The sequence below is a fragment of the Sminthopsis crassicaudata genome, chromosome 3 (assembly GCF_048593235.1).
Source record: "Sminthopsis crassicaudata isolate SCR6 chromosome 3, ASM4859323v1, whole genome shotgun sequence".
NCBI classification, from domain to species: Eukaryota; Metazoa; Chordata; class Mammalia; order Dasyuromorphia; family Dasyuridae; genus Sminthopsis; species Sminthopsis crassicaudata.
The window spans coordinates 298,614,820-298,686,908 of NC_133619.1; positions in this window are offsets into that span (position 1 = coordinate 298,614,820).

The window sequence follows — 72,089 nt, forward strand, 5'->3', positions numbered from 1 at the left end:
AAATTTGATAACTTAAGTGAAATGGATGACTTTCTCCAAAAATATAGGCTCCCTAGATTAACAGAGGAGGAGATAAATTGCTTAAATAGTCCCATTTCAGAAAAAGAAATAGAACAAGCTATTAATCAACTCCCCAGGAAAAAATCCCCAGGGCCAGATGGATTCACATGTGAATTCTACCAAACATTTAAAGAACAATTAGCCCCAATGTTATATAAATTATTTGAAAAAATAGGGGATGAAGGAGTCCTACCAAACTCCTTTTATGACACAGACATGGTACTGATACCTAAACCTGGTAGATCGAAAACTGAGAAAGAAAATTATAGACCAATCTCCTTAATGAATATTGATGCTAAAATCTTAAATAAGATATTAGCAAAAAGACTTCAGAAAATCATCTCCAAGATAATACACTATGATCAAGTAGGATTTATTCCAGGAATGCAGGGCTGGTTTAATATTAGGAAAACTATTAATATAATTGACCATATTAATAATCAAATTAATAAGAACCATATGATCATCTCAATAGATGCAGAAAAAGCATTTGACAAAATCCAACATCCATTCCTACTAAAAACTCTTGAGAGTATAGGAATAAATGGATTATTCCTTAGAATAATCAGGAGTATATATTTAAGACCGTCAGTAAGCATAATATGCAATAGAAATAAACTGCAACCTTTCCCAGTAAGATCAGGAGTGAAACAAGGTTGCCCACTATCACCATTACTATTCAATATAGTACTAGAAACGCTAGCCTCGGCAATAAGAGCCGAGAAAGAGATTCAAGGAATTAGAGTAGGAAATGAGGAAATCAAACTATCACTTTTTGCAGATGACATGATGGTATACTTAGAGAACCCCAAAGACTCTGCTAAAAAGCTACTAGAAATAATTCAAAATTTCAGCAAAGTGGCAGGATACAAAATAAATCCACATAAATCCTCGGCATTTTTATATATCACTAACAAAATGCAACAGCAAGAGATACAAAGAGAAATTCCATTCCAAACAAATGTTGAGAGTATAAAATATTTGGGAATCCATCTACCAAAGAAAAGTCAGGAATTATATGAGAAAAATTACAAAACACTTGCCACAAAAATAAAGTCAGATTTAAATAATTGGAAAGACATTCAGTGCTCTTGGATAGGCCGAGCGAATATAATAAAGATGACAATACTCCCCAAACTAATCTATTTATTTAGTGCTATACCAATCAGACTCCCAAGAAACTATTTTAATGACCTAGAAAAAATAACAACAAAATTCATATGGAAGAATAAAAGGTCAAGAATTGCAAGGGAACTAATGAAAAAAAACTCAGAGGAAGGTGGTCTAAGTGTACCTGATCTAAAGCTATATTATATAGCAGCAGTCACCAAAACCATTTGGTATTGGCTACGAAATAGACCGGTAGATCAGTGGAACAGATTAGATACAAAGGACAAAAAAGGATACATCTATAGCAATCTAATCTTTGACAAACCCAAAGATTCCAACATTAGGGATAAAAATTCATTATTCGGAAAAAACTGTTGGGAAAACTGGAAATTAATATGGCAGAAATTAGATATGGATCCACACTTAACACCATATACCAAGATAAGATCAAAATGGGTCCATGATTTAGGCATAAAGAGGGAGATAATAAATAGATTAGAGGAACAGAGGATAATCTACCTCTCGGACTTGTGGAGGAGGAAGGAATTTATGACCAGAGGAGAACTAGAGATCATTATTGATCACAAAATAGAAGATTTTGATTACATCAAACTAAAAAGTTTCTGTACAAATAATACTAATGCAAACAAGATTAGAAGGGAAGTAACAAATTGGGAAAATATTTTTAAAAACAAAGGTTCTGACAAAGGTCTCATTTCCAAAATATATAGAGAACTGACCCAAATTTATAAGAAACCGAACCATTCTCCAATTGATAAATGGTCAAAGGATATGAACAGACAATTCTCAGAGGAAGAAATTGAAACTATATCCACTCACATGAAAGAGTGTTCCAAATCACTACTGATCAGAGAAATGCAAATTAAGACCACTCTGAGATACCACTACACACCTGTCAGATTGGCTAAGATGACAGGAACAAATAATGACAAATGTTGGAGGGGATGTGGGAAAACTGGGACACTAATACATTGCTGGTGGAGTTGTGAAAGAATCCAGCCATTCTGGAGAGCAATCTGGAATTATGCCCAAAAAGTTATCAAACTGTGCATACCCTTTGACCCAGCAGCGCTACTACTGGGATTATATCCCAAAGAAATACTAAAGAGCGGAAAGAGACATATATGTGCCAAAATGTTTGTGGCAGCTCTTTTTGTTGTAGCTAGAAACTGGAGGATGAATGGATGTCCATCAGTTGGAGAATGGTTGGGTAAATTGTGGTATATGAAGGTTATGGAATATTATTGCTCGGTAAGAGATGACCAGCAGGAGGAATATAGAGAGGCCTGGAGAGACTTAAATCAACTGATGCTGAGTGAAATGAGCAGAACCGGAAGATCACTGTACACTTCAACAACAATACTGTATGAGGATGTATTCTGATGGAAGTGGAAATCTTCAACATAAAGAAGATCCAACTCACTTCCAGTTGATCAATGATGGACAGAGGTAGCTGCACCCAGAGAAGAAACACTGGGAGGGGAATGAAAATTGTTAGCACTAATATCTGTCTGCCCAGGTTGCATGTACCTTCGGATTCTAATGTTTATTGTGCAACAAGAAAGTGATATTCGCACACATGTATTGTACCTAGACTATATTGTAACACATGTAAAATGTATGGTATTGCCTGTCGTCGGGGGGAGGGGAATAAGGGAGGGGGGGTAATTTGGAAAAATGAATACAAGGGATAATATTATAAAATATATATATATATAATAAAAAAAATTAAAAAAAAAAAAAATATATTAACAGCATTACAGAATGCCACAGTATCCATGAATGGCCACTAATAGACAACCACTAAAGCCAATCATCTCGTGTGCATTTATATTTTCACTTATATTTTTATGATTTGAATACATATTATATGGTCCCTTAATAGACCAAAGACTCCCTAAAGGCATGAATTTATGCCTTATATTGTACCTTATAGGTGCAAACCCAACATCTGGCATAGTGTCTTGCATATAATATATGTTTAATAAATATTTGTGGAATCCATGAATCTTATAAATCAAGAATAAGTGTGTATAGCTAACTAACTAAACTACTGCCACCAGAAAAACAATTCAGAGTGGACATACCATCTCTATCCACCCCTATTCAGTGACAAACTTCTTGGCAACCTTTATTGCTCTACAATATTTCCTCTTCTTCATCATCCATTATCTTCAGCATCTTTGAGTCTGGCAGGTATCCCTTCTCTCCACTAAACAACTTTCTCAAAGGTCCTCAATGACCTATTAATTACATAATCAAATAATTCTTTTCCCCTTGGATTCCTCATTGGTGCAGCTGATGGCACCCTCCTCAATAATTTTTTCTTCTTCCATTTCTGAGACACTGTGCTCTCCTGATACTTCTCCCCATACATTTCTCAAACTGTCCTCTTCTGTCTTTTTCTTAGACTCCTTTTCTTCTACCCTTTTCCCTTTTCTCCACACTGTCTCCTTTGGCAAGGTTTTTCACACATTACAAGTTCATTGTGAGTTAACACTGCAAATTAGGAAGGTTCTCCTCCTCCTGGCTCCATGACTTTGCATGTTATTCCCCGTCTCTGAAATGTACTCCCTCTTCACCTCCTCTTTTTCTTTATTGATACAACCTAAGCATCACCTCCTACAGGAAACCTTTCCTGATACTCCCAACTGCTAGTATTCTCTCCCCCATGGTATTTATTTATATATTTATATTTATTTTGTTTATGTGTACATATATATTCATATGTACATATATGTATATACATAGAACATAATGATAAAAAATGCTTGGTTGATCCAGAAATATTAGACTACACTGAAATGCATTCTGTTTAAGAAACAATTCTTTTTTCTATGGCTTGATCAAACCACATTTATAATATAGTATTCAATTCTGGGTGTCATAGTTTAGGAAGAATATTGACTAATTAAAACACAAGCCAAGGATGGCCAAGAGGATGCTGAAGAAACTAAAAACCATTGTTATAAGAATAGACTAAAAGAACTGATAACATTAATCCTGAAGAAGAGTTTTGGATGAGAATGACAACCATTTTCAATAATTTAAAGACAATACTTCATGTGAATTTAGTAATTTAAATTTATAGGCATATCCAAGTTAACATGTCCAAGGTGGAATTCATTATTTCCCCCCCAAAAAAAACCACTCCTACTTCTAACTTCTTTATTTCTAAGCTAGATACCATCAAATTTTTAATCACCACAATCTCAGAGGCATTCTCAACTCTCAGTCTTCCTCATCCTCTAAATTCAATCAGTTCCCAAGATTTATTGATTATCTACTACATCTCTCACATCTATCCCATTCTATTCACATAGCCACAATCTTCATTTGAGTCATTATTATCTCTAAATTGGACTACTGCAAAAGTACCCTAATTAGTGTGACTTCTTCTAGTTCCCTTTCTTTCCAATGGATTGGTGTTTTGTTTTGTTTTGTTATGCCTGAAATACTATTAAGTTTTCATCTGTCTTTTGACTACTTAAACTACATTCAAGGCACAAGTTGAGTACTATGTAATGCTTTGCTTGACCCCATTCCTAATTATTTTGCATTTATTTAATACATATTTTGAATTTGCTTCTCCGTGAAATTTGCTTCCCTTTTTGTTTTCTCCTCTCCAGTAAAATGTCAGTAGTAACTCAAAAGGAGGGACTGGACTGATTTTTTTTCTTTGGGTTCCTAACACCGAGGACAAAATCTGGCACCTAGCAGATGCTTAATAAAAATTTAATGAATCTAACTGAATCTAGAACAACTAGGTACTCTCTTACTATACCTTTACTTAACTTGTAATTCATTCTCTATTTATCATTTTGGTTCTTTTCACTTCCATAGTTCTAAAGAGCCAATATAAGTAAGTATGCAGTGAAAGACCAAATAAAAGACATATTCTGAGATTGAATATTACAGGCATTATTATGCTTTAGCAACAGTTAACATTAAACAAAATGTGATGATTGATTGATCATCAACATTATCATCAACACTCCATCCTCTTTATAATCCTTCCCTAGAATTCTGTAACTTCAGTAGACAGAAATAAGAAGATTAAAGTAGAAAAGAGTCACAGAAACAAAATGAGGAGAAGCAGAAAATAAAATTTATAAACTCACAAGGTGACAGAGCCAGAATGAGTTCTGATGAAACTGGAAATAGATTTTTGTTTTGCAATGCATTTTTAAAATACCACATATCATTACTATCATATATGGAGAACCCTTCTTCCTAAAGAATTGTGTCTAGATTTTCTTTTTTATTATTAAAGCTTTTACTTAAAAATATGTGCATGTATAATTTTTCAACATTGACTTTTGCAAAACCTTCTGTTTCAAATTTTCCCCTTCTTCTCCCCACCCCCTCCTCTAGATGGCAGGTAGTCCAATATCATGTCTAGATTTCAAAGCAAAGTTAATAAGAATAAAAATAGCCAGTATTTATGTACTGCTTTAAGATTTGCAATGCACTCTATGAATATTGTCTTATTTTGTCTTCATAACAATCCTGAGAGGTCACTGGTATTTTTATTCCTATTTTATAGATTAAGGAATTAAGACAGACAGAAGTTATGTAACTTGACTAGGTCAGTAAGTGTTTGTGACTAGGTATGAACTCAGGGCTTCCTGATTTCAGGTTTGGTGCTTTTCCCACTGAGCCATCTAGCTTCCACTTAAAAGCCACAAGTGTCATAACATCGTAAAGGAAGACAGACAGTTCCCATGGTATTTAAAAAAAAAAAAAAAAGAAAGAAAGAAGGGAAAGTTGGCTACCTCCACTAGTATGCACACCTGCAATAGATAATTAATGAGTGCTGTATTGTATTATTATTATTATTATTATTATTATTATTATTATTATTATTATAGCACTTTAAAGTAACAGATTTTTGTTCTGCTGAAATAAAGACTCCATTCCAATGGGGTATTATAGTTGGGGCCTCTGTAACGATGTCTATGTCTCAGTCTGACAAAATGCCTTCATTTTTATTAGTATTCTCTATTTATACTAGATTGAGTACATGGTGAGAGGCTAACAGTGGATAAAAAGCCAGTTTCCAAGTCAGGAAAACCTGAGTTCAACTTCTGCCTCAGTAACATGCCAGCTGAGTGACACTGTAAGTTATTAACCTTTCAATGCTGTAGGGTACCTTTTAAGACTAAGGTGGCAAAGAGTGGCTGATCTGGTTCCCTTTGCTAATGTAATTACCTACACAGAAATGGTAGAACTGCTTCCCTATCATAGAAATCATGAGTCTGTACCAAAAGAAGAAAAAAAAAATGCCATGCTATATTACTAGAGGGCAATAGCAATGAAGAAACAGGTCTGTTCTAGAATGCAGCCCCAACTTAAAATTGATTGTTTAAAAGAATGATATTCTTATGAAATGAGATGGAAGGAATTTTTTGAATCAATGAGTAAACTTTTTTTCTCTTCTTCCACTGAGTAATTTACATGATATTGAACCTATTATATCTGCCAAATGGCAATCTCATACATAGTATTAATGCTTTTGTGAGTTAATTGGGCTTTATTTGTGATTCTTAAAAGATAACATCTTGACATTCATACTCCATGGCTCCCTCATCAGATAACGCTGACCTCCACAAGCATATTCCAATAAACCCCGAGCTCTAGCACCTCTTGCCAAATTGGAAGTGCTCCTGTACTTTTATGGATTGTCCTCCATTGACTAGCTGAGCTAAGCCTGAAGAGGCTCATTACAGAAGATGAGCCACAAAATGATATTTTTATATATTTTTGTCATAGCAACTCATGAACCTATCACAGGAAGACAGAGAGGGATTCCAATCTTATGAGGTCTTCCAGCATATCTAAGAGGTAACAAATAAGAATGCTCACTTTACATACAAAACATTGGCAAACTGAGGAATCATCTTAGGAAGGTGTTATAAAATTTTGATATGCACAAATTAAGCACCAATTAGGTTATATATTGGGAATCAGATTTGTTATCAACAGACAACTTAATGGGGTATATTTCCTTTCCTTTTACATAATGAACCTAGGAATCAGGCCCTCACAGCATTACCTGTAGTCTCCTTATCACGCTCCTTCTACTCAGGTATCCTTCCCCTTCTTCTTTTTCCCTTTCCCACTTTCCATCATTTTTATGTATTGTTTTTCTCTCACTGAAGTTTCATCTCCTTGAGGGCTGGAATTCCAGGTACATGACCCTGGAGTTCACTTCTCTACCTCTTCTTCCCAAATTCTTCCCTATATAGAAATAGAGACAAAAGTTTGTATTCCATGATCTGTCATGACTGCAATAAGATAGGATATGGGTAAGGGCACAGTGTATGAATAACATATTCCATGGCCAACTTATGGCACAGTGGATAGAGCTGGGCCTGTAGTCAGGAAAACCTGAATTCAAATATGGCTTTATATGCTTATAAGCTGTTGACCTTGGGAAAATAATTTTCCCCTATTACCACAGTTTCCTTATCTGTAAAATGAGCTCGAGAAGGAAATGGCAAATCAGTCCAATATCTTTGCAAATAAGGTCATGAAGATTCAAACACACCTGAAAATGATAACAATAAATAATAAATAAAAATTCCCTAGCTAGAATCTTCAGCTCACCCTCTCTACCCTACCTTGACACTGGCCTTTAACTTAGAACTCTGATCTAAATTAGATGAATTGCAGAGAAGCAGTGTGGAGCATTGAAAAGAAAGGTCATGAGTCACAGAATAGATAGATGTTCAACATAAAAAAAAAAAAAAAAAAAAAAAAAAAAAAAACCAACCCTGGAGATTTTCTATCTACTTAAGATTAGAAACCATGAGTTTAAATCCTAGTGAAGGTTTATTTTCCTCATCTCTGAAATATGGATAATAATATTTGTACTACCTTACCTTAAGGATATTTTCCTACCTCTCTTAAGTCTGTTAAAAAATCAAAAGAAAAAACTTATGAAAAAAATTACTTGGAAATTTCAAAGTGCTTCATCAGTGTTAGCTGCTACTATTTATAAGATTGCAGGATTTAGGCCATATGTTGTTCTGCCCAGTAAAATAGAGGCTTCTCAAGGGTGGTGACTATTTCAATTTTGTCACGTATCCTGAGCATTTTCTACAGTGTCTAGGGACTTTTAAAAATTCATACATGTGGTTTTATTAGGTTAGAAATAATAGCAACTATGCAAATTGGTCATTATTTTGTAACTTATAGCCTTATAGTTATCTGGAGCACTCATATGCACATGATATCATATCTAATGTGTGTCAGGGATGGAACTTAAATTAGGTTTTTCTTATCTCCAAGGCTAGCCCTCAAGCCATAATAGAACACTGCCTTTCTCCTAGCACACAGTAGGCTTTTAATAAATGTTCTCTTAAGGGACAGCTAGGTGGTGAAGTAGAGCACCAGCCCTGAAGTCAGGAGGACCTGAGTTCAAATATGACCTCAGACACTTAAACTTCCTAGATGTGTGACTCCGGGCAAGTCACTTGACTTCAATTGCTTCAGCAAAAAATAAAATAAAATAAATGTTCAATTAATTGAATTGACCTATAGTCCTCATCATCATTTTTGAAAGAGAAAACAAAAAGCATTTCAGTGCTTCTCATTCCAAAGGACTTATCCTCTAATATTTGTAATAATGATGACTTTGTATCATGATTCAACAGACTTCAATTTCACTCAATACCCTAATTGAGAAGGAAAGTCAGAATTTTGCTGTTTGCATATTTCTATTGCATGAGGTTCAAGATACCTCCAATGTTATTGTAAAACCCAACAATCAGTCTCTTTCCAATTGCCACCATCCTAGCCAACCCAAAGCCAAGCCTTACTGAGGAGATTCTGGCATGTGAAATGCAGAAATAAAACAGGCAACAGGCAGTATAATGTATCCAACCTAAACATTCAATGATGAACACATCAAGCTCGAAGTTTCTGAGGGAGATTCATGATAATTCCCCTCCTATTTCAATTTAAGTAGTCTCTCATGAAGCATGGTTTCTAATTAGGAGCTGAGTACTCGAGCTGTGCAATACATTGTGTTTAATTAAACCTTCCTAACATAAAACTTTGCACAAGCTCTAAGAGCTGGCACTCAGCAAATAAAATGAAAGAGCTCAACAGAAACCTCCAAAATCTTTGGATAGGATGCCCAAAGATTATTTAAGGTTCAAAATAGTCATAGATCCCCCTCGTTGGACTAGATCACTTTTTTTAGCCTGAGAGTTCTCAAACGAGCCCTTAGGGTGATAGGCAAAATCTAAGAGAAGAATCTTGGGCTGGATCTGAATTGCTGAGTCCTCAGAGACTCACCCTTTCAATAAACTGACCACTTGCTGCAAGACAGTAATCAAATTAAACCAAAACACATAAGAAGCCTAGGAAAGAGATGTATATAAATGAAATAATTAATTTCCTCTGACACAACTACTTTCCTATAAACCAAGACATCATTGAAGGATATAGAAAAGGCTCTTAGAAGGTTATAATCCAAAGATGCCCTCAAGAATGCAGCTACCCAGTTCTGCTTGCTCAAATCAGCTCTCCTGTGATCTGATAAAGTGATTCTACCCAAAGGCTGAAGCAGTTTTACACCAGCCGCAGTACTCATCCTCCATTTTTCTGTTAATCTGTCCCCAGTTCATTCCCTTTCCTTCTCCCAAATAGTTGGCAAATTTGCAGGCTAGATCCACTGTCATGTTGCTTCTTTCCCTTTCCCCCAGAATTTGAGGGCAAAGTCAGAAAATGCCCAACTATGCCCAAGTAATGCTAGCAAAAATCCATGTAAAATTGGATTCTGAAGAAGTTAGGAATGTTCTCAAGTGATTTGCAAATGCACTGCTAATAAGATTAGAGTGTCTTTTCAAACCCATCTAAGAAACAAGGTGTCTCATCAAAATCTCATCCGGAAGACATCAATCTAAAATGTAATTAATATAAATTGGAGCATTCTTAATGGAGTATTGATAAAATAACAATCTTCTGAGGGGCTGCTGAAAATATTGGGGACAGGATATCGTATATTTAGAGTTGCTAAAGATCATAGAAATAGTTAAGTAGCAGAGCTCAAATTCAAATCCAAGTTTATTGCTCCATACATAAATACTCTCTTCCACTAAAAATCCATAGCAAAAAGTATTTCAAAGTTATGTTATAACTCTTTGGGGAGAAGGGAAAGAAGGGAAGGACTCTGATCCTCATTTAGCAGCTCCAATTATTTGGATGTAAATTTCCCTATGGGAGGGAAATTCATCAAAATATCTACCTCCCTTTATTCAATTAAATATTTAGAAAGCAACTTTTTAGTTTAATTGGTCTTTTGAATGGGCCTATCATCCCAAAAAAGTGACCTGAGCACTCTGACTTCTCACACATATTATTATCATTATTACTACTAATTGAGTAGGATGTTTAAAAGTTTCAGACATAATTTCTGAGTAATTAGCCATTTTATTAATAATACTCCATTATTAAGTTATTCACTTCAGTGGGCTCATGGTTTATATGCCCTTGGAAGAGGGATGTTTCTTCTGAGGGTGTAAATCAACTCTGATTGGTTCACAGTTAATGAGCTGTGGCCTTTACAAAGAGAAGTGAGCTCACTCCAATAGGAGGTTGAGAGTGACATCTTGTCCCACTTAGACAGAGACTATCAAAAAAAACATACTTCCAAATCTTGCTTCAGCCTTACTAACTACATGATACTGCCAAAACTTAATCTTTCTGATCTCAGTTTCTTCAACTAGATAAATGAAATTTATAATATTGCCAACTTGATAAAATTGTGTGAGGATTAAATAAAAACTAGAACGCATTTTGCTATAGTAGCATGAGTACTCAATTTTAAGTAACAAGACCAAGATTAAAAGCTTTATTCTGCTTTTTACTTCTTATGGAAACTTGGTTAAAACACTTCATTTCCAGGGGCCTCAGTTTCCTCATCTGTAAAATTAAGAATTGAACTTGGTAAAGTCTAAGATCTCTTCCAATTCTAAATCTATAATCCTGTTTTCCATTACGAAAATGTCTACAGCTATCATCATCATCATCATCATCATCATCATCATCATCATTATGCTGCTAATGCAAAATAATATATTGGCATTCATACATCAGTCTATTATACGTTTCGTTGATGTGAATCAGTTCCCAGTATCTTGTGTCCCCTGAGTGAGCTGAGGCATCTAGCTCTTTAGTCTGATAATCTGAAAAGCATATTTTGGAAAAATGAGGACCCCCACCAAGGTGAAGACAGCCCCTGAGCCTCAGCGTAAAGCATCCTTCCAGCTCCTCTCTAACCATCTTAACAACAACAAACACATTGGAGATTTAAAATATCATCAAGTTGATTTAAGAAAAGAAAACATGCCGATCTGTCAGGTATTCATGATTAAAAATATTCACAACAGCCAAATCCATTAGCATGAGGTCTGCACATGTTTAACATTTCAGGTTCTAACAATTATACTCCAAATAAAATAATTTGAGAAGAAATGCATAAATTTGGATTGAAGGTTAATGGAAGTACTGCTTATGCTATAGTCTCTTTGAAAGGAATAATTATTGTAGACACACCCTAAACTATTATTTTATTGTGTCATCTGCTCAAAATCCTTCAATAGTTCTCCATTTCCATAAGATCTAAACTCCTCTTTCTGCCTGGATTCTAAGGCTCTCTGGATCCTTCTACTTGGTCTTCTATTATTCCCTCTGGAAACCCTTTTCTGCTTCACTGTTGGTCTCATTAACCCTGACTCTACCTTCACTTATGCTTTTTCCATTTTTTCCCTTTCTGGCTACATGACTAGATTATTTCCCTAAAATCTGTGACAAGGCAAGGCAATGGGAATTTTACCTCAAGCAATTCTGAATATGAAGAATGCCAAATTACTCCCCAGAAGTATGTCAGAGTTAGCTATGTCAGTGTGGAGATTAATGGCAGGAGAGGTGGAACTCCCAATAATCCTGGTATTTATCAGAAAACATGTTTTACCTGCTATTATTGCCCTTAGGGCAGCTAAGGGGCACAATAGGTAGAATTCTAACCCCAGAATCAGGAAGAAATGAGTTCAAATCTAACCTCAGACACTTATCAGCTATGATGATCCTATTTGTCTCAGTTTCCTCATTGGTAACATAAGCTGGAGAAGGAAATGGGGAACCACTCCAGTATCTCTGCCAAGAAAACCCCAAATGTGATAAAATAACAGAATCAACTGAAATGACGGAACAACAACATTGCCCCTTTGGAGTCTGGGGATGTTAGAGTCAAATAGCTCTTATTAACCATCTTGAGCAAAAAGTCCCTTATGTTTGGTGTCTTGCTCACAGCAGAGAGTAGCCTGCCTTACATGACTGATAATTTGCCTTCTGTGTTGGAACTGGAGACTGCCCCTCTGATCTGTTCTATTACTGAGCTAGGACTGAGGATCTCAGTTGCTGATCTGTTGTGAGTAAGAGCTTCTCACAGGCGTTCTCCAACAGCTTGAATACCTCTTTCACCCCACTGAGACTGACCTTTCTTAAAGTCCTTCTAATCTATCTTGAGCTAGAGAATGAATTCATTTTGTAACACTGTTCAGAGACTTGGTTTTATATGTTTTTCAAGGAAAAATGGAATCACTAGAGCAGCTTCCTGTCTTCCCTCTCTATCATCTTGGCTCTGCCCCAAATCTCAATCATCTTAAAAAAAAAAAAAACCTTTAATTTAATCCCACAAATCTCTGAAGCTCTTTCCTATCTCTCTTCTTTGCCTAATCAAACACCCAGGGAAAATTGTCTCTATTTGTTGCTTTCACTCATTTCTCAGGCCTTTGTACTCTGCCTTCTGATCCCACCACTGAACTGAAATTCCAAGTTTTTCAATGAACAATTTGTTGCTATAAAAGGTCTGATTTTTTTCCAACCAAAATAAAAATCTATAATAATCATGCTCCGTGGCTAATAGGTAAGTATAATAAAGATAGGAATCTGAGCTAATTAGTTAGAGGACAATTACCGTAGCTTATTTTTGTAAGCTAAAGCAGAAAAAAATTAGAAATATCTGAACCTAAGTGAGAGAGCATTTATATCCATAGGGACATAGAGATTGAAAAGAAAATTGGAGTGGAGCCTTGACATTATTGAGAGATGTGGTTTTAGTAATTAATAAGGAAATATAAAAAATATCCCTTAGTGACCTCATTACATGGAATGAGAATGAGCCGGTAAGAGATAGAAAGAGAAAATCTACAGGGATGGGGAGGAAGTATCTACACTAATCCTTGTTACATTAGACTATAAGATTCTTTGGGGAAAGTATATGTTCTACCCCTAGTTATCATCTTATGTTCTCTACTACATTACACAATGCCCTGAGAATAAAGGTATTTAATAAATATTTGTACTTGAAAGTTTGTTTCAGGTCTCTAGGCTTGAAAGACCCTAAAGTTTGATGCACAAGTTTTTAAATTGACAACGAAATGATTGAATTGTTCCAAGCTACCTGTAATAAGCAAAGGGTAGAAAAGGCAAGATCCTAAATTCCAAAAAGAAGTTGCAAGATTGAAGTACAATTGGAGACACAGACTCAAAATCCAGAGGTACCCTTCCTTACTGGGGCACTTTGGTTTTGCTAGCTATGTGTGATGGGTATTACTAAAGTTTATCAAGATTCCTTCTTGAACATTTTCCATTTTAACTTGGTAATCTCAGCTCCCATAGATTCACGCACAATCTCTGTACAGATAAATCCTAAATCTACTCATCCAGTCTTCTTGCTTCTCCTGAGCTCCAGCCTTGCATCTACAACTGCTTGCTAACTATTTCAAACCAAATGTTCCATAGGAATCTCAAACTCAACATTTTCAAAAGATAACTCCTCATATTGTTCCTAAAACCCAACTCTCTTTCTAATTTCAAACATTTATGATGAAGAGCACTGTTGTCCAGCTCAAATAGAAATGGATCATTTCAGGATTCATATTAATATAGAAAAACATTAACATTCTCTATGTTACATAATATTTTAATTTATTTATTTGGTTAGACTTTTTCCCAGTTACACTCTATTCTTGTTTAGGCAAGCATTTGAGAATCTTCAGGGTTTGACACCTCTGAACAAAAATGTATCATCTTTCTAGCTTCAGTTATGAAGTATTTCACCATTACAGTCCTCCTTCTTTCTATATTTAATTAAAGGCCAAGTATTGTCACTTTGACTCCCATGCTCTTTAAAGTTTTACTTTTCTCTCCACTTTCACAGCCTGCTTCGGCTCCTAATCACCCCTAATCTGGACATTGGTCTCCTTGTATCCAATATCTGTCCTCTCTAAGATGTCCTCCACACAGTCCCCAAGTTGATTTTTTCTAAAACACAGATCTGGCCATTTAATTTTCTTAGTTCAAAAAGCTTCATTAGTTCTTTATTGCCTCTAAACTAAATTTCAAATTCCTACTTGGCATTTAAAGCCCTTCACAATCTGGTTCCAAACTGTCATTCCACGATCATAACACATTCTTCTTCATGAACTCTATTTTCTAGCCAACCTGACTTACCTGCTGCTATTGGCACACTACATTCCAATTCTTACCTTAGTGTCTTTATTTAGGCTTTTCCCTGTGACTGGACTCACTCTTCACCTCTTCCACTTAAAACCCCATGATTCAGTTTATGAGGAATTTCATACGAGAAACCTTTTCTGATTCTTCTATTGTGAATGCTCTCTCCTTTCTGAAATAAGCATTTACATACTTAATTTTTCATATTAACCATTCTCACACACATACAAACACACATTTCAGAAAAAAAGTAATTTCCCTGAGAATAGGGACTGCTTTTCCTTTTGATTGTCCATCCCTGTCTCAGTACCTTACATAGGGTGTCCTTGTTTGTCCATCATTGTCTGATGGACAGGGAGGTGATACCATGACATGTAAGTGGATTGGATGTAAGTGAGGGAGAGCTGGAGAAAGTCATCTGCCTCACTTTCTCCTCCAGAACCATCTGGGTCCAGTGGGCACATTTAGATCAGAATGATTGGAGATAGCCCCAAATGCAGTGGCAGGTTTTGGTCTTTTTAAACCAAAGACTTTAACAGATATCAGTTTGACTCGCACATGGTAGATGCTCAACAAATGCTTAATTAATAGGTGGTTATTGGATCATTTTGGATTCAAATCTATGTGATAATCTGCAGAGATGAGCACCATCATTCCTTCCCTGACAATGGTGTTTTGTGTCATCTGTTTTTCTTGCTCACCATCCCACTTGTTCCTTGGCATTTAATGACATCTTTTCTGACACTTGTCCCAGGTTCAGAATTCTTTATTAGGATTCTCCCCCTCCCCACTACCTATTCTCTACTGCCTATTAAATTTGTACCTGTTGTTCAAGTACAAGTTCAGATCATACTTCTTCCTGAAGCCTTCCCCAACCACCCCAGTCCTCCATGAGTTCTATCTTATCATATTTCCTATTGCACTTTCATCTGGAGCTATTTTGACAATTTTATACCATTTTCTTTATGACTATATTGTTGAATGGACATTAGAATTGTCTTCCCAATCGAACCTTGTTTCTAGTGCAAGGACTTTGTGCAATATTTCTGAATCTCCTGCCTTCACCAACTTTTACTTCAAACTAATCACAATAGAAGGTGCTCAATTAAACAAGCACTGATCAGGTTCCCCTAAATACTAATTTTCTGAGCTTCCTAAGAAGTATGGGGCCCAATCATTGCTATTTGTGTTTTTCTCTTCTGTAAGTTCACTCCAAAGCAGCTCAGCCATGAGTGAACAGCAGCTGCCACTAAGCCAGCAATTTCAAACTGCAAATTGGGCTGTGATTCTCTCCTCAGTGATTATGTCGATGATCTTGGATGTCATTCTCAACAAAACTGAAACCATGCAGGGGCCAATTGTAATTTCTGCCGTTTATTAAACTTCAAGTCAGCAGGAAACAGCCGCCTCAGCTGCGGGCTATTCCCAAATTGATCCTTCTAAGGCTATCAGGGCTACTTTCATCTACAAAGCAGAACCCACCCGCAGCCCCCAATTCTATCCCTTCCTTTTCCCCATATAAACTGATAAAAGAAGGTAGGAGTTGTTGGTCTTAACAGAATGGCTTAGACTACACATGAAGCATCCATCTGTCCCGTGGGTCAGAGCATAAGCTCACATTATACACACTTGCAGCAGGTGTACTAGCTTTTTGCTTGGTTCACACATTCCACTGGCATCCTTAACCTTACTTCCATGTGCATGCAGAGAGACTTCATTAGGGCACTTGGCTTGTAGCCTAAGATTAGGCTGTAATGGCCTAATTTGAAAGAGCCTGTCCAAAGTTTTCTCTCTTTTACTTGTCATTCTGACCATCACTAGCCCCTTGAGTCTTTCAAATGTCACACAATCAATTAATCAATAAACATATATTAAGCATCTCCTAAGTGGAAATAGAAGCAATAAACATTTCTATAGTGTCTAGGCATTATGCTCAGTGCTTTTTACAAATATAATCTTATTTTATCCTCATCATAACCTCGAGGAGTAGATATTATTATAATTTCCATTTTATAGTTGAGAAAACTGAGGCATTGAGACATTAAGTGACTTGCCCAAGATCACACAACTAGTAAATATCTGAGGCTGGATTTGAACTCAGGTTTACCTGACTCTAGGGCAAGAATTAAACTGTTTGCCAGTGAGCACTAGGAATAAACAAAAATAAAACAGCCCCTGTCTTCAAGGACCTTATATTCTTTTTTAAAATTTTATTTTAATGGTTTTATTTACCAGATATATGCATGGGTAATTTTACAACATTGACAATTGCCAAACCTTTTGTTCTCATTTTTCCCTTTCTCCCCCCCCCCAGGGAGACCAGGTTAACCAATACATGTTAAATATGTTAAAGTATAAGTTAAATACAATATATGCATACATGTCCAAACAGTTGTTTTGCTGTACAAAAAGAATAGGACTTTGAAATAGTGTACAATTAGCCTTTTTGAAGGAAAATAAAAATGCAAGTGGACAAAATTATAGGGATTGGGAATTCTATGTAGTGGTTCATAGTCATCTCCCAGAGTTCTCTCACTGGGTGTAGCTGGTTCAGTTCATTACTGCTCTATTGGAACTGATTTGGTTCATCTCATTGTTGAAAATGGCCATGTCCATCAGAAAAGATCATCATATAGTATTGTTGTTGAAGTATACAACGATCTCCTGGAAGGATCTAATGAGGAAGAAAATATATCAGTAAAACCTCAAAGCTGTCCAGGGACAGACAGATATAGTGGGAAGAGTATAGGACTAGGACTCTAGAGTTTTGGATTTGAGTCTTGGCTTCTCATTGTTTGCAATATGATCTTGGGAAAGATACTTCAGTCAGTTAAGAAGCATAGACTGTCTCCTATGTGGAAGATACTATGCTAGATGCTGAGGAGACATAGTTAAAACTTCAATGCTATTTGGGATTATAATAATAAAAAAAGAACTTTGCTTTTTGAGGTCTCAGCTTCTTTGTCTGTAAAATGAAGAAATGAGGAAAATTAAATAAATCAGAGGTCAACTTTTTTTGAATACCAGATTCCTGAGGCACTTTGATAAAATTTATGGGTCCCTTCTTAGATTAATGTCTTTAAAAATCTAAATAATTAATGATGCTTTAAATAATTAATTTTAATATTTTAAATAATTTTAAGTAATAACAGAAACTTCTAAAATTTTAGGTAACTATAATTACTATATAAATGTATTAGTATTATAAATGTATAGCAACTATAAAGATGCATTTTTCCCTACTCAAATTTAGAGTCCCTAAAATCTATTAATTGACAGTTTGGAGGTTAGGGACCCCAGGTTAAAAACCATTGACCTACAGGGTCCTTAAGGTCCCTTCCAATTCTGATATTGTGATCTTAGTGACCAATAATATTTCAGTAAAGATGAGTGTAAAAAAGAGAAAAAAACAATCCTAAGTATGGGGCCTAGGGTGGGAGGTGGGAAATGAGCAAAGATGTCAAGAAGGAAAGGGTATGTTGTGGTGGTGATGCTGAGCAAGTTTTATCTACTATGCAGTTTTACTTCAAGGTGCTCTGGATGCCAAAAAACTCTTTCAGATCAGAATGCACAAAAGAGAAAAGTTCTCCTTCCCATATTTCTGCTTCACTTTCCTAAATCTATTTTTATTTGCAAACCTTAATAGAATGCATAAAACATAAATGCAATGTCAGTCACTGAAAAGAAACCAATTCTAACAATTTTCAAATCTCCTGAAAATAAAATAGAAAAGATCTTTCAGTCTGGATTTTCTCCTTAGCAATGGAAATCATGCCCCAGTTTATAATCAAACATAAACAAACTGAAGTGTAGGGAAACAGTGAGGGTTTATAGGAGTTAGGTCCGAAAAGTTAAAGCAAGAACTGAGCTAGAGCTTTAAAAAAAACTTTTTTCTCTATCAAGTACAAAAAAAGACTAAAATAAAATGTGGTCCCCCTTTTAAAAAATTGAGTGTTAAAAACTGAAGAACCAGGAAAGAGAAATATATTTAATGGAAGATTTGCTGGGGATGTTTTTTTAAAGTATATTTTTAAAAGCTGATTATTTCTTCATGACTTACTATTTCCAAAAGAATCATCACAATGCAACTGATCTTTATTATTTATTACTATTATTATTATTATTATTATTATTATTATTATTATTATTATAGCCTTTTATTTACAAGATATATGCACGGGTAATTTTTCAGCATTGATATTTGCAAAACTTTTTGTTCCAATTTTTCCCTTCCTTCCCCCCACTCTCTCCCCTAGATGGCAGGTTGACCAATACATGTTAAATATGTTCAAGTATAAGTTAAATACAATATATGAATACATATCCAAACAGTTATTTTGCTGTACAAAAAGAATCAGACATTGAAAAAGTGTACAATTAGCCTGTGAAGGAAATCAAAAATCCAGGCCAACAAAAATAGAGGGATTGGGAATTCTATGTAGTGGTTCACATTCATTTACTTGAGTTATTTTGCTGGGTGTAGCTGGTTCAGTTCATTACTGCTCTATTGGAACTGATTTGGTTCAGCTCATTGTTGAAGAGAGCTACCTCATCAGAATTGCAACTGATCTTCTGGTGATAAACTTATCTGAACTCATCTGAGTCCTGAGAGAACAGGGAAGATCCATCAATACTTGAGTACTTGAAGCCTTTCCAGCCTGGTAAAGCCTGAAAAAGTTTGTGATCTATTACTGAGAAAAGATTTCAAAAACCTATACTATAATGAGGCATTGGTATAAGACATTGATGGAAGGATATAAAAATGTTTTTTTAAAAATAAATAAAATCTCCTGTTTAAAAAAATACATTATTATAACATTATTATAACATCAACAATCTACCATCACATTGATCTAAATTTTTATGTCATTTATTTTTGCTAGAATAGCTTATTTTTATTTTATCTCAATTTATTCACCTGATTGGTTCCCATTTGCTCTTTGCTTCATCACAGATTCTTAAACTGCTCAGGTGTTAGATATTATCTACTCTATGCACAGCAGAATAATAAAAAAAATCTAAGAACCAGAAAGGGGAAGTAGTCTTAGACATTGAATTTTGTGTTTTTAAAATATTTCTATCTTGTTCTTCTGTTTGGAATTTAATTTAGTTTAATGTACCTTGCTTCTGACTCATTACCTAAAACAACTTTTTTTTTGAAGACGTGTAGTATTTATTGTACAGGCTTTCTTAAAATGGAAATTTATTACTTTATATTTTGAATATTCACTTACATTCTATTGTGCACATGGCAATTTTTTCTTTTTTTATTAAAGCTTTTTCTTTTCAAAACACATGCATGGATAATTTTTCAACATTTACCCTTGCATAGCCTTGTGTTCCAAATTTTCTCCTCCTTTCCCCACTCTTTCCCCTAAATGGCAAGCAATGCAATATATATGTTATACATGTTAAAAATATGTTACATCCAATATATATAAACAAATTTATACAATTATCTTCCTGCACAAGAAAAATCAGATAAAAAAAAAAGAAAATGAGACAATATACAAGCAAACAACAACAAAAAGAGTGAAAATGCTATGTTGTGGTCCACACTCAGTTCTCACAGACTTCTTTCTGGATGTAGATGGCTCTCTTCATCACTGAACAATTGGAACTAGTTTAAATCATCTCATTATTGAAGAGAGCCATGTCCATCAGAATTGATTTTTGTAGTCTTATTCTTGCCCTGTACAATGATCTCCTGGTTCTGCTCACTTCACTCAGCATCAGTTCATGTAAGTCTCTCCAAACCTCTCTGAAATCATGTTATTGGTCATTTCTTACAGAATAATAATATTCCATAACATTCATATGCCACAATTTATTCAGCTATTCTCCAATTGATAGGCATCCACTCATTTACTAGTTTCTAGCCACTACAAAAAGGGCTGCCACAAACATTTTGGCACACACGGGTCCCTTTCCCTTCTTTAATATCTCTTTGAAATAGAGGCCCAATAGAAACACTGCAGGATCAAAGGGTTTGCACAGTTTGATAACTTTTGATCATAGTTCCAAATTGCTCTCCAGAATGGATAGATCCATTCACAACTCCACCAACAATGTATCAGTGTCCCAGTTTTCCCACATCCCTTCCAATGTTCATCATTTTCTTTTCCTGTCATCTTAGCCAATGTGATAGGTGTATAGTGGTATCTCCAAGTTGTCTTAATTTGCATTTCTTTGATCAATAGTGATTTGGAATACCTTTTCATATGACTAGAAATGGTTTAATTTCTTCATCTGAGAATTATCTATTCATATCCTTTGACCATTTGTCAGTTAGTGAATGCCTTGTAGTCTTATAAATTTGAGTCAATTCTCTATATATTTTAGAAATGAGGCTTTTATCAGACCCCTTAAATATAAAAATGTTTTCACAGTTTATTGCTTCCCTTCTAATATTATCTACATTAGTTTCTAAAACAACTTTTTTATTGAAACTTCTTTTCTTATAAGCTACTGCTCATTTATCTACAAACTACTTTGCAAACCTTAAAGTGTTATATAAAAATTAGGTAAGATTAAATCAACATCAAATTTTCTAGCTATACTATTTATTTTCTGTGTCATCAGAAATAAAATAGAGACAAATGATTTTTTATAAAATTATCTCTGAGAAAGATCACAGCCAAAGTTATCTTTAATTATACCTAAACTTCTAACTTCTCAATTCTAGAAACACATTCCTAATTCAGCTTTCTCAAGATAGCAAATCTTTTCTCAAGAATTTTCTTCCTGTATATTCACAAGGTAAGGAAACTACTTTTCAATATAAGTTGATTTCTTATATTCTTAGAAAGTTGTCCAAAGCAATATCTATCTAAAACCAAGAGAAAACTTTGTATGTAATAGTCATAAACCAGATGCCTTCCCAAGAAAAGAAAATTGAAGAATAAGAACAGAAAATAAGTAAACAAAACTATCACTCTTTGAAGTCATGATAGCAAACTTAAAAAACACTAGAGAATCAAATAAAAAACTAGCTGAAATAAGCAACAACTTGAAGAATATGAAATATGCTCGCCTACCTCATCAGCATTTTTATATACTACCAACAAAACACAATTGGAAGAAAAAAGAGAAATTATATTTAAAAAAAACTGCAGACAATATAAAATACTTGGAAGTGTACCTACCAAGACAAACCCAGAATCTATATGGATATAATTACAAAACACTTTTCACACAAAGTCATATGTAAATATTTAGAGAAACAATAATTGTTCAAGAATAGATTTAGTCAATATAATAAAAATTATAATTGATTTAATTTACTTTTTTAGTACCAAACCAATCAAACTACCAATGGATTACTTTAAAAACCTAGAAAAAATAATTTAAAAAATTCATCTGGAAGAACAAAATTATCAAGGGAACCAAAACTATAGTAATCATTTTTTTTTGAGTTTATAAACTCACTTTAACAAAGATTGCTGAGAAAAGGAAAGCAAACTGGCAGAAACAAGATGTAAAACAACATCTCACATCATATACCAAGATAAAGTTAAAATGAGTACATGATTTAAACAAAAAGGATTTTTAAATAAGAAAATTAAGAAAGCATGGAAATTTTTACCTATTAGATCTATAGATAAGTGACGAGTTAATAAACAAACAAAAGATAGAAAGAAAGAATCATGGGAAGTAAAATGAATTGTTTTGATTATATAATATTTAATTTTTTGCACAAATAAAATTAATACTGTCAAAATTAGAAAGAAAGGGAAAATAAATTTACAGCAAGTTTCTCTGATAAGATGCAATTTCTCAAGATTAGGAAAATTGAGCCAAATTTACAGAATAAGAATCATTCTTCAACTGATAATGGTCAAAGGATATAAACAGAGTTTTCAGAAGAAGAAATCAAAGCTATCAATAGTTCTAATTTGCTAATGATTAGAGAAATGCAAATTAAAACAAGTTACAACCATCAGATTGTCTAGCATCACAGAAAAGTACAGTGATAAATATTAAAGTAGGTATAGAGGGAAAATACATCAATGCATTGAGGAAATTGTGAACTCAACCAAACATTCTGAGATGTGACTTGGAACTTTGCCCAAAGGGCTATAAAACTATGCATATTCTTTGATTCAGGAAGACCCTCCTAGGTCTATATTCCAAGAGATCAAAGAAAAAAGGAAAATGATCTATATTCACAAAAAAGTACACCAACTTTTTATTTGTGGTGGAAAAGAATTAGAAAGTGAGAATATGTCCATCATTGAGGGAATGGCTGAACAAGTTATATTATATGATTGTGATGGAATAGTACTGTGCTTTAATAAATAACTAATAAGATTATTTCAGAAAACCCTGGGAAAACTTACACAAATTGAGGCAAAGAAAAGTAAGTAATACACACTAATGTGTAATCAAATGTGAAAGACTTAAACACTCCAATAATACAATGATCCAAGACAATTCCAAAGGACTTATGAAGAAAAAAAGTTATCTACATACAGAGAGAGAATTGATGAACTTTTAAGTGTGGATTGAGCCAATTCCAGTTGATCAATGATGGACAGAAACAGTTACACCCAAAGAAGAAACACTGGGAAATGAGTGTAAACTGTTAGCATTTTTTGTTTTTCTCCCCAGGTTATTTTTTACCTTTCAAATCCAATTCTTCCTTTGCAACAACAACAACAAAATTCGGTTCTGCTCATATATATTGTACCTAGGATATACTATAACATATTTAATATGTATGAGAATGTCTGCCATCTAGGGGAGGGGGAAGAGGGAAGGAAGGGAAAATTCGGAACAGAAGGAAGTGCAAGGGATAATGTTGTTAAAAAAAATTACCTATGTATAGGTACTGTCAAAAAATGTTATAATTATAAAATTAATAAAAAATTGTGGATTAAGGAATACTTTTTTCCCCTACTTAAATATTCTTTTTCTCTTTTTTTTTTTTGCAAAATAACTAATATGGAAACATTTTTGCATGACTTCACTTGTATAGCTGATATATTACTTGTCTTCTCAATGAGTCTGAGAAGGACTAATGGAAGAGAGAGAACTGAGTTCTCAAAAATCTTCAAAATGAATGTTAAAATATGATTATTTAAAAAAAAAAAAAAAGAAAGAAAGAAAGAAAGTCGCCCAAAAAGCCAAGTGCTTAAGTGACTTGTCCAAGTTCAGAAAATCAGTATGTGCCAGAGGTGGGTCTTGAATTCAGGTGTTCCAAGATCCAAATTTCAGATTTATAATTATTATGTCACTCTATTTCTCAAAGTTCTACAAAACAATAATTAAACTCTAAAACTCTTGACAGGTTTTTCTCAACTTAAATTATCACCCCCAAGTTCCCATTCTAAAAAAAAAAAAACACTAATAGGATATATAGTATTTTTGGTTCTTAAAAATCAATTAAAACAAGTATTGCATTTCTCCTCATATACAAAATTTTTCAGTCTACTGAAAGGTCATTTGGGGTACCTAAAAGTTTCATTAGTATTAACTATAATACACATTTCACCATGCCTTTGACAGGTTTAAATTTTGTAGCCAAGAACTGGATTTATGATTTCATTGATATAGAGTCCTTACTCTAAGAAAAGAAATTCATTATCTTTTCTGCAATTTGCAATTTTAAAAAGTTGCCAAGAACACTAATAGTTTAATGGCTTGGTCAGGGTCATAAAATCAGTATGGATCAAAGGTGAAACTTGAGCCCAGGTCTTTCCTACTTTTAGAGTTATTCTCTATTCATTATGTACTATTTATCAAACTAAAAGTTATACATAATATTGTTGTTCTTTAGACATTTCTTCATGACTCTATTTGAAATTTTCTTGGCAAAAATACTATAATTGTTTGTAGTTTCCTTATTCAGTTCATTTTATAAAGGAAACTGAGGCAAACCAGGGTTAATTGATTTGTGAGAGTCATACGGGTAGTAAATATCTGAGGCTGAATTTGAACTCATGAGGCTGGATTTGAACTCATGAAGGTGAGTCTTTCTGATTCCAAGCCCAGTGAGATGCATATACATTTATTGTCATCTATTTATCTATATATTTTTCTCTTTTTGTGTGCTGTTGTCATATTTGTGATAATATGTAACAGTACATGAAATGAAAATAACCCCCAAATCCAATACTAGTCAATAATGATAACTAGACATAAGAAAGAAATATGCCTAACTACATAAATACATTAGAATACAATAAATAATATTAACATTAAACAGTATAAACCAACTTCAGTTTTAATCTATCAGAAACTTCTGGCAGCATGAATAATCACATCTCTATGTGTGGCTTGTCCCTCTATCCTGGGGGATTCTGTGACTGAAGTTTAAGACAGTAAAATAATATCTCTGGGTTCATACCTTCCCCTTTGTCCAAAAGGGAGTCTTGGGCAGTTATCAAATGTCCACACACAATATTTACTTTTTGAAGTAAGACTTGTTTCAACAGTTGTCTGTGTTGATTGGAAAACAAGTTAGATTTCAACATTCTTATGTTCCTATTCCAACATAACAGTTTCTTTTTGAGCATCTATTTTAATAAGTCTTTTGAACCAAAGTGATGGACTTTTGGTCCCTTACTAATTTTATATCTACAAAATAAACAAAGTTGATGCTTTATAAGTAGATGTAGTTGTTCTCCCCCACTTTCCATTTCTTCTTCCACTGATATATCTCACATACCAGTTTTTATATCAAGACAGTTTTTGTTTGGATTCTGTTTCAAATATATTCATATTTTTCCAAAACTAAAGTGTTTTTTTTTTTGTTTTTTGTTTTTTTTGTTTTGTTTTGCAGCAGCATCAGCACCATGCATTGATGTGTTAAAACAAACTCAGACTTCATACCACCATGTTTCTCAATAGTGGCTCCTTTAACATCGGCATTCTTTGACGTCAGTGATAATTTTCCTCTCAAGTGCACTTTGTATATTTACAACTATGTAGTTCATATTTGTGACAGGAAATATTCCTGCTTGCCTAATTTTATCTTAATAGTAGTATTCTCATATAAAATAGTCATGCTTTGACCAGTGCTAAGATTATGCTAACTATTTTGGGAGTTCAAAATCATCTCTGTTCATGGACCTTTATTGGATTCCCACTGCCAATTCTTTAGAATTCAGCCAACTGACATAATTCTGGATTCCTCTTTCAGATTCACAGCTGTACCAGTAAATAGTTCCATTCCTTCATATTATACTGATTTGGATTTTGCATCAGTCTCGTGACCTCTATTCTCTTGATCTTTCATCTTTACAAAAACATATTTTGTATACAATTCCATCATGTCACAGGTTCTCCACATTTTGCCTTCAAATCTATTAGCAGTGTATCTTTCTTGCTTCATGGAATTGAAATTGCAGTGTGCTTTTTTTTTTTCCCAATTGAGTTATTTGATGCAATCTTAGTCCAATGTTCGAGTGTTTTTTACTTTTTTCTGGAAAATGCATAAAAGCTAAATATTTATTATCCAGTACTGGCCTGGCTATGCTAATCTGATGTTTTTTTCTATCCTACTGATATAATTAAAAGAGAGAGTTTTCTGGTAAGTAAGTTTTTCTAAGTTAGTAAATTAGCCTCCTCAATGATTTCTTCAAAAAAAGAAAGTTCTTATTTGCCTGGGATGATATAGATGAAGTTCTGATTTAAGAAAGAAAATAAATCAAGTATTTATTTAGAGACAATTAAGTGCAGAGATGAAGGATGGCTTAGTAAATAAATAAGCAGGTAGGAAAACCTGGGTTAGAGCCTACTTGTCTTTATTAGTTGCATGATAGAATTGCAGACAAAAATATCTTCTTTGTGAAGATGAAATATAAAGAGAACAGAGGTCACGAGACTGATGCAAAACCCAAATCAGTATAATAATGTGACAGAACAGAAATACTTACTAATACATCTGTTGCTTGAAAACAGGTGATGAATCCAAAAAAGAAATGCAGAATTGTTAGTCAATTGCTGAATTCTAAAGAATTAGCATTGGGAATTCATTGCTGTTTAGTCACTTCAGTCATGTCTAGTCTTTATGACCTGCGTTTGTAGTTTTCTTGGCAAAGATACTGGAGTGGTTTGCCATTTCTTTGTCCAATTCATTTTACAGATAAGGAAACTGAGGAAACAAAGTTAAATGACTTGTCCAGTTGCTAGTGCTAGTGCTATTGTTTGAGGCCAAATTGGCATAGATCTTTCTGACTCTGGGCCTTGGGCTATAAATAATATGTAGCTTGCTATCATCTGTTTTTATAGAAGGAGTTTCCATACCAACTAAACTGCCAGTCTTTGATATCTAAATTTGATCATTTGAAAGTATGTGCATGGCCTAGGTACAGTGAGTAATAGAGAAATAAGGATAGATTAGTTGGCCTTTCAAGATTCCATTAACTCGATGATCCTATGATTCCCTATAACACTCAGAATGAACTTTGTATTTTCTATTTGATTTATTAATTTCTTTCTTTAATAAGGTCGTGGTCACTGAAACATCAATTATAAGAGATAAAGCTTTATTATCCATAACACCAAGAAATAAAAAAGACAGAGACAAAGGAAATAATACATTCATATAAAAACCAGGATAATTTTGAAATGAAGGTTGCAGTACAAATGTGAACTCAATCAAGCTTAAGAAAACTCATTGGATCAGGAACATCAACCTTTCTAAAGTGAGAAGACTAGAATCTCACACCTGAGATAATACTTAATTTAGAAGTTTTCTTGGGTCTCTATAAAATTCTGAATACAGTAAATATCAGATTTCTTACAGCTCAATAAGAATTGTTAGTATCTTTCTAGCATCCTGATCCCAGAAATCTCTCCCTTAGAGATCACTCCATTTAAAAAAAAACAAACAGGTTGTTGCATTTACATGGACTATATAAGCCAAAACCACACATAACAATGCTTTTCTATTCAAAGAAAGCCTCTATTTCTTACTTCACTTTCATTTTAATCAGTGATTTTCCTTGTTGAGCCATAAGTGCTCTCCTACATCAACTCCAGCTCTCCCTCCCACTAATCTTCAGCTTGCAAATAAAGATGGATTACACATGGTCCCTGTTCAGGGAAAAGTAAGGTGTGTTGTTTTCTAAACATAAATTGATGGTCTGTTCTCTGTACTGTTCCAATATCATATTAAGCTGAAATTGTCATTTGAGGGCCCTTTCCTATTGAAATAGAAGAATGAACTGAGCTTGCTGCACTGAATTTATTGAAAGTAATGCTAACATTGAATCTGGGGCCTCCTATTGAGGGCCCAAAGATTACTACAACAATAATAGCTAGCATTTTTATGGCACTCTAAAGCTTACAAACTACTGTTCAAAAATTATCTTATTGATTGAAGCACACTATTTTCACTTTTTTTTTGTTTATTTGCTTTTTCTTTTTCATGCTTTTTCCCTTTTGACCAGATTTTTCTTTTATAACATGAGAAATATGGAAATTTATTTAAAATTATCATATTTGTATAACTTATTTATATAACAAATTATAACTAATTTAATGACAAAAATAAAATATTAATGAGAAAAAAACAAAAATTATCTCATTTTTATCCTTATAACAACTCTGATTGATAGTTATCATCTATCATTTATGGATGAGGAAATTAAGATAGATTAAGTGACCTGCCCAGGTTCACAAAGCTAATAAGTGTCTGAGATTGAATTTGAACTCTGACTCCAAGATAGTTTTTTATCCAGTGCTTGCATTCTAAGACAACTGAGGTTCATTTTCTGTATCCTTTCCCTTCTCCCTAACAGACTAACCCTAAAACTAGGACCCAGTGTCCCAGAGCAGGATAGGCTGCTCACAAAACCATGAGACCCCCATTAAAAAGTAGCACTTGAGAGGAAGACTCCATTGTTATAAATTGCCCTTCCAGGACAGATCCAGGCTATTTTTCCTAATCTTGACCTAGTAGCTCCAGATCACTTCTTTTATCACTTGCCAACTTGCCTACCTAGGAAGAACTTAACTTTGTTACTAATTATGTTGAAATACATATTTTTTCCCTCTTAGGATCAGACTTTTTAGGCTGTTTAATCATTTGTTTAGTCTTCTGTTAGAATTTAACCATCTCAGAATCCATTCATCCAAAACACAGACTAAATTTGCTCTTGAATACTCAGTCTCAAAACCTACCTGCCAACATGGTTCCTTTAATTATGCTACATGGAAATTCTCTTTCCAGTCTTCCCCTGCTCCATTCTTCACCTGACAGTGAGTGTAAATATCTGAAGACAGGGGCAGATTGATCCAGACCTCATGAAAGAATTTTGTGTCTGAGGATCTTTGAAGTGTCTCTCAAGATATTCTGGGTGTCAAATAATTTATTGGCACTTCCTGTATCTAAAATGTGTCAAAGCACCTTAAAATAAAACTCGTAGAGAGTGGGTGATTAGTCATTCAGATCAAAGGAATGAACTGAACATCTAAAACCTTAAAGAGAGAAAAGCACAGCTTAGAGAGGTTAGTCTGTTGTTGTTTAGTCTAGTAGTTGCAACCAATTCTTCATGATCCAGACTTAATAACTACATTATCTCATAGACCTGGGAAACAGATGCTATTATTAGCCCCATTTTATAGTTGTGGAAACTGATATTAAGTGACTTTCTCAAGGGTATTGACTTTATTTTTTTGAAAAAGCTTTTTTATTTTCAAAACACATGTATAGATAATTTTCAACATTCACCCTTGCAAAGAATGAAGAGAATATCCTTGATGTTTCTGAGGTCTAATCAAGCTCTCAGGGTTCTACAGTAACTGCTTTAGTTGCTTTGATGGCCACTGGAACAAACTGTTCTCCTCCATCCCTTCATATACTTGGGGTATGTTGGGTTTGGGACCTTAATCTGGTTTAGCCCACTTGCTGAGACCAGGATGGAGCCCCTGGGCATGTTATAGCTTCTTGGAGCCACGGAGATATAATGAGGGGAGCAGGGACTCCCAGATCTCTTCCAGCAATATGATCCTAATCCAAGCCAACTGTACAAAGCTCAAGTTAGCAGCAGTCTGCTTAGCAATTTTTAAATAAGTGAGAAAACCAATTGGTCAAGGAAAATCCTTAAATATCAGCACATTGAGATTTAGTCAGATAGGTAGATAGACAGAAATATAGATAGATAGATAGATAGATTTCTATATACCGACATATATATGTAAATATATATGTGTGTGTGGATAGAATATGTATGTATAGATACACATATATACATACATACACACATGCTTATAGATAGATATATAGATAAATAGATATAGATAATATACACCTATCCATCTATTTATCTATCTATCATTACTTCCACTTGACATATAAGAAAATTAGTGATTTGTCTGTGGTCAATTGTGATTATAAAATAGATCTTTCTAAAAACAGCCCAGGTCACTAAATTTTCTCATTCCCTTGCAAATTAACTAAGCCCTCTCTCCTTTTGTTCTCTTCCTTATTAAACAAATGTCCAAATTAAATAAGCCTCTCTCTTGGGCAGAGGTCCCAAGCAGGAAGGGAGGGCAGGTGTGTCCCTAGCAGGGGATTCACCCATCATCCAAGCATTCCAGAAGCAGCAATAAAGCAGGAGAGAACAGATTGAGATCTAAAGGCATTTGCCACGGAATCTACCCCAAGAGGAAGGAGAAAGTGTCTTTTTTAATAACGTCAAAAAAAAATTAGAATTCTCAACATGCTGACATTGAAGGATTTTCCAGGACCAGTCTAAGCAAGTAGCAGTTCCAGGCAAGAATCATCTATAAACAACTTGTGATGCTTAAGGCTTCCGTGAATGATGGCTCCATGGATAGTAGTCATGACTACTACCTCATTAATTAAATGAGCATCGAATTGCTGTTGTCCTTCTCCAGGGATGCAGTCATATTGATCTCCAAACAACAGCAATGAAGGAGGTGGCACATTACCTAGCACCACTTGTTTTGTTCTATAATTCCAGGAGCTTCATTATTGACAGGAAGAAACAAGGTACTCATTTGTGCTCTAAGGCCAGTGGAACGCAGAGGAGGCACAAAGTCAGATAACAGTAAAAACAAAAATGGCAACCATCATGTGAAAGAGTCAAGACTTACCCTGGGGTCTTCTGAGTTTTATAGAAATTTCTGGCATAAAGTCAAGGTTAGGGCTTAAGTAACTAATATTTAATTTATTTTTCTTATACTTTTTTTCTACTATTCTTTGAGAGAAAAATCCAGAAAATGACAGAGCATTATAAAATCCCCTTATCAGAAAGTGGTTCAGAGTTTAGAGACAGTTGATTTACTTTAATGATAAAAATAAGAATACTCATAACCCTTTTAAACTTTTTTTTTACAATAATTACAGTATAATTATACAAAAGCAATAGAACCATAATGTTGGAAAGAACCTCAACAATCCCCAAATCTTCATCGTCCAGATTGTACTTGCAAACTTCCAGTGTCATTTGCAAGAAAACTCTGGTAGCAAATATGACTACAAGCAAAATATGAACATTTCCACATTATTTTTGTCTGAACTCAAGTTTTCCAGGCCCTGTATTCTACCGACAGCAATCTAAATGTTCCTCATAGATATTTAGGAAGTGCTAAATTTTTATAGCCTGCAATTAAGTGTTACACAGGTTCTGTTTTTTTTTTAAATTTTTGCATAATCTACATTTGTCACTTGAGTCTGAGCTTCTTAAGGAAAACTATTCCATAATTTCTTGTGACAACAAACTGGTCCTGAATTGCTATCATAAATTCTGCCATTTCCACAGAGGTATATAATTCAGCTACTTATTCAATGTTTCATTATTGGCTTATTGTGGGTTGAATTCACACTAATGTCACCCATTCTTATATCTTAGGTGTTTCATACACCAGGAAGTAAAGTACTTTAGATCACATTTAATAAACCTACGTTATCTTACCAAGGAAGGGAAGAAGGAAGAGAATAAACTTTTGTATAGCACCTACTGTGTGCCAGGCACTCTGCTAAGTACTTTACAAATATTATCACTTTTGATCATTGCAATAGACCTAAAAAATAGGTACTGTTGGGGCAGCTAGAAAACACAGTGGATGGAGCACAGGCCTCGAGGATCTGAGTTCAAATCTAACCTTAGACACCAAACACTTATTAGCTGTGTGACCCTGGGCAAGTCACTTAACCCCAATTGACTCACAAAACAAAAATAAAATAATTTATTATTTTTATATATTTTATTATTATTATTGATAATTATTATTATTATTGTCCCCATTGTAGAGTTGAATAAACTGAGGTTAATTGACTTGATCGCACAAGACATGAAAGCATATTTGAAATCAGATCTTCCTAACTCCAGGTGCAGCCCTCTATCCTTTAAATCATCTAGTTGAATTTACCTAGATAAAGCCTTCCTCCATTGCTTCAATATGACCTCCAGTTTCAAACTTGAAGCATTCAGTCTCTATATTTCCTTGGAGTACATAAAGAATTTCATGTTTATTGAGTCTAAATGGCATTCTTTTATCACTAGAGAAAGATTCCATTAAATAGAGTGATTTAGTGTTTTATGGTGGAGTCATTTAGCCTGACATCAAGTGATTAATAAAATATTTTGGCATGAGTCCTTTAATTTGGAAGCCATACTTAGTTCTATTTAGGGGAGATGATAATGGATTTAAAGTTATGCAAACCAAATGGGTTTAAACTGTCTGCCTGAAAAATGACACGTTTTAAATCAATTATTCTTGATGTTATTATATTGGTGATGTGTTTTAAATAGAGAACCATTTTCTATATGGGCATCAAAAACTCTAGCATTCTTACTATAATTACTCTATGATATATTTTTAAAGTAGGGAACCTAGGTTTTGCAATGAATGGAGCTATATGCTTAGAAGATCTGAGTTCAAATTCAGCCTCAGACATTTAATAGCTGTGTGAATCTGGACAAGATACTGAATCATGTTAGCCTCAATTTCCTCAACTATAAAACAAGCTGTAGAAATAAATGGCAAACCATTCCAGTATCTTTGCTCTCCCCCCCAAAAAAAACACCTCCAAATGGGGTCATAAAGAGTCTGACACAATTTAAACAACTGAACAATATATATATATATATATATATATATATATATACATATATATATATATTCATGTGAATGCAGAATTCACATTTTAAAAACTTTGTGATAATTATCAAGGACAGTATAAATATAGTATAAATATTATAGTACTCTTGGTCAACCTATTTAAAAACTAAGGAACCAATAACCAATCAACCAATCAAAAATTATTGATTAAGTACTTATTATATGCCAGATATTATGATAAGTTCTGGAGTTACAAATACAAAAGTGTAAGCAATGGCTTACATTATAATGGTGACACTATAAATAGACTCATTTGCATATACATAATATATAAAAAATGAATATGTGATAGTTTGGGTGGAAAGGCAATAGCAATTAGGGGAATTAAAAAGGACTTTTCCTAAATGGAGGTATCTGATCTGGGTTTGGAAGGGATTCTATGAGACAGAGATGAAGGACAAGAGAATTCTAAGCACAAAGGTCAGTCACCACAAAAGTATGGAAGAAATGCAATGGAGAAGCAAGTTGGTGAATATGGCTGGATATTAAACACTTTATGGGTAGGACAAGGCGCAGTTGTCAATGTCAAAGATAGAAGTTCATATTTGATCCAAGAGCTAAAAGGAAGTTATTCAAGTAAATTTAATAGAGTAATATATATAGTCAGACCTGTTCTTAAGGAAAATCACTTTGGCAATTGTGCAAAGGATGGACAGGACTGAGGAGAAACTTGAATTGGGGAGATCAGATAAAAGGCAATTTTAATCATCTAAGTAAGATATGATGAACAACTGAATTATGATGTAGAGAAAGAGTAACGTATGGTAACTAAGGAAGACTGAAGAGGAGGAGGAAGCAGTACTGCCCAAAAACTCCCCCACAAAGATTTAGAAAATATACCTGACCATGAAGCAGTTAGGTGATGCAATGGATAGAGCCTAGGCCCTATAGTTAGAAAAACCTCACTTCAAATCGAGCCTCAAACAATTATTAGCTATGTGATGCTGGACAAATTACTTAATCCCAATAATTCTACAAATCGAAAGAAAAGAAAGCATATCTGATCTACTCCTGATCAGAAAATCTAAAACAAAAATCATAATAAATCATTTTTTCCAGCCCATCACAGGGAGAACATCTGAAAAGTTAGCATTCATTGGGCAAGAGGCAGATCCAAGGGTATGCTATATATTGGTTTCTGAAAAATCATGGAAGAACTCTAAGAAATGATGCAGTGTGAAATTAGAACAACTAGTCTATTTATACAATAACAACCATGTGATGAAGACCTAACTCTGAAAGACTTAAGAACTTGGATCTACACAATGATCAATCACAATTTCAGCAGACTCATGATGAAACATGTTACCCATCTCCTGACAGAAAGATAATGGATTCAGGATGCAGAGATGTCAATCATGTGGCCTGAAACAGAATTAGATTAAAATGTAATTGAGAAGTATTTAACAAGATAAATAATAACACAATAAGACACAGGTAACATTGAAGATTTTATGTGCCAATATGCAGCCTTCAGGGATCCTTTTGTATAGTTTAGTGGCTCCCATGTCTATCTGACTTGGACACCACTGTTTAAGACTATAAACTACCAAATAGTTACCAATCTGCATTGGTAGGAGTTCTTCACTTCTGAATTCCTACACCATGTAAATAACTGCACTAACTAACCCTTGAATTTTCCTCTTCTGTTTCTATACTGAGTTGGGGGTGCAATGACATTTTTATGAAATTTCTCTGGTTGTTTTCTCAAAAACATGGAAGGCAATAAGGAAAGTATAAAAAATGAGAAAGAAAACAATCTGGCAATAACCACAGAAGGGGCTTTCACATTCATTTCAATCTTGATGAAGATAAAAGTTCATCCCTTCCCAAGATGGAGTCCTAACAGGTTATTTTCCACTGTCTCATCACCTGCATACCTCTTCTCTCACACAGTTTCTTCAAGGAAAAGGTAGCAGTGAAGGCTGTCAGCTTCCAGATAGAAAATTTAAAGAGAAAACAGAAAAGTGAGTGAAAAGAAATAAAGAGAAAGAAGATGAGTATACAGATTATAATTGAAAAGGGAAAGGAGAATAGATGAAAAATAAAGGAGATTATTATGGGAAGAATTACAAAACCACATTAACAGTCATAGATTTCTAGTTATACTTACTTTGCCACACAAAAGATATTAACATCAAAAGCATTCAGCAGAATTTTCTAAACAATAATTGTCTAAAGAAGTGTTTAAGGATATAGGATGAAATACAGAAAATCATCCTAGATAGTTTGGTCCATGACAAATTAGGGTCCTGGGTTTCTTAGTAGCAAAAAGATCCAAAAGTTCAAATTAGGAGAAGACATCAAGTCTTTATTACTGAGTGAAACCTTAACAAAGTTTATTGAAAACTAAATTGACAACTCAAAAAAAATTTCCTTATTACCAAAATAAGGATTTTTAAAGTAAGAGCTTATGATGAAACAAATTTCTACCTCCTCTTGAGCAATGTATTATCCTAAAACCCACAAAGTCCTTTTCCAACAACATACTCACTATTTCTCATATTCTGCTCTCATGAATGCCAGATAGCATCCTGGAGCTCCTAGACATCATCTCCAAGGATAGTTTTTATTGTACACTTAAACTACCACAATGGAACTCATAGTTTGGTTACATGACACAAACAGCTTTCCACTTGAATTAGAATGGGTTTTCAAGACCTTTATAAGTAACTAAAGAAAGTATTTTGATTTTTTTGAAAAGACAAAATTAATAAGATCTAACAGTATCATAGCATATCATAGTAGTTTTTTCTCAGTGGAGAGAAAAATATATATATGGAAAAGAAGATGAGGAGATAGAAATTACAAGCTCTGGACACTAATTGGATAGATGGAGTCAGTAAGGAGTTGAGGATGATAGAGAATGAGAAATTTAATAGATGTTTATTGAACTGAATTAAATTTATTTACTATCTGTATGATCTTGGGCAATCATCTTCCTGGACTTCAGTTTACTAATCTTTAAAAAGAGGAGAATGGAGTAAATAATTTTTAAAGTTCTTGCTAGCTTTAAATCGACATCCATTAGTTTTCACCAAGAATAGAGAGAATTCATCTTGGCACAGGTGGTTGTTATGAAGTAGAAAACAATATTAGCATGCCTGGGGCTTATTTCACTGTAGCTTTGTCAGTATTTTAAAATGTATCTTTTATATAAGGTGTTAAAAATCTGAAATCAAAAAAAGTCCATTGAGAAGGTAATGAGGGTGTTTGAAAATGAGATGAGAGAAATATGACTTAATCTTACTTTTCATGTTAATTCCATGCATATGTCTGTAAATAAAGACAATTCTATACCCCTGTAGCTTGCTTAGCTCCATAGAGTACATAATTGCACCAGCCACAAAGCAGTGCTTCAGCTCTAAGTTTTCCTCTATAAGAGAGTTCCTGGCTATCATGAGATAGCCACATAATACAATGGATAGATCAGGCCTGGGGTCAAGAAGATCTGAGATACTGTGTCTCTGGGCAAGTTATTTAACCTTTGTCTCAGTTTCTTCATCTGTAAAAAGGGTATAATAATAGCACCCACTTGCCATGGTTGTTGTGAGGATCAAATACAATAATATTTGTAAAATCCTTAGCACAATGCCTGGTATGACACATAAAAATCCAAAAAGACAGAATTTCTGGGTAACTAATCAATTTATTAATTAGGCTAGCTGACAATTAATTTATTGTCAGAGGTTTCTCTGGTAACCAAGGGAGACCTAGCCTTAAATGCTTTTAATTTAAATGCCTTTGAAATACTTTAATGAAAATGAATTTCCCTGATAAATTAAGAGCAATCCCAATTGGAGGATATGTAATAAGAAAGTGGGCTAAAAGCCTTCAGCTCCTCCTGCTGAGAGCATGACTTGATCATGAGACACAGCAGCCACAAGACATCTAGGGAGGGGAAGCCATTTCCATTTGGGCCTCCCCAGCCAAATTCCTCCATGAGCTGGGTTGGCCATGGCCTGTTAGCTACTCATCATTGTAGAATCTGTCAGGTCTCTCTTCTTCAGGGAATAGGAAGGAATCAAAACCCAGGGGTTCTTCCTCCCCACAAAAGCTTTAATTTTTACTCTAAACAGATATTAGGGCTCCCAGTTGGGTGGAGTCAGATCACATGCCTTGAAAATTAGGAATAAATCTATCATTCAGTTACGCCCTTCAGAGACCTTTTCCAGAGTTGGGACTTAATAGAAGGAAAATGGGTGGATCATATATTAATAATTCATCATTAATAAAATTTTATAATATTACTTTCTCTCATTGGCAAATATCATTAGTCCCAGTCTTGAGTACTATGCTCACATCACAGCCCCTCCCTCTTGGTTGCTTTTCCCAAGTTCTATTCAAACAATAATTCAAAATTATTCAAATAGCTAGAGTCCCCACTCCCACAAGATTTCTGTTTCTTTTCCCACTTGGCATGATCCCCCAACATTACTCACTCACATATAATATACTTACTTATTCAGAATAAAAAATTAACAAGCTCCTACTACAAAAAAGAACTCTATAGTGAAGGGATCCTACCAAATTCTCTCCATTCTTTTTGCATTTTTATTCATCCATAGACTATGGGAATAAATATCCCCCAAAAGCCATTTATAGATGGGATGCTACCAGTCACTTTCAGTTGGTTTCCAATGTCAAAGGGGGTAAAACAGGATTCATGGAAATTTAGGATGACCTCACCCTCATGTTGCTGCTCTTGTACCCGCTGCTACCATCAATGTGCTGATGGCACATTAATAATTAATTAAATGCTGGTAGCACTTAAAATAAGCACCACTAGCTAAATCAATAAACCTGCTATTCCTTGGAGAAAACAGGTAGATGAAGTTGCAGTGGCAGGGCACTGGCTTTTGCCTGGTCAGTGTTTTCTGCTAGGTCTCCTGGAATCTCCCTCGGGTAGCTTTTTCAGTCCCATGGTCTAAAAGTTGACTATAAGGAAGAGTTGCCATCTCTACAAAGTATGTCCCAAGCTCAAGTCCTCCAATAGTATGGAACTCCTTGAGTCTGTAAGGTCTTCTTTTTAAAACTAGCAGCTTTCTTTTTAATTGACCCACTTCACTAAAATGGATTTCCTTGAAGAAATCATAATTCAGTCATTTATAATTCAGTCTTCAGGCAACATCCAACTTAAAATGATCTGACAGACCATAGTTCTAGGTCAACCACTCTGATCCCAGATGCTATTCCTAGAAGAAGAGCAGCCGGACAGAATATATGATGAAGAATAATGACAGGCCATTCTCTTGGTTGAAGGCCCAATGTTAGGATTACTAAGTGAGAACTCAGGTTGTCTGGACAGTGACAAGGTGAGAATTCAGGTTTTCTGGACAATTACAAGGTGAGAACTCAGGTTGACTTGATAGAGGGGGCAAGCTCATTGGCTGGGGTGGTTCTTCCCAGAAGCCCTTGCATTATCCCACGCCCATTCTCTGGGAGGATAAAAGACACAATATTGGGCCTGGAGAGCAGATCGGCCTGGAGAAGGATAAGAGCTGGAGGAGATTCAGAGCCAGGATTCAAGAAGGAAGACTCTGAATTGCATCAGGCTTGACGGGGCTCTCTGCAGGAAGGGAAGTCACTTCTAAGGACAAGAGTTAACAGCAACTGCCTGGAGACAACGGTTCGCTACAGGAAGAAGAATCTGTATGAGAGATTTGAGTAGACACAGCAGATCTCTTCCCAGAGAGTGATCCGGCAGCTTCTAGAGACGACAGCTCGCTACAGCCCAAAGTTTTGTCAGGTTATTTCCTAAATAAAGTATGGATAATTTACTGGCCTATGCCCCAAAGTCCAAAATTTAAGCATCTAATTACATACTTCAGAGAATCAAAAACCTGGGAGAAACATCACGATGACCTGTCATTTCTCCCCTCCAAGCCAGAGATTATCTACATCAAATACTCTTATAAAACATGAATGAGCTAAAAAGAGGGAAGACCCAATTCGGTAGACTTTAAGTTTCTGCAGAGTAGTTGAAAAAAGCAAATAAAATGACAGATTACAAAAATTAATCATGTAGGGCAGAAATCAAGTGGAAAACCAGAAATAGGATACTACTCCATTAAGGAGAGTAAAGTAGCTTAGAAACACAGATTTAGTGTCAAAAAGATATGGGTTCAAGTCGATCCACTGACATGTAACAACTGTGTGATAATACATCACAAACTCCCAATGCCTCTGGCTATTCTCTAACACTATAATTTTCAGGTATATAGCATTCTATATTGGTGGAGGGAGTTTTCATACTAGGAATTCCCCAAGCTGGAATGGGATTATAAATCTAACAGTAATAACAAATTGGATAATGACTGCATATATTTGAAACCAAGAATTTTTTTCAATGAAATCAGCTTCAAGATTTGCTTTGAGAATTAGGTAAGAATGACTTTTTCTGTTTTTTTTTTCCTCTGTATGACTCTTCTATAGACAGGGGCAATCATAAGCAAAATAGTAATACAGATAAGGCTATGTTCATATATTTTAGGAAGCTAGATATTCTAGCGATCTCCCTCAATAAGAGCAACAAAAGAGACACAGAAACAGAAATAGATGGATGAGACAGACAGATAGAAATGAAAGAGACTGAAAGAGGTTTAACAGGACTAACAATGGCAGTAATCTGGAATCAGCAGGACTCATTTTCTCAAGTTCCAATCTGGCTTCAGCTGTGTGATGCTGGATTAAGTCATTTAGCCCTGTTCATCTCAGTCTCCCCATCTGTAAAATAAGCTGGAGGAGGAAATAGCAAACCACTCCAGTGCCTTTGTCAAGAAATCCCCAAGTGAGGTCACTCAGAGACAGGCATGAGACAACTAGACAAAAAAAAATACCAGTTCACTAAGGAACCAACAAGAATTATTTGTGTAATGGTTATGGTTTAATGATGTTCTGGGCACTGTGCAAGATACAGAAGTGAAACTCACGGCCCCTATCCCCTCAAAAGAGCTTACAATCTTGTTCTGAAGACAAGATTTACAAATACAAAGCAGTTATCATGCAATATATACTATTATATAATTAGGTGCTACATTTCAGGGTATAGACTCTAAAGTTTAATCATTTTATAGATTTGTTTAATATAAATCACCTTTATTTGTTATAAAAAGGACTTTTTTTTTTGTTTGTTTTGTTTTGTTTTGTTTTGAGGCTAGGATTAAGTGACTTGCCTAGGGTCACACAGCTAGGAAGTGTTAAGTATCTGAGACCAGATTTGAACTCTGGTCCTCCTGAATTCAAGGCTGGTGCTCTATCCACTGCACCACCTAGCTGCTCCCAAAAGGACTTTTAAGAGAAAAAATTACAAACTAGAGTTTATGGGAAGAAGCACAAACTCCTCCCCAAATTACTGTTACTTAAAAATAATAAAAAACTGCATAAATTTACATGGTTCCTGTGAAGGAATCTAGCCAGTCCATAAACATTAAGTACCTACTATGTGCCAGGCACAGTGCTATATATTGAGAATACAAATTTTAAAAAAGGGAAACAGATGCTGCCCTCAAGGAGTTTACAATCAAATAGGAAAAGAAAAGACATAAAAGGAAAGCCTAAAAAGGAGGAGCAGGGAGGGAAAGGGGCCCAGTATGGACACAAGATGCAGAAGTCCAAAGTCTTACAGCGGGTTGGAAAATGAAGACATGATTGGTCTGAGGAACATAGGGTACTGATAAGATATGAGTTCCTAAAGATCTCCCGGGGGATGAAGGAGGGCAGTAGGATGGGAAATAAATACCCAAAAAGTCATGAATGACTGAGGTTTTAACTTAAGGATGCTAAAAATGAAAACAAAACTGATGTCATTAACCATCTCCTCTCACTAGCCTATGGAAGAGGAAGCGTACAGAAGATCTACAATATAATACTTAGCCTATATGAATATTTTTATTTTAAGTCATAAAAGATTTATTAAGTGCCTATAATAGACCAATCACTATGTTAGCTATAGTGTGTGTGCCTGTGTGTATGTGTATTCAAGAAACTAGGAGGGAGGGGATACAAAAACAAAATGAAACCATCTCTGCCCTCAAGGAACTTGCTATCAAGAGACAGAGATAGAGTCAGAACAGAGAGACAGAAAGACACAGAAAGACACACAGAGAGAGAATGAGAGAGAGACAGAAAGAGAAAGACACACAAAGAGAGAGTGAGAGAGAGACAGAGGGAGAGAGAAATATATGCAAAAATATACAAAAATAAAAGAATAAGATAATGAGGGTGGCTGATGATAAACAGAAAGACTCAAACAGAAAATGTCATCTGAATATCTGAATTTTTAAAAACTATTTCCCATTTGAAATTTGCTTCCACATATTTATTTTATTCCACATTTGTTCATACTAGATTTCATGCCATTCAAATGCACCAGTTTTTTTTGTTTTTTTTTTTTGCCATTATCACAGCAGGTAGGTAGCATGGTGATTAGAATGCCAGACCTGGAGTCAAGAAGACCTCAGACACTTACTAGCAGTGTGACCCTGAGCTAATCATATAACTGTTTGCCAAGTTTCCTCATCTGCAAAATGAGCTGGAGAAAAAAATGCTCCCAAATGAGATGATGAAAAGTCAGGCACCAGAAAATGACTGAACAATAAACCCCACTGCCACCAGTTCCTCCAGTTGGTTAAAATCTTTTGTGATTGAAAGTCTTTAAGGGGGGGGTTGCTGACATCTACAAATAGCAGATATTTATTTTCCCCCAACACTTATTATTAAAGGTCTACTATTTTATGGGGGATATAATAACCAATTACACTGAATTATTGATTTGGGGAGTGGGAACTAAAAAAGACCTCTTTTTTGTTTTCTTGCTTTACACATCCACCTTTACACCACTTTAACCACATACTAGTGATATCTGGGTATATAAAAGTTGAACTTTGTAGTTTATGAGACGATTATAGTATATATAGAACATAATGACCCATTCTCCCTACATAGCAGCTATAAAACTAGAACCAAAAAATCTAAGAATTAGACGAGATCTAATACCCATCCAATTCAACCCATTTCTAAACATGAATCCCTTCTCCATCTTATCTAACAAGCAACCTTTTTTTTTTGCTTGAAAACCTTAACTGAGATAGAACCCACCTCAATCCTACTTTATGTCTAGACAACACTACTTGCTAAGAAGATTTTCCAGAAAAGAAGGGTAAATATGCCTCTTAACTTGTATACAGCCCTCTAATTCTGTCCTCTGAATAAAAAAAAAATCTACCTTCCACATGGCAGCTCTTTGACTATTTGAATGGCAGTTACTATGTCAAACTCCTTTAAACATCAGCTAAAATCTTACCTTCAACAAAAGTCTTTCCCCAATCTCTTGATTCCAATACCTTTCCTCTATTGGTTATTTCTAAATTATTCTGTATAATGCTTTTTTGTATATAACTCTACACATGTTTTGTTTTTGTTTTTGTTTTTGTTTTTGTTTTTCCCTTCATTTGGTTGTGAGCTCCTAAAGAGCAGGAACTTACCTTTCTTGTATCCATATCACTTAATACAATATCTGACCTATAATGGCTACTTAATCAGTGTTTATTGTCAGGCAAAAATACTTGCCCCTTTCTTCACTTTTCACTTTTCTTGGCTAAATACTCCAAGTTTCTTTAAGCAATCCTCATAAGGTATAAATTCATGGTATTCCATCATACTGTCGCTCATTCATTTTCATTCATTCAACAAACATTTATTAAGCATCTGTTATATGCTTTATTTGTCTCCAAGGATACAAAGATAGAAAATGAAATAATCCATGCATTCTGGAAGTTTACATTCTATTGAGTTGAATCAGCACTCAAAAATTAAATACAAAACACATGCAAATTAATTTCTTGTGGAGAACATTATTATATTCTTATTTTAAAAGGGAACACCCAAATCCAACCTTGAGGGAAACCATGAATATCATGAAATAAAAATAAAGACAGCCTGGATTCTATGGTCAAAATAGGCTATGCAAAAACAGAGAGATAAGAAAGGAAATGTCCTATGCAGGGAACAAGAAGAATGCAAAAATGGCTGAATATGGAAGAATATAGAAGATATAAATATGCAAAAACCTTGGAAAGTTAAGTCAGAAATGAATTGTAAAGAACTTTCAAATGGAGAAATTTGTATTTTATCTTAGAGACGAGGAGTGACATCATCAGACCTATGCTTTAGGAATATTGATTTGGTTGTTAAGAGGAAGGTGAGTTAGAGAAAGGAAGGACATAGGGCATAGTGACAGAATTCAAGGGATTCAGAGGCTATTACAAAAGTCCAAGTGAAAAGAGATAAAGGCTTTAAGTAGGGTAGTGGCCTCATTAGTGTAAAAAAAAGAACAAATGCAAGCTGTGCACCTGATTGAATTTTAAGAGTAAGGAAGAGAAAAGAAGCAAAGATAACTTCTAAGATTACAAACATTTCATAATAAATTGAATGCAGTTTTGTACAAGTTGATATGTCTAAGACATCCTTTCTGTATGTCTAATAGGCACTGGGTAGTGCAAAGCTAAGTCTGAATACAAAGACCAGAAGTTATCTAAATAGAGATGACCATTAACTCTAGGATGCCTGAGAGAAGATAAGAAGTCTCATACAAAGAAGGCTGCAGAGAATAATGATTTAAGAAAAAAATGACTAAAAAGTGAGCAAATAGGTAAGAGAAAAGCCAATAGCCTCAGATCATGAAAATCCAGGGATGAAAAATATCTAGGATATAGATGTCAACAATATAAAATGTTGCTGAAAGTACAAGAGGGATGAGGATCAAGCAAAGGCATTTGAATCTGGCAAATAAGAGAAAATCAATAACTCTGAGGAAAGCAATTTCAATTGAGTGATGAGGTTTTTCAATTAATGTTCTTGGTAAAATGTATTACCCAGAATTTGAAATAACTTTCTGGACATGATCTGACTAGGACAGAATACAGCAGAATTTTAACTTCCTTAATCTTGGACATTACTGATTCATAACTTCATATACATAAAGCCAATAAGTATAAGAGAAAATGAAAAAGAACTAAATATTTTAATTCAAGGAGGCAAATTTGACATCACTGAGGTTTAATGAGATATGACTCATGACTGGACTATGGTTCTGCAGATGGCTTTGAATACCTTATTTAAAAGTAAAAGATTAAGTACAAGTCGGGTAGAAGTAAACAATGATATATAAAAGAAATCCAGAATGTTGAGAAATGAAGCATAATGGAAAATATTTAGGGAAAGCATAATAGAGGCAGACATTGTGCAATGATCAGCTGTAATAGACTTAGTTTTTCTCAGCAATTTAATGATCCAAAATAATTCAAAAAGACTCATTAAGGAAAAAGCTATGGATACCCAGAGAAAGAACCATGAAAATTTCTTTATCAGGATTTTTCTCTTTTGTTCTGATTCTTCTTTCACAACATAGGTAATGTGGGAAAATGTTTTATTTTTATTGTGTGTGGATAGCCCATATCAGATTGTCTGGGGAAGAGAGGAGAGGGAAAAGGGAGGAAGAAAAAAACTTGAACTCAATATCTTTTTGCAAAAGTGAATTTTTAAAATTATCTTTACATGTAATTGGAAAAAAGTGAAATACTATTAAGTAAGAAAAAAACCAATTAACAGCAATTGTATACTTTCAATTTGGAGGACATGTGGATAGGCAAATGTTTCTGTGGAAATTTTAGTGGAGTGCAATCTCAATATGAAGAAAGTAGTATGAAGCCAAAAAAGCCAAACTGAAATTTTAAAAAGTTAGGGTCTTGAACTAAAGCAGAATATAATCTGCCTTTGTTCAAGAATACAAGTATCAAAGAGAGATATGATAGGAAACTTGGAAGTAGTAGGGAAGAAGGATTTGTTCCATCTTAGAGTTTATGATAAAGAATATCTGGGTAGTCTGACATTCATTCAAGATTTAGGAAGATTTCAAAAGCTTCAGTGATAGAATCTCATGGATAAATATACTAGAAAGGAGTCTATTCCAAGAGAGATGAGAAGTTTTTGAAAATGCAGTGCTAACAATATAGGAGAATAGTTCTGAGGAGGGGAAAAAAGAGGAATTCTCTAAAGAACCTGGTATAGATGCATAGGAAACTCAACAATCAATTCCATTTTTAAAAGTGTGTTCAGAAGATGGAGATACAGGAAAACAAAGTATTGGTATCATCATGGAAAATGAGTGTCAAAAGTACTGAAGTTCAGAATATTCTATGGTTAGGAAAGAAAGTTAAGGACAACAAATGTTGAGAGAGTTTAGTTCTATTGAGGGAAAGAGGAGGATGAGAGAAGGGATAGAACCATTGCTTGGAATGGTTGGTATAACTGATTAGAGAGAAGGCATAAGATTTGATTATTGTTTTAATTCTGCTCTCTCTGTCAAAGAAAAAATGATCTTGAACTATCAAGAACAAAAAAAAATTTTACTGAGAAGTTCAAAACCAAAAAAAAGTGAGTTTATTAATTTTAATAGATTTTATTTACCAGCTATATGCATGGGTAGTTTTACAACATTGACAATTGTCAAACGTTTTGTTCTAATTTTTCCCTTCTTCCTGCAGATGGCAGGTTGACCAATATAAGCTAAATAAGTTAAAGTATAATTAAAGATACAATATATGTATACATGTCCAAATAGGAGTATATTAATTTTTTAAAATGTTTTCTAGCTATCTTTTGTGGGGCTTGGGTTTTTTTAATAGCCTTTTTATTTTTCCAAATACATGCAAAAATAGTTTTCCTCATTCACCTTTGCAAAATGCCCATCAATTTTGCCTTTTTTTCTGAGAGAAAAAAAAGATCTTGAAGTTTTTAGTAGATTGCAGTACACTGAGTTAATATTATAATTTAGCATAGTTTAGTAATGAAAATGTATTTGTTGTGTAAAGAGAAAGATTTGTGGTTAAAAGTTATGAGAGTATCTCTATTAAAGATGTACATTTCATACCTAAAAGGAGTAGAAAAAGAATACGGTTTTATAATAACTGCTAATATATGTATATTAAAGATTAAAATAATTAATGTTCTATATAAAACTACTCAAATCCTATCATAAATATAATACTCAAAAAATAGCTACAAGTATAGAATAATACTCCATTTGCTTTTCTTTTTATGTTTTTGTTAACATTTTCTGTGTCTAACATTCTCATAGTATCCCATCTAGAGACCCATTCCACATGATAAACAGCATTTTTGAAGTATAGAGTAGGCAACATCTATGGACCACCTACCTTCATAAAGAGATAGATTGGAGATTTTTTTCTCATATCTTTTCAAGTCCCATTTATCTAGATAAGATAGATAATCTGTATAATTCTCTTGTATTAACTTTTAATTTTTAATGTGTTAATCTTTCCATTTACACTGTTGTTACTGTATATATTGTTTTCTTGCCTCTGCTTATTTCATTCTATATCATTTCATGTAAATCTTTTCACACTTCTAAGTATTCATCATACATAAACTTTTTTCCTGTAGTTTAATGTTATTCTCCCCAATTATATGTAAAAACAATTTTTAACATACATTAAAATTTTTATTGATTTCTAAATCTTTTGCTCCATTTTTTCTCTTCTTCTCACATTGAGAAAGCAAACAATTTGATATAGGTTATTCATTTTCAATCATGCAAAACATATTTTCATGTTACATTGTGAAATAAAATATGGGCAAAAATTAAAGGAAAAATATGCTTTGGTCTGTATTCAGTCTCCATCCATTTTTTTTTCCTTTGGAGCATATCATTTCTAATAGCAAACAGTATTTCATTACATTCCTGTACTAAGATTTGTTTAGCTATCCCTCATTGATAGGTATATGTAAAGGTCCGGATTTGTAAAGGTTCGGTTGTCTGCCGTCTCAACTCAATTCCAGACTAGACTAACCCCATACCCAATGCTGCCCTCTTTTATCCTCCCAGAGAATGGGCATGGGATAACTCAGGGCTTGTGGGAAAAATACTTAAACCAATGAACTTGTTCCTCTTAAACATGTAAACTCCTCCCCAGAAGTCCAAAGGTACAAAGTCCCTGGAAAGGCTGGAACTAAAGGTGTGAATTCTGAGAATTATTAAGTACCGACTTAACACTTAGTAAGAACCTAACATCTCCTTTCTTTTGATTTAGAACATAGGGTGGTCATGACCTTGAAACATAAATCCATCAATATGGTAGGTATTACACATAATTACATAAATTACATAAATATATAGTAACATAACATATGCTAAAGTATGTAACAAATAACATGATCAAATAATCATAAATTGAGAATTTATACATGTCCATAAGTCCATTGTCCATTAGTCTTATCTTGTGTTTGTAAATCCAATGATTCCTGCTGGTTTTAAAGTTCTTTAACAGTCTTCTTATTAGCCATGCTCTTTCAGTGTCAGATGTTTCTTAGATTTTCTCCTTTGTTTTGAGGTCTTTCTCTTTTTCTGTCTCTCTCTGACGGACAAGGAGATTACAACTCGTTGGCACCCAACTGATTCCTTCTCCATCTGAAGAAATACAAGCAAACTCTCTCCCCCAGGCAGTTAACCTATCTGGTCCCTTCCATTCACCACTTTCTGGGTCTCTCTACATCACCTGGTGATTATCTAAGGACAGTGGAGCTGCTCGCACTGGACACTGCCCTTCTGGTGGGTTATAAAACCTGTCTGCCGGAGCCAGTGCATCTTTGTCAAAAATTAGAAAATTAATGGTATAGAGATATACCTAACAGGTATCTCATTTCCAATTATTATTTATATCAAAAAGTATATAATAATTTTAGAGTATGGGACTCTTTTCTTATCAATGGTTTCTTTGAGGTAGAAGCTCAGTAATTTTCTGGTTATACATGTACATTCTTTTCATATATATTTCTTTATGAATCATGTTGGGAGAGAAAAATCAGAACAAAAGGAAAAACCATGAGAGAAAAAGAAAACAGAAGAAAAAGAAGGTGGGAACATAGCATGTGTTGATATACATTCAGTCTCCAGAGTTTTCTCTCTGGATGCAGAGATGACATTTTCCAGCCAAGTCTTTCATAGCTGATCATCACACAATCACACTGTTAATGTGTACAATGCATTTTTGCTTCTGCTTGTTTCACTCAGCACCAGTTTGTGTAAGTCTTTCTAGGCCTTTCTAAAATCAGCTTGCTCATTATTTTTTATTGAACAATTAATATTCTGTTACTTTCATATACCATACCTTATTTAGCCATTTCCTAATCTATGGGCATCTACTCATTCTCCAACTCTTTGTCACCACATAAAGAGTTGCTACAAACATTTTTGCACATCTGGATCCATTTTCCTCCTTTAGGATTTCTTTAAGATACAGACCCAGTGGGGAACTCCTGGATCAAAGGATATACATAGTTGTATAGCCCTTTAGGGATAGTTTCAAATTGCTCTCCAGAATGGTTGGATAATTTCACAATTCCACAAGAAATGCATTAGTGTCTCAATTTTCCCACATTCCCACCCACATTTACCATTATTTTTTCTTAGGGTTTGGACATTTTTATCACTTTATTTGTGACAGCTCACTTGTGAAAGGTCAATTTGATGTTACAAATGAAGAAAGATCTTTCATTTATTGAAAACTGGAGATAAATGATTATAAAGGATATACAAGGATATTTTCAAGGATAACAAAGAGATGTATTTTGTTGAAGTTGTCCGAGTTTCATGGTACCACAGTTCATTTACATAAACATTTTTTCTGACTCTAAGGGATGAAATTTATGATAATTGATAGCTTTGATTTCTTCTTTTGACAATTGTCCATATCCTTTGGCCATCTATCAATTAGAGAATGGCTCTTATGTTTATAATTTCAACTTCCATGAAGGATAAAATTTTGTTTTTTTAATTAGCATTTAGATATTGTAGTGTGATTTTGAAAGGTATATTGATGTGATAAGAGAAATTTCTTAGAAATTCCCTCATACTAAAAACTGTCAATCTATCCACTTTTCACCAGAGATAATGGAAAAAGGGAACCACATGAAGAAATTGTAGTGGAAAGACAACTAGTGAGAAAATTGCCTGGGGAGGAAATGGGCCAGCTTGCCCTGAAATGATAGGAGATATTAGATGTTCATCAGTTGTGAAAATGAGACTCCAGGAAAGGAGTTCCAAGTATAAAAGGGCAAAGTCTTCCAGGACATCAAATCAAGTATAGACTACTTGTCAATCCCCTTTGCTAGTGCTTATCCATGATCTACCTCACAAATGTGGTTGTACCCCAAGGCTCTTCCCTTGCCTCTATCTCTATTTCACTCTCTTTCAGTGATTAGTCAGCTCCCATGAATACAATTATTATTCCTATATTATACCTGTCAGATCAATATAGCAGCCCGTTTATCTCTTGAACTCTACTTACTTGCCACCAACCTATTTGGACTTCAAAGTGCATCCACTATAACTTTTCTACAAATGGAATACTAAAAATTTCACAATTTAATATACTTTAGACCTTCTACAATTTAATGTACTTATACCTGAAATGATTTTTTAAAAGTCAAATCCAAAATGAATGAAACTTATTCACACTAGGGTTTCTTAGACACAGTAAAAGATGTGTAGCTTTAAAAAGCATCCCAGAATTGCTACCTCAGAGTTGGCTTAATTTTGCTGCTTATGTCTTATCCTTAATGTACCTTTCAATATGCCATTTACATTTAGTCTCATTACTTAAAACAAAATAGCATTGAAAAAAAATACTCACAGAAGCACTTTGCAAAGAGAGATTCAAAAAACACTAGCATTAACTCAACAATCAAAGAATGCTGGGCTAAGCATGAGTCAGCCTACAATTCAAAATCATCATTGCTACTTCATGCACAAAAGTCTTCCAATTGAGTTTCTTACTCTAGTTTTAAACATTTTCAGAGATTTGAATGATTAAAAAAACTCATTCAGAAAGTAGAATTTTTTTTAAATTTTCACATCTATAAATAAAAATTAGCTTTATTTTGGCCAAAATTTTTCAACAAATTTATATAGGAACTGGGATTAGTTATGAAAATTTTGATTCCCAAAAAGATACCTCTGCAAGTGGGGAATTTTTTAATGAACTATTAACAGCAAAGAGTAGGAACATATTAAAACATGATGATTGCTTCATCCATTGATCCACCCATTCAATCAGTCACATATGAACATGTATTAAGTGCATATTATTTTCAAGTTGGGAATACTTAACTATTAAAAAATCCAAATTTCTAGAGCTCTGCTTTTTTCAAATCTCATACAGTGGCCTAAAAAATATTAGTTTTTTTTATTAATTGTTAATATTCCAATTATTTTTCTTTATATATATATTTGTCTTGTTTTGGAGCAATTACCACATAAATACAAAGTAAAACATTGCAGATTTCAAGATATTCCTCCTAAATATACATATAGAGAGACAGTGAGTTTTATCCTTGGTCTATATACAAAGCTGGGGGCTGGGAAGCAGGGGAGAAACTATTGATATACATAAAAAGGGCACGGTTATTATTGCTACTGGCAGATAAACATGATGAAGGAAGAAATGCTGAACAACAAGTAAAAACAATAACTTTGCCTCATTTGGTTAGCTTTATCCTGACTGAACTTAATTCAGATGACAAACAGAAGAAGCTTCGGGGAATTTTTAACTTTAAATCAGATAACTATCTGAGACAAAGGACAAAGCCCCAGATACAGGAATGAAAAAGACAAATATGATCTTACATTGGGACACTGTGCTTGTTTTTGTTTGAGACCTTCCAAAATGTGTGGCTCATGGGTTTGAGTATAAACTAAAAGTTTTCAGCCTACTACCTTTCTTAAAAAGAGGCTTACCAAATATTATTAATGTTATTACCTAATAATATCCAATAATCTGAGATGAGCCATAGATGACACAGAAGAAGCAAGAGGATGTTAGAAGAACAACATCCAGTAAAGACAATGAAAACATGACTGCAGAAATCATTAGACCAGTGGAGAGACTGCACTCAAGCACTCCACTAAAACCAGCAGAGTGTGTATGGAGGAGATAGCACACTCAGTGGGGAACAGTCCCAATGAGAGCAGCATGACAACATCATCAGAAGATACCATTGTCCCCACAGAATCTAAGGCATAAATTGCTCTTTTTCATGGATGCCCTTGCTGCATGTGTTCACTATATATTTTCTTCCAGGCATATGGTCTGATCACATATTGTAGCCTATCTATAACATTTGGGTACCCTACACTCATATGTTTTCTACATGTGTCTCCTCAAGTTGATATGTCTATTTTAAGAGTTTTTTGGCAAAATAAATTTCAGTAACAAATTAATAGCTACAAGCTTCAAAAAGCAAAAGGTGTTTGTTACCAAGATAGTCAGATAACAAAATAAAAACTTACCAATGCAAATAGGAGATAAATAACAATTGCACAAAGAATTATAAACATTGTTCACACTTGTCAATTCTCTTTTAATGACAAATAAATTAACTGATGAACAACTAAAACAAATGACTTCCAGATAATACAAAAAAGGATTGGATTTTTCTCCTTGAAAATGATTTTTTAAAAGACTGTTATGGGGGGATGCTGCATTGCTTTGAAATATCATTAAATGCTCTTATGTTGCAATAATGATGTCTTCTGGATGACTGGAAAATGAAAAAACATCAGTGGGGCTCTTGGACTAGGTTTTTGAGGGAGTGCAGACTCAAAGAACACCTTAAAACTAGGGTAGTTTTCCTAGAGTCCCCATGAATGAGAAACCATTTGCCTTATGTATTACATCCAGAACAAAGATTGAAATCATTCATTTATAGCTTGAACAGATCTTAAAAGTCATTGAATCCAATTCCCTCAATTTATAAATAAACTGACTTTTTTCAGTATCACACCAATAACATAGCAGAACTAGAATGGAAACCCGGATCCTTTTTTTCTATGTCCACTATTCTATTTTACCACTTGAGTATAAACAGGACTTGTTTTTAATTTATTCCACAATTTTTAAATTATACATTGCCATTTCAAGGTCATGTTTTATAGCTAAGTACAACTCCAACTTTTCTCTCCTACAAAAATAAAATGAGAAGCTACAAATCAAACCAAAATACAAGGTGAATTTTTCCCATTTTATTTCTTCAGACTCAGAGTAAATCCCCAGAGATGAGACAGTTATATTACATCTATTCTCACCCACAGAACTGCAAGCAGGGAGCAGTCAGAAATCACACATTCTCCTAAGTTGGAAGTAGGAAGAGGATCTCCACTGGTACCTAATTCAAGTCAAATATGATAGAAATCCTTATCTAGAAGTAGGGGCTTTTAAGCATCTTCTTTTAGATGATTCTTAATTGGTAGATTTTTTTTCCCCTGGATCAAATCTTAATTAGCCTATTCTAATCCTTCCTCCCCATGACAGACTTCTACATATTTCAAGACATGCATCCTTTCCCCTGAGTCTCTTTATCTCCATAGAAGTGTTCCTATTTTCTTTAACTGATCTTCCTATGACATAGATCTAAAACCTTTTATGATCCTAGATGTCTGCCTCTGCCCTCTTCCTCTTCCACTTAGCAATGTCCTTCTTCAACTTCAGGGCCGACAAATGAATACAATGCTCCAGATGAGGCACAGCTAGGGCTGAGTGACTTGGTATTTCACTTCTTTATTATTGAAAGCTACATTTCTCTTCATGAAGGACAAGGTCACATTAACTTTTATGGTAGTTACATCACATTGATGACTCATATTGATTCCACTAAAGTCCCCAAATCTTTTTTTTTCTTTTTTCTGAGAAACTGTTCCCTATCCATGCCCTTTATCCACATCATGTACTTGTGAATTTGGTTCTTTTTCCATTATATAAATTTATTTAACATTTAATTATTTTGAATTCAGGAAACTAATTAGCACAATGGATAGAATTCCAAGTCTGGAATTAGGAAGATCTAAATTCAAATCGGCCCTCCTTCCAAAACTGACTAGCTGTGTGACTTAAGGCAAATTACTTAATTTCTGTCTGCTTTAGCTTCCTCACCTGTAAAATGAAGATATCTACTTCCCAGAGTTGTGAGGATCGAATGATAGAATTAAAATAAAACACTTAGCATAGAACCTGCACATAAGAAAGTATTATATAGTTAGTTATCATTATTATTATTTCATCTAATTAAGTTCAGTGTTTTAATCCAGTGGTGACAAATTCAAATAAAGGGCTAATAAAATGCATATTGTCTATGTTCTGTTATATTTTTATTTATTTTCTTAAATATTTCATTATGACATTTTAATCTGATTTGGGCCACACTTGAACCAGGGGCCATGTGATATCACATCTCTGCTCTAAATCAATCAAGATCTTTTTAGTTCCAGAATATATCATTTAGAGTATTAACTCTCATATATTTGTGTCATCATCAGATTTGATGATCATATCATCTCTACCTTTATGCATTTTGAAAAAGCATTGCTATAAATATCAAAGAGTATAGAATCAAGCAGAGATGTCTGGTGGTAATTCCACTGGAAACCTTCTTCCACATTAAACCATTAACTACTAATAATAATTTAACAATATTAAACCATTGGCCATTCTTTGAGTCCAAACATTCAATCATTCAGAATCACTATTATATTATCATCCACTCTATGTCTCTCCATCTTCTCCTTGAGAATAAAAACCACATTTTACCAAAATCTTTGTTAAATTTTAATCAAATTATATCTATAGCATTCATCTAAAAATATAATTGTTTCATCTGTTATGACCTGTTCTTGATAAAAGCCATTCAGGTTCCTTATAATCCTTACTTTCCTTTTCAGATGTTTACCAATAAGCACTCTGATAATCTATTTAAAAATTTTCCCAGAAATCAAAGTCAAACTCACCAATGTATACTTTGTAAATTCTGTTTTCTTCACTGTTTTTAATTGGCACAAAATTTACTCCTCTTGAACCTTATAAACACCAGTTCTATCTTCTTTCAAATCAATATTGACAATGGCTCAACCAATTCTTTCAGAATGTGAAGATGCAGTTCATCTTGGGTAGGTGACTTGAATCTGTTATAGGAAGCTACATACTCTCTTAGTATCAGTTTATAGCCAATTCCCCATTAGTGTGAATAATGAATTCCATGAAATGGTTGAATTCCTCAAATTCATACTATTTGAATTTATGTAAAACATGTAAAATATAGTAATTACTTCCAACCTAATCTTATATGTGCAATGAAATTTTTAGTGAGTTTTTATCTTTTATTAATAAAATGTAACAGCAAAGGAAAAGGAAAAAGCATTTCTGATTCAAGCTTATCACAAATAGAATATTCAATATAGAAAACAAATTTTTAAAAAAATTAAGTTACTGAATATTGTACATAAACATAAGGCTACATTGACAATATAATGAAAGCACCATTATTGTTATCAAAAATATTTAGTATCATATACTGAACTGCATCCAGGATGTTACCTGACATCAAGTATAAATTGGCCTCCATACAACTTCTGCCCATTGCTCTTAGCTCTCCTCTGGGCTCAAACCAAACATGTCCAATGCAACTTTCACAGGATAACCTTTCACACATCTGAAAATAGCAATCATGTATATTCTAAGTGTTTCCCAGGCTAAATACTCCCATTTCCTTAATTTGGCCCTCATATAGTAAATCCCATAATCTTTTCACCAAATTGTTTGCCCTTTACAAGACATAGCAGACTTTATCAATGACATCCCTAAAAGGTGGTACCGAGAACTGAATATAGTCTTCCAGAGAGGTAGAACAAGATAGGATACAATAGAATTATTACTTCCATTATTCTAGAAGGCATACTTCTCTTAATGAAGCTTTGGATAACTGAAGGAAAATTAGAAAAGGAGAATGACTAAGATTATGAAACATTGAAGATATATAGAGATCTATATAGCTATATATATTTTTCTATATATTTATGTGTATATTTATATATCTATACACATGTATATAAATATGTGCATATGTGTGTATATATGAAATTATATATTATATATATATACATATGACTTGCTTGATGTATTAGGTTACTGAATTGCTTTATTTTTCTGTTTTTTTCTTCTATCTCAGAAGATAGCTTAATGGGAAAGAGAAAGGGAAAGGATACATTCAGAAATAATAGTGATATAAAAGTAAAGAATGTAAAAAAATTAAAGTTAATAAAGTATAAATTTATCAATCAATTCCCTGTGACTTCATTTAGATCTCATTAGTAACCAGATTCTCTCCTTGTGTTTTAGCATTTCACTCATGAGAGTCTCCCATTCCTGTTGGGCCTAAAAAAGTATCAGGCCATTTCACATATATCCTGTCCATCCTTTCTACAAATATCTGTAAATCTGTTCTCCCAAATTTAATACCCACATTACATTATGATTGGCTTTCCTCTCCTTCTCAAACTATGATAGAGCAGCCATTTTCCCCAAAGGGTCCCTATGATCAATACTTCAGTAACAATTTTCTCCTTATTAGTCAAAATCAGTTCCAAAATAGTAATTCCCTATCTTTGTCACTTCCTTCACTATTTAAAGTATGAAATTATCACTACAAGAAAAATCGTCATTATTTTTTCAATTACCAGTCATACAATAGCTGAGTTAGATGGCACTTCCAAGTTTGCACAACACTATATTTGTTATTTCATGTGATCCTTACAACAACCTTGTAAGGCAGGCTTTATTTTATCCTCATTTTACAGATGACCTGACAGAATAAGTACCTTGCCTCATTAGTAAGTCTCTAAGGAAGAAATTAATCTCAGTTCTACTCCAAGCCTTCCACTTCTAACACTCTAGCATTGTGCCATCTATCTGCCTCTTTACTCATCACATAGATATTCAGAGGGCCTATTTCTTCCTTCTATTCTGTTTCTCCTCTTTCTAGCTTTTGTCCTTTTTTTCTTATTTCCTTTTTTTCCACCAAATTTAATTATTCAATAAATATCTATTGTGTTGACTACATGCAAACCTCATCCTCAAGGAACTTATTCAATAACATACTTTTTGCAGATATGCAAATTAAAATATATATGTTCATATGTCTAATATCCTTTTCATGAAAATTTTTGTTGTTTTTTTAATCAATTCAGTCATGCCTGACTCTTCTTGTCCCCATTTGGGGTTTTCTTGCAAAAGATAGTTGCCTGCTTCTCCAGCTTATTTTACAGATGAGGAAATTGAGGCAAGCTGGGTTGTATGATTATCCCAGGATCACACAGCTAGTAAGAGCCTGAGGTCAGACTTGAACTCAGAAAAAGAAGTCTGCCTGGCTTCCAGGGTGGGTACCCTATCTTTTCTGCTACCTAGGTACCCCTATGAAATGCAGCCTTTTGTGCATATCATAATTTGTGTAAGTTGGAAAGAGTTTTAATTCAATCATGAAATGCAGACATTTAAAGATATGATCAAAACCAAAATTAAAGCTTACATCACTAGTCATTGATCTATTCATATTAGTTTCCATAAGATTCATCTTTATTTTGAAGGTGAAGCAAAGTCCAGTAGACATTTCTTTTAAATTTTTTTTTCATCTTTAAAGATAGATGATCCAGGGATTTTATTAAAAGGGTGAAAATGTGAAGAAATAAAAAACTTCACAAGTTCTCTACACTGAGAAACACTAAAATTATCATAAATTTCATTTTAGTTTTTTCAATATTTAAGTGAAAATCTCAAAAGATCTTGAGATAACTACAATGACAGTGGAGCAGTTATTTACCTGTCATACCTCAGGAGAGGGAGTACATTACACTTTATTTATACCTCTTCAAATACAGTTAGCTAAATCAGGCACTGGTAGCCATCTCACTTGTCCCAAATGTATGTTGCCTCATTTCCCCAGCAAAAGTTTCAGCATTTTCCTCAAGGTGTTCATGCAATTTCTATGAATCTCTTCAGATGCAATCAACCAAGGCAGATGATTATACCCAAAAAATAAATGGGCTATGTGACTTTCTTTGTGGTGACCACACCATCAACAATATAAATGTACTTCTCTTTCCTATTCAAGAAACAGCAGGATGCTATTAATATGTAAGCCACATTGATAGGGATTTACTTTAATCTCAGACATATTAAATCCAGAAACCATTAGTTTTTTGGTTGATAGCTGAAGCCCTGGACACAAATAAAAATAAGGATGCTTAGGGTTCATTTCCCCCTACGGCATTTATCTTCCTCTGCTTCCAATTTCCTTCCTTTTTAACATCACACAGCTTCAACATTGTGATGTTGTTAATGGCCAGATTGGGTCCAGGAGGGTTTGAATTACTACATCTGAAAAACTGTTCAAAAGATAATGCCCCAGCTCACCTTCCCATCTGTCTAAAGGAAAGAATACCCAGTTGAATCACAACTCAAGTGGACTAGCTGCCTGTGAGCTTGACAGTATAACTTGAATTTGCTTCAAGAACATGTCTCATTTAAGTTTCTAAGGCTATATAGCCTCAGAGAGAATCTGAAAGAAGGTCATATGGGTCTAGTGTACTGAGTAACAATGAGTGATGCCCGTTTTACCTCCTTGTTCTTTCCCTCCCTGACTTTTTATTGATTTTTCTCTCTACACCGAGCAACATCCTTAGTATTTGATAAGGTGCTATTAATTTCCTGCAAGAAATTTTTTTTAGCCCATCCCATACTTGAATTTAGAATCATAGAAAATGTTAGCACTTAAGATAAAAGTATATTTTTTCTCTTTTCTTTTGCTTGTTTTTTTGGGAGGAACATAGCTAACATGCAAATATTTTGCATTACTTCATATACGTAATGGGTATAATATTTTTTGACTTCTCAGTGGGTAGGAGAGAAGTGGAAGGAGGAAAAAGTTGAAACTAAAAATAAAAATAAAATTTAACAATGCAAAAAAGAAAGAGAGCACTGAGGGGTACCTTAGAGATCATTTAGTTTACCCTCTCATTTTATAGATAAATAAACTATATAAAAATCTAATTTTTTGAAATTAAAAAATATTGAAAGCTAATTCACATAAAAAGAAGCAAGGTCAGTAATGGAGAATGAATATAAACACGTCCTAGGTTAGGTAAAATAGTCTTAAAAATTCTAAATTTTGAATTGAGGCTGGTGAGGTGAACTAAATTCAACAACAAAAACTAATTTTAACTATAGTAAAAAAAAAATGGAGGCTCAAAGGTGACTTGGGCTGGTTGAAGCAAGGATAATTGACAACAGAGAAAAGTCGGAGCTGCATGATTCCCATTTTGCTTCTTTTTTTCCTCTGCCAGGGAGAGTAACTTTTACATTGGAAATGTCAAAAATAAATATGAAAGATATGGAATTGATAGCAAGATAAGTAAGCAGATAATAAGAGAATGTCTAACTATCCTGGGTGAATTTTAAGTCACCTAGCAGTTCAACTACCTTCTCATGTCTTAAAAGAATTTGAAGTGATTTTCTGAACCATTGTCAGTAATATTTGAAGTTATTGTGGAAACTGGGAGATATTTCATAAAATTGAAGATGAGCAAATGCTAACATAATTCTCATAAAAGGGAAGATAATAGATTCTAAACTATAAACAAGAGAATTTGACTTTGATTCATGGGGAAAGAGTTAGTTGGTAAATAGATACACAGGGAAGCAATGATTAAAAGAGACAACATGATTTTTATCACAAATGAGTCATTACCATTTTCTTATACTAGTAAGCTAGTATAAGAGGGGAATGCTATAGATGTAGATTACTTACCTTTAAGCAAAATACTTTGATAAAGTATCTAATACTATTCTTATGAAGGAGCTAGAAATATATATTTACATAATAATACCATCAGATGGATTCAGTACAATTTAGATGGCTGGACTCAAAGCATAGTTATTGGTAAAATAACTAGCTGGCAGGAGGTCACGGGGGAAATTATTCTGCACTTGACTTTAAACTATTAAAGATTTTGATGAATGATTTACCAAAATAAAGTCAAAGATAATATTTGTGAATGACTGAAAGTCAGAAGAGATGGTTTGATGAGTCAAATTCCAAAGGTTTTTTGATAGATTAGAGAACAAGAACAAAAAATTGAAATTCAGTAGCCTTAAAAGTTACTTCTTGTTTTTGCTATTGTTTAGTCAATTCAGTCATATCTGACTCTTTGTGACCCCCTTGGGGGTTTTCTGGGCAAAGTTACTGGAGGGCTTCTCTAGCTCCTTTTGCAGATAAGAAAACTAAGGTATATAGGGTCACACAGCTGGGAGTTGAACTCCATCTTGACTCCATCCACTGTACCACCTAGCTACTAAACGTTACTGGAGTTCAAAAAGATAAAATCAACTTACCATGTACAAGATTGGGAAGGATTGTTATATTGCAGTTATTCTGAAAAAAAAAAAAAAGATATGAGAAGGTTTAGTGGACTGCAAACTCAATGAGTCAGCAGGGTGATATAGCAACCAAAAAAAAAAAAAAAAAAAAGAACTAATATGATTTGGAGCTTCCAAATTGGGAAGTGATAGACTAATTGTATTCTGCCCTCAACAAGACACATCAAGAATACTGTGTTCTTTTCCATTGATATAAGAAGTACATTAATAAGTTAAAGTGCATCTATAGGAGAGAAAACAGGATGAACAACGGCCCTGAGTCTATATAATAGAAAATCATTTGAAAAAGAACTGGAAATGTTTAACCTGAAGAAGAGGGCAGCCATAGTGCATAGAGTGCCAGGCCTGGAGTCAGGAGGATTCATCTTCCTGAGTTCAAATCTGACTTCAGGCACTTACTAGCTGTGTGACCCTGGGCAAAACCTCAGGAATCAAGTTGATGGTCTGTTCCTAGTAGAGTTGATGCTTATATTGTCTGATAGATAATTACAAACTGATGTTTACATACTCTGATTGATAAAATTTGAATACAAGCATTGATGAGTTTAAGTCTGATTTCATGTTTCTGTTGTACTAGTCAGCATAAGTAATGATGAATTGATTGAATGCTACCACATTCAATCAATCAATAAACATTTACTATGCATCTGGTATGGGTTAGTTAAGAGGAAAAAGATAGTCCCTGCCCTCAAGGAGCTTACAATCTGATGACAGTTACTCAGAGTAACTACTTTCATCAGGAGAGCACTTCAATTGAACCAACCAATGAATCAGACATTAAATTAGATGTAGCAGTTCCCTGTTTGCAGGGCATGAAATTTATAATGCTTGATGAATGAATTAGAATTGTCTGGCAAGCCTCGATCATGCCTGTTAGTCATTTTAGATAAAACACAAGCCAGGTTGGAAGCCTTAGCATTTGAGTGCCAGGCCAGTCCCCAGGAAAAGAGTCTAACCAACCCTGACAAGGAATTGCTAGGGAGGAGATGCTCTCCTCCACCTACCTTGAGCATAGGAAGACCATGTGAACTTTGAAAGGTTGGCATGTTTTGAACTTTCCAAGTTTCTTCACAGTGGGTGATGACAGTTTGTATCAAGCATTGAGGAGAAATTAGATTCACTAAAAGAAAGGCAGCTTTAAGGTTCTGTCTAAAGGTGTCAGGACTCCATCCCATGCTCAAGGAGAACTCTGTGAAGACCACACAAAGTGGAACAACAAGGAACTGCAAATTACCTTTTTACTCCACATGGTCATTGAACTTGAGGCTATTTTACCCTGGTCTCTGCATCTACCTGTGAGAGAGTATGACCCCTGTTTGGGGAGATGTTTTCTACAACTGCCCTCTCTATACTACTTTAGTAAGTGCCTGTTTCTAAAAGCTAAATTAAATCTGGCTGGCTTATTGATAGCAATGGATAATCAGTGGGGAAGCCCATCATTAGGGACCTTTAGTATTAGTAAATATGTCATCTGGATTATCCCCCCCCCAGAACCTAGAATTGGAACTGCTTTCTGAGGTTCTAATCTGCTAGTCAGGATACTTGCTAGCAGTATCCTTTGTGTGAGCCTAAGATCTAATGGATATAATTTATCACAAGCCATAAACTTAAGAGTAGAAAATACATCTGATTTTTCTATATCCATTTCTCCAGGTTTGTCTCTTATATCTAATTTAAGGGGATAGCAGTCTATGTTTCTGACTGACTATTCCCTGTAAGGTCACTGTGCCCCTGTACCTTCCTTTACAGCACAGATCAGAAATAACAACCAAGCCCTAGGATTCAAAAAAAAAGGTGAATCCTTCTGACTGCCCTCAATTAAAGGCATCCAACCAAGGCTAGCTTTCCTCCACTTCCCTCAGAATGACCTGCCATCTCCACAGTGTTTGTCTCTCTTCAGCAGCAATCCTTGAAATAAATTTAGAGGCATTATCTTCCAAGACAGTTTTCTTCTGGCTGATGAGCCAAATAGAAAAATCTTACTTTTCAGTAGCAACAGTACAGACTGTTCTCGGGGATCTGGGTCACTGCTGATTCATTGGAGCAGTTCACAGCTCTGCTTGGGAGAAGAGAGCCCCATAATCTAAGAGAAAAATAAGAAACCTTTCTATTGGCCAGTTTTTATGGCCACCACACCAGCTACTCAGGCTCATTAGTTGATTGCTCAAATTCAGCCATAAACAGGCCTTTTCCATTACTGGGTGCTCAAAACTAATCAGCCTGAGGCAAAATTGCAAAGTTCTTCCTCCTCCCTGTCTAGGGAAAAAAAGCCATTTTCACAGCTTCTGCCATCTGGTAGAGGAAACATTTTCCCCAGAGATCAGAGTTTGGTGAAAGAGAGAATACTGAAGCCTTCCCTACTAATCAAGTGAGCAAAGAATCAAGAGACTCATCCTTTAGTCAAATAAGAGATGTTAGAACTACAAGGAACCTTCTGAGCCCACTTTACTTTCTAATTTCAAATTTGTCCTCAGACAGTTAATAGCTGTGTGATCCTAAGTAAGTCACTTGATCCTGTTTCCCTCAGTTTCCTCACTATGAAATGAGCTGGAATAGGAAATGGACAACCACTCTACTAACTTTGCCAAGAAAAGAGCTCATTCGCAGTCATGGAGAATTGGACAAGACTGAAACAAAATGAAAAACAAAATGAACAAGGTAACTCCATCATTTAGGAGGAAACTGAAGCCCAGGGATAAGTGAGTTGATCCACTGTACACACATTAATTTCAGACTGATGAAACAATTTTATTTTCTTTTTTAATAAAGTTTTTTTTTTCAAAACATATGCATAGATAGTTTTCAACATTCACCCTTGCAAAACTTTTATGTTCTAATTTTTTTCTCTCTCCCTTGGAGGGAGAGACAGCAAATAACCCAATATATGTTAAACATATTCAATTCTTCTGCACATATTTCCACAATTATCATGTTGCACAATAAAAATCAGATCGAAAAGAGAAAAAAAAATGAAAGCAAATAACAAAAAAAGTTAAAATACTTACTATGTTGTGATCCACATTCATTCAGCTCCCATAGTCCTTTCTCTGGGTGCAGATGAGCCAGTTTTATTTCTATTGGAGCACTGGCCCAGTCATCCATTTATTGTGTGATTTAAAGCAAGTCATTTCCTCTTTTTTGAAGATTTCCTTCATCCAAAATAATAGAAAAAAGTCCTGAATTAATCCCATCTCTTTCATTATCTGTACAATTTGGAGCAACTACTAACAATAGTGATAAAAATCATAAGGACAACAATGGGAGAGACAAAATGGTGATAATTGTGGTAATGATGACTATCATTTATATATAAATTTATATACAATATTTTTCAAAGGTATTTGACAATACCTCACATTTTATCCTCACAATAATTATCTCCATTTTATAGATAAAGAAAGTGAAACTGAAAAGCCTGACATGACTTGCTCCATAAATGTCTGAAGTAGGATTTGAATCCAGGCCTCCCTAATTCTAAAGCCAGCATCCTTTCCATCATCTCTTAAAATGATGTGATTTGAATTAAAGGGTTCTCAATATTTTCAAATGTATAAGAAGAAAACACAAAGTAAAAAATATTGAAATCAGTTATGAATTTTTTTAAATTTATTAACTTCAAATTAAGAATTCCTTGGCTACATCATCCTTACTATTCTTTGCAGCTCTAAATGAAACAGTCTTATAAAGGAGTCAGGCTAAGCTATCTCTCAAATTTCCTTTTAACACTTCATGAAACTAATTATTTTAAGACAATTGATGTTATTTCTCCACACTCCTTTTCCTCATCATTCCCTAGAAAATCACCTCTCACTGGTGAGTTAGGCCTATTGAATTGCAAGTCTCCCCAATCCATGCCTTTTTTAGGGGTACCTCTGAATTAAGGGCAGTGGATAGAGTAGCCAGTCTGGAATGAAGAACACTCATCTTCCTGAGCTCAAATCTGACCTCAGAACTTACAATCTGTATGGCATTGAATAAGCCACTTAACCATGTTTGCCTCAGTTTCCTTATCTAAAAATAATCTGAAAAAGAAAATTATAAGCTACTCCAATATTTTTTCCAAGAAAACACCAATAGGAGTCATGAAAAATCAGACATGACCGAACAACAACACAATATATAATTGTGTTGTTATAATTGTCTCCTGCTCCCGCTTCTACTAAAGCAAGTTTTAATGAAGAACATTAGGTTCATTTAATATAACAAGCTATGTTCTTACCAATAAATGAAAAAGTAGAGACCTGGTGAGGAGTTGGGGACTTGGCTGGGGTGGGGGGTTATAGCAGATTATATGCTAATTGAAAAAGCCCTGGCAAGAATCAAGAAATGTAACAGGTAGCAAAGTTTTCTTTGAATAATTTTTAAAATGAATGCTTTGAGCAAAATAGAGCCTGTCCCACATAGAGAAAGAAGAATGTGCCTTGGAAAAATGATAAAGAAGGATAGTTTTTAGAGACTAACATTAATGACCTCAATTGGAAAATGTTATGTATCTCAGTTGGTGAATTGGCAGGTATTTCCTCATCTGACATGCTGTGTACCTGAAACTGCAGAGTATGCATCAAACTACTAAATACAGAATTACATGAAATCAAACTTATTTCCTCCTCTTGATGGAGAAAAGCCATAGACTCACTGCATGAGGGAGCCCCCTCTTGCTATTTCAGCACTGATCCATATGCTTCCTTCTTCTCCATTTAGATTGAGCCAAAATTATACCCCATTAACCAAATGCATAGACCAGAGGTGAAAACACAAAGCCTTGAAGCTAAACCATCTCCAGTGGTTTTGTATTTTAAAAAATCCCCATAAGTGAGAAGGGAGAAAACCAAAAGATTCTCAGGAAAAGAGAACATCAAACCAAAAAATAATCTTCTATAAGGAGGTTGGAATGTCAAGCCCATCCTGTCTCCATGAGAGATTCTCTTTGCAAGGAGACAGGTCTTAATTGTCAAAGATTCCCATCACAAGGAAGACAGTAAATAGAATTCACAAGAGCTTCTTTGTCTTAATTATTATACACTAGAAAGAAAAGGAGGCCAAGATTAAAGGCAACCTCTGAAACTACAGAGAGGTTACAGATACTTGTGAAGAGTCATATCCAAAGAAAACTGACCACATCATTCTGTACTACCAAGGATAAACAGATCCCAAGGTAAAGTATTTCAATAACCTAGAGGCAGTGATTTGAAACCATCTTTTTGATTATGTATGGAAGAACAGAATATGACAATCTAAGATCATTACACTAACAGCTAAAATGCTGTATGACATTAAGATGTGCAAAGCATTTTTACAGATTAGATAAAGCCATAGGTCTTACATCTTGAGTCAATCTTGCCTACAAAACTAAAACAAAACAAACAAAAGGGCAATTGTGCCAAAGTGTGGAAATGATGTAGGAATAATTCTGAATCTATTCATCTCTTTATAGAACTAATATTATTTCTGGTCATCTTTTCCACCAAATATACACTCTTTATGCATATAGATTCTGAGACCATCTTATTTTTTAAATTTAAGTTTATTTTATTTCAGTGAACAAAAATCTGTTTTTCTCCTTCTAGGCACATCTTCCACTAGTAAAAAGAACAAAGCTCCATAATAATAAATAAGCATAATAAAGTAAAAGAAAATTTTGCATTAGCCATAACCAAAAAAAATTATGTCTTAATTTGTATTCAGGGTCATTGTCTGTCTGGAGGTGGGTAGTTAATTTCTTCATGGGTTCTCTGAAATTGCTCTTTATCATTGCATTAATGAGATTTCTTAAGTTTTTTAGTTACTTGTATTTACAAGGATGTGATTTTTGGAGGTTATAGAAATGGAGGGAAGAATGGAGACTGGAAAGTTCTCTCTGCCTGGGTCTGCCTTCACACTATCCCAGCTCTTTTAAGCAGCCTTTCTGAGCCTCAGTTTACTCATCTGTAAAATGAGGATCATGGATTAGATCTCTAAAGACTTTTTCAGTTCTAAATTTCTGCTCCTATTGCCCTAAATCCTATCTATAATTTACTAATGACAAATAGGAAGAAAAGATCAGAACCTAGAATATAGCCCAACTATTGGGCAGATTCACCAGATAGAAAGTCAGGGTTAGCATTCCCAAAGAATATCAGAAAAGAGAATGAAAAAGCTGAAATCAGAAAATGCCCTCGGTTCTGAAGTTCCCTGAATGACTGACACTCTGAGCCTTTAAGAGACCATAAGTAGTAAAGCAGATGAAGACAGGTAATTCTTAGCCACAGTAGCTAATAGGGAGATTTGATTATAAGCACATTAACTGTGTCTGATAATTCCTGAATATGAGGTATTTATCCATATAGTACTGGATTTGGAGTCAGAAACACCTGAATTGTAATTTCACCTCAGACATTAGCTGTGTGACCTTGGCTAAGATACTTAGACTGCTGTTTGCCTCAGTTTCTTCAATTGTAAAATTTCAAAAATAATAACACCTACCTCTTGTTAGGAAGGTATTAAATGACATAACATTTGTTCAGTGCTTAGAACAAGACTGGTACATGATAGGTACTAGATAAATACTAGCTATTAATAAAGAGCTGTCCATATCTAGAACAAATCTCTAGAATTCTGGCCACATAACTGTTAATATATTTGGGTTATTCTTTTTCTTTCTAAGGAGTGAGTAAAGACTGTCTGCAGTTAAATTATGCTTTTGTGTTTCAGCATGCTCACGTAACTAGATTCAATTGAAACAATAAATGAAAAAGGAAGGGTGGAGTTTTCCCAGTGATATAGAGGCTGATGTAAGAGAATAATCAGATAAATCCACTCAGATCATATCCTTGCACTGATACCACCCACAAGAGGACAGAATTCAGAAATATAGGTAGCAGGAATGCCTGGAGTACTCCATTAGAAATAAATAGCAAGTCACTGGTGACTATTATTTAGGGCTAACCATTAAAATAATTCTGAATCTATTCATCTCTTTATAGAACTAATATTATTTCTGGTCATCTTTTCCACCAAATATACACTCTTTATGCTTATAGATTCTGAGATCATCTTATTTTTAAATTTAAGTTTATTTTATTTCAGTGAACAAAAATCTGTTTTTCTCCTTCTTAGGCACATCTTCCACTAGTAAAAAGGACAAAGCTCCATAATAATAAATAAGCATAATAAAGTAAAACAAATTTTTGCATTAGCCATATCCAAAAAAATTATGTCTTAATTTGTATTCAGGGTCATTATCTGTCAGGAGGTGGGTAGTTCATTTCTTCATGGGTACTTTGAAATTGCTCTTTATCATTGCGTTAATGAGATTTCCTAAGTTTTTCAGTTACTTGTATTTACAAGGATGTGATTTTTATATAAATCATTCTTCTGATTCTGCTCGCTTAATTCTGCATTTTTACATGTCTTCCCAGATTTCTCGGAAACTATGTCCTTTATCGTTTCTTATAATATGTAAGTATTCATACACTATAATTTGTTTGGCCATTCCCCAATAATGGGCACTCCCTTGGTTTCCAGTGCTTTGCCACTACAAAAAGAGCTTCTATAAATATTTTTAAACATGCATCATTTTTTTCTTTATTTTATTTCTTTGGGAATTAGCTAATAGTAGTATCACTGGGTCAAAGAAATGCACAGTTTAGTAACTTTCTGGGCGTAGTTCCAAATTGCTTTCCAAAATGGCAGGTCCAATTTACTCTTCCACAAACAGTGCATTGATATGCTTGTTTTCCCATAGTACCTCCAACAGCTGTCATTTTAATTTTTTTTAATCAACTTTGTCAAAATAATAAGTATGAGGTCTAAACCTAGAGTTATTTTAATTTGTATTTCTATTACTGTTGGTGATTTGAGGGCATTTTTAATAGGGCTATTTAGTAGTTCAGATTTCTTCCTTAGAAAAATTCCTATTTATATTCTTTTATTATTTATCAATTAGGAAAAGATTGTTCTCATAAATTTGAATCTGTCATATATATATACATAGATATGTATATATGCATGTATATATACACATACATATATGTATTTAGGCACATGTATATTATAAATAAGAACCTCACCAGAGAAATTTGCTGCAGGTTTGTTTTCCCAACCCACATTCAGACTAGTTGGCGAGATCCCCAGAGATTATCTACCACTTCTAAAATATATTAGATTGTGAGCTCCTCAAGAACAGGGATTGTCTTTTTTTCTTTGTATTCCCAAAGTTTAGCACTATGCTTGGCATATAGTAGGCACTTATTAAATCTTTACTGATTGATCTCAGGGACCTAGAAGATAATCATGAGCCCCCATCTCAAGTGCCAATTAATATCTCTTCAATATCAGTTAATCAATTAATATCAAATGTCTTTTACAAAGGGATAATTACATAAAATCTATAGTAAGAACCAGAGTACAACTTTTCCAAATGGTAGCATAATCTTCTCTCCCATCTCAGTCCCTGATAATAGTGAGCACCAAAGTAAAGTAGTTGGTGCAAAACTTTCCTGCTACCAAAGTCATATCTTGCTTACTCATAGTACCCATTATTCAGCTGCCATGGTGATTCACAGCTGGGCTTAATCTAGTCCAGTAACTATCAGGGTCAACCAAGGGTCCATTCCTGCCCAAATGTGGCTCTGGTTGTTGAGTGAGTTTTTGATTGCTCTTCTGACTTTCTCACTCTTTAAGCATCATAACCTCATCCATTTTAATTCTGATACCCATGCACCTAAGATCAAGGAAAAAATAAAACACAACAAGAATAGATGCACATGGTGGCTGGGTGGTGCCATAAGGCAGAGAGCAGCAGGCGACAGGTGGTCACCAGCAGGCGGCAGGTACCTGCTGCTTCCACTGCTGCTCCTTTCTTCCCACCTATGGATTTGTAGAAGTTCTTACACTGAAATTAGAGACAGAAAATTTGTCTGTTTGGGCCTTTTATATGCACATAAGTCTGACTCAACAGCCCATTAAATGGCTTTTTGGGGGGTTATTTTATGTTTTAATTTCTATTTTTAGTTTTAATTCTTCTACCTCTCTTCGATCTCTCCACCATCCTTTGAAAAGGCAAGAAATATAATAAGTCAAGTCATGCAAAATCTATTACCACATTGGCCATGCTGCAAAAAAAAAAAAAAAAAAAAAGGCAAGAAATATAAAGAAAGTGAAACAAATTACATCATTCTGCACTGAGCTCATCAGTTATCTCTCTGGAAGTGGATACTATTTTTCATCATAGGTTGTTTAGAATATATCATGGATCATTATATGGATGAGAGTAGCTAATTCTTCCACAACTGATTCTGATTAGTATATTGCTTTTAATACATATAATGATTTGGTTCTATTCACTTCACTTTGCATCTGCCAAAATAAGTCTTCCCAGGTTTTTCTGAGACCATCCCCTTCATCATTCTTATAGTACAATAGTATCCCAAGACAATCTTACACCATGCCCCATTTGATGGGCATCTCCTTTTTCTAATTCCAAACCACAAAAAAAGTTTCTATAAATATTTTTGTACATATGGGTCCTTTTCCTTTTCCTTTGTTGTTTGGGATATGTCTAGTAGTGGTATTGCTGGATCAAATGATATGCATGGTTTCATAGCTCTCTTAAATGGCTTTTTTATCAAGTAATAAGTTGACTGGAAAGAATCAAAGGAATTAAAGGTCATGGTCTGAAGGAAGAAGGGAAATATTCTCTCCATTCTTAATTTCTGAAAGCAGGCTCACCATGCCTCCAGGTAGGTTGACAACAAGAGAACATTTTGCACCTGCTTTAAGAAATAATTCCTCATTTACTAGTCTTTCCATCATCCATATGTAATACATTATATCACCACTGAGACAACTAGGCAGTCCAGTGGACAAAATGGCTGAGTCTGGAGTCAAGAAGACTTCAGTTTAACTCTAGCTTCAGGCACTTACTAGTTTTGTGGGCAACTTACTTAAAGTCTTCTTTGCTCAGTTTTCTCATCTGCAAAATGGGGATAATAATAGTACCTACCTCCCATAGTTGTTATGAGTAGCAAATGAGATAATATTTGTAAAGCACCTTAGCAAAATATCTGGCCCAGGGGAAGCATTATAAAAATATTAGCTATTCTCCGTTTTTTACTAGGTTGAGTATAGTTATATTAAAAGGTAGATTCTACAATAGGATAGACTGATCTGCCCCTTTGTATCAGCAGCCATTGCTTTCTTTCTCCCTCTTGACTTCATTTGTATCAAATCTGAATTGGAAACTAGCTTGGGTTGTCCAGGTTAAAGAACATCTACAGAAAACAAAATATCATGAAATAGTACTTTGTAATCTTTCTTTAATAGTATTTTATTTTTTCCAAACACATGTTAATATTCATTTTTGTAAAACTTTGCGTTCCAAATTTTTTCCCTCTCTCACTTACCTTCCCCCTTCCCCACGACAGCAAGCAATCTGATATATTTAAATATGTGTAATTTATTTACACATACCTCCATATCTGTCATTTTGTACAAGAAAAATCAGGTCAAAAGAGGAAAAGCACAAGAAAGAAAAGAAAAAAAACAAGCAAACAAAAAAAGGTGAAAATATTATGCTTTTATCCACATTCAATGCAGATGGCATTTTCTAACCTGAGTCTATTGAAAGTGCCTTGAATCACCACATTGCTGAGAAGAGCCAAGTCCATCACAGTTGATCATCACATTATCCTATTGTTACTGTGTACAGTGTTCTCTTGGTTCTTCTCACATCTCTCCGTTAGTTCATGTCAGTCTTTCCAGGCTTTTCTATTCGAGTCTACTCATTTCCTAGAGAACTATTATATTCCTTCACTATTGCCTTCACATAACATAACTTATTCAACCATTCCCCAACTGATGGGCATCCACTCGGTTTCCAGTTCCTTGCCACTACAAAAGGAGCTGCTACAAAAATTTTTGCACATGTGGGTCCTTTTCCCTCTTTTATGATCTCTTTAGGATACAGACCCAGGGAGAATACTTATGATTTGTAATGTTAAAGAAATAAAATGAGCCTTGTGAATTAGCATGGACTCACTCTAGACCTAGAGGAAAAAGCTGAGATTGAAAAGGAAGTGAGTTTTCAACAAATAAGCATTTTAATAATGCTATCCATAAAACTTACAAACAACCCCTGCAGTAAAAAGCATCATTCCTAAGTATTAAGTTATGGAAACTTTCCAGGCAGTTTCAAAACAGAACAACAACAACAAGACTAATAGGCTTCGTGATGATTTTGCAAGCATGCCTTTAAGCTAGAACAAGATCATCTTTCAAAATAACAAACCCACTTCAGGAGTTTCCATTCATACATATACTAAAAACTAGAGACTCCAAAAAATGCCCTTTAGATGAACTGTTATTTTCCTAAACCACCCTGAAGATCCTCTCCAAGGCTCATGAAAACAGTCCCTAACCTAGTTCACCTTACACAGAAGGAAACTGAGACAAACAGTGTTAGGTGACTTCACCAGGATCATATCACTAGTAACTGTCTGAGGCTGGATCTGAACTCAGTTCTTCCTGACTCTATGACCAGTGCTTTATTCACTGAGACACCTAGCTACTCCTTGTAATAAATACATGTATCTACAAACATTAAATATATATGATTATATAAAATATATTTTTATAAAAATATGTAAAACATATATATATACATATATATATATATATATATATATATTCATGTACCTATATATATTTGCAAATATATACAATGTTTATTTTAAAGTCAGTGTCCCATAATTTATAAAAATTCTGGTCTTGGAGTCAGAATGATCTGGGTATAAATTTCACATCTTACAGATATTTGCTGGATAATGCCACAAGGATCATCACTTCTCCTACCCCAGACTAAAAGTTACAGAGAAAATGCAATTGTGGAAATTTCTTGGTTAGAATTACTTATACTAATTGAATCCCACCTGCTAGTAAATATTTTTTATGATTTTTGTTGCTGTTGTTATCTTGTACTAATTTTTTATAGCATTCAGATAGAAATGGACTGAGATATGTGGCTTTCCTGCTATTACTCTTCTACTTGTAATGGTCGTGGATTATGATAAAATAACTGCTTCTTATACTTGCATAAAAATAGTAAACTGTAATCTCACTCTCTAAAGACTCAATGAAAAATCTCTAGATATATCCTCTGTATTCAAGACAATAAGAATGACATGAACTCCATTCAATGGATTTTATTCTTCTCAAACAGCTCTCTACATTTTGAAAGCTTTCCATCGTGTCTAGCCTGACAATGATGAGCATTTGGTACAATCACATCTCTTTAAAAGTTTTTGTGGACTGACATTGTATCTGGAAAGCTAAGAGCAAGAGCTCATTGTAGGATAAATCTGGTTCTAGGATAATTTATCAAGTTTTCCAGGATATTTTTTTTACATCTTTATTTATATAGTGTGGGAAACTGTTCACTGTTAGTCCTTTAAAGAAAATGTTTTGTTTGTCTCTTAATGTATAATTCTATTCCCTGAGGCATGATGTATGGTTCCTAAATTTTTACAGTGTGCTGGGTTGTAGTGAATACTCTCTGAGAAAGTAACTAGGTATCATAGTCGATTATAGCATTGGATCAGGTCAAAAAGACCTGAGCTCGAATTTGACTTTAGACACTTAGTAGCGAGATAACCTGGGCAAATCATTTAATCTTTTCCTGCTTCAAATTTCTCAGTTATAAAATGAAGATAATAGCACCCATTTCCCAGGATGATAAGGATCAAATGAGACAAAATTTGTAAAGTATTTAGCTCAGTGTCTGCAACACAGTAAACATTGAATATTTGTTTTCTTCCTTCCTTCTTCTTCCTTTTTTCCATTTTTCTTTCCTTCCTATCTTTTTCCTTTTCTTCCTTCCACCCTACCTTGCTTTTCCTTTCTTCCTTTTTCCTTCTTTCCTTTCTGCCTTCCTTCCTCCTTTTCTTTCTTCTTTCCTTC